General features: G+C 47.9%; 2 protein-coding genes across 2 annotated transcripts; one reads left to right on the top strand and one right to left on the bottom strand.

The window, feature by feature from the left end:
* Positions 1-44872: 44872 nt before the first annotated feature.
* On the top strand, positions 44873-45469 carry LOC120969004 (uncharacterized). Its single transcript, XM_045231491.1, has one exon. The coding sequence runs from the start codon at positions 44873-44875 to the stop codon at positions 45425-45427; it is 555 nt and encodes a 184-aa protein (XP_045087426.1). The 3' UTR covers positions 45428-45469.
* A 16549-nt stretch (positions 45470-62018) lies between these two features.
* On the bottom strand, positions 62019-64761 carry LOC109774251 (pentatricopeptide repeat-containing protein At1g18485). Its single transcript, XM_020332965.4, has one exon. The coding sequence runs from the start codon at positions 64700-64702 to the stop codon at positions 62135-62137; it is 2568 nt and encodes an 855-aa protein (XP_020188554.1). The 5' UTR covers positions 64703-64761; the 3' UTR covers positions 62019-62134.
* Between the last annotated feature and the right edge of the window lie 7328 nt (positions 64762-72089).

Below are 72089 nucleotides of genomic sequence, written 5' to 3'. Positions count from 1 at the left end.
TTTTCTAGCGCCGTTGTCGGGGAGGTGAGTGCTTGAAGGTATATCTTTAGATCTTGTAATCGAATCTTTTAGTTTCTTGTTTTATTACTAGTTTAGTTATAAAAGAAAACTACAAAAAAATGGAATTGAGTTTGTCTCATACGCTTCATCTTTTTAATATCTTTTGTGAGTATGATGGATAGGAAAATTGTGCCAAAGTGTTAGAAGAAGAATGCATTAAAATGTTTGGCACTAAATCTTTGAATAATGAGCATGATTGCAATGTTGTTAGTATGAACTCTTTGAATATCCATAGTACTAATGATGATTGCACTAGTTATGATGAAAATGTCTCCTATAAACATGTCAATTTTTGTGGAGTGCATTGGGTTTGCAAGTACACACCAAATAGGGAAGATAGATCTTGCAAGAGGCATAAGCATTTCGAAACTAAATTGTTTCAAGAAAGGCTAGATGTTTGTGCTGAAAATTTAAATTTTCTTGGCCGTACTTGTGAGCTTTGCAATGAAAGTGGTCATTTAGCTATCCGATGCAAATTGTTTCATGATCTAATCGTGTCCAAAAATTGTGATGAGTTGATTTCCCTTGCACATTATAATGAACTTAGCTTGCTTATGGGTTGCGAAGAAATGAAACATATAACTAGGCATCTTCCAGAATTTGCCCGTTATAATCTTCTTGGTTTTGATCTAGAGGAAATATATATGTATTGTGCGGTGAATTGCATTGAAAATCCTTATATTGCCAATTACATAAAGAAAAGAAAACAAATAGAAGATGAAGAGAATACTAACGGAAGGGAAGAGACTTCCCAATATTCTCCTATTATTTCTTATGATGAATCAGGTAACGAGGAGGAGCCTTCTATTCAACCAATTTCATTAATAAGGAGCTCCAAAAAGAGGATTGAACCCACACATGATGTGGTGAAGAAGAAGAAAATAAAAATGAAGAGAGGTAAAAAGATATCTCTCCCAAATAACGTTGCTCCTATTATTGTTGTGCCTCATGAAAATGAATCAAAAATAATTGTGGAAGATGATGCACTTGCTGATGATCTCGTTATGCCTATTGCTTGTTGTGATGATTATGATTGGGAAGATAATGATACTTCTTATGATCTTGAAAATCTTTTTGGCACTTTCTTGGAAGAATATGATAATTGCTATACTATTGGTGCTATTCATACTATTAATAATGAGAGTGATTATGCTTATGATATAAAAAGGCCCAAGCTTGGGGATGCTATGTTTGATGAAGATGATGTTTTTGAGAATATATTTGCTGCAATTAATGTTTGTCCCAAGCTTGGGGATTCTACGTTTAATGAAGATGATATTTTTAGCCTCCCAAGTTTTGATATGCAAAGTTGTTATGATGATAGCATGCCTTCTACCTATGATGATTATATTGATGAAAGTGGGTTTGGAAGAGTGTCAACTTTAGGAAGTAATGATCCCACTATTTTGGAGGATGTTGAATCTTATAATATTTATGAAAGTGGATTTGGAGAGGTCATGACTTTATTTAGTGATGTATCCACTATCTTGGAAGAGGTCTCAATCGATTATGATGAGAACAAAGTTGCTACTTATGATGATTATTGTGATGAAACCTATGCTATAAAAAGTAGTGATGATTATATTTATAAAACTTGTCATGATTATGATTACCCTCTTTCTGAACATTACTCTTTTAATTTGGAAACAATTTATAGTATTCAAGTCTCTTATGATACTCCCACTATTCCTAATGAGAATAATTTTGCTTGTGTGGATAGTAGTAAAATTTCTATGCAAGTAGATCATGAAAAGAATGATTTAGGTGCTGGTTATATTGTTGAATTCATTCATGATGCTACTGAAAATTATTATGAGGGAGGAATATATGCTTGTAGGAGTTGCAATAATATTAAGTTTCCTCTCTATGTGCTTAAAGTTTTGAAGTTATGCTTGTTTTACCTTCCTATGCAAGTTGATTCTTGTTCCCATAAGTTGTTTGCTCAAAAAATCCCTATGCATAGGAAGTGGGTTAGACTTAAATGTGCTAGTCATATTCTTCACGATGCTCTCTTTATGTTTCAATTGTTATCTTTTATGTGAGCATCATTGAAATCATCATGCCTAGCTAGGGGCGTTGAACGATAGCGCTTGTTGGGAGGCAACCCAATTTTATTTTAGTTTCTTGCTTTTTCGTTCTGTTTAGGAATAAATAAATCATATAGCTTCTGTTTAGATGTGGTTTTATGTTATAATTAGTGTTTGTGCCAAGTAGAACCTTTGGGAAGACTTAGGTGAAGTCTTTATGATCATGCTGTAAAAAACAGAAACTTTAGCGCTCACGAGATTAGCTAAAACTTTTTACTGGAGAGTGCTATTTAGTTTATTCTTTTTGAAGATGATTACTAGACAAATTCTTCAGGTCCACCAATTCATTTTAGAATTTGTGGAGTTCCAGAAGTTTACGTTAGTTACAGATTACTACAGACTGTTCTGTTTTTGACAGATTCTGTTTTTCGTGTGTTGTTTGCTTATTTTGATGACTCTATGGCTAGTAAAATAGTTTATAAACCATAGAGAAGTTGGAATACAGTAGATTTAACACCAACACAAATAAATAATGAGTTCACTACAGTACCTTGAAGTGGTGTTTTGTTTTCTTTCGCTAACGGAGCTCACGAGATTTCTGTTAAGTTTTGTGTTGTGAAGTTTTCAAGTTTTGGGTAAAGATTCGATGGACTACGGAATAAGGAGTGGCAAGAGCCTAAGCTTGGGGATGCCCAAGGCACCCCAAGGTAATATTCAAGGACAACCAGGAGCCTAATCTTGGGGATGCCCCGGATGGCATCCCCTCTTTCGTCTTCGTTCATCCGTAACTTTACTTGGAGCTATATTTTTATTCACCACATGATATGTGTTTTGCTTGGAGCGTCATTTTATTTTATTTTGCCTTGCTTGCTGTTTGAATAAAATACCAAGATCTGAAATTCTTAAATGAGAGAGATTCCTCACATAGCTACATAATTATTTAACTACTCATTGATCTTCACTTATATCTTTTTGGAGTAGTTTGTCATTTACTCGTGTGCTTCACTTATATCTTATGAGTAAATGGTTGAATGATTTGAATGTCATAAATCTGAAATTATATTTGTTTCATATGCTTATCCCATGGGGATTAATGCCTTCACATATATGAAGTAGAGGTGGTAAATTTTTTGAAGGTTAGCAAACATTGCATTGGTCACTTGAACAATTCATGAAAGAATATTGAAGGAAGAGAGATTTCACATATAAATATACTATCTTGGACATCTTCTATGATTGTGAGCCCCATTAATTATTTTCAAACCTGAGCAAATTAGTTGAAGTTGGACAAGGAAGACAACATAATGAGTTATGCTTGGGTATATTAGTATAGAAGTTATATTGTTATGGATCCTCTAACATGTGATGCTTGCTATTTAGAATCCTTTGCTAGCCAAAATATCGGTACTAAGCGGGAATACTGCTTGTGCATCCAATTCCTTGAACCAAGTTTCTTCCATGAGTGTCCACCATATCTACCTATATGCAGTATTTACCTGTCGTTCCAAGTAAATTTGCATGTGCCGAACTCTAAACCTTCAAATAATAATCTGTTTTGTATGCCCTAATCGCTCATGTAGCGACTACGGGTTAGCAGTATCTTCCATGCTAGGTGGGTTATTCTCACGATGAGTGGACTCCGCTCATCATTCACGAGAAAATGGCTGGTAACTGGGATGCCCAGTCCCATGATCAAAAGATTGAAATCAAATAAAAAATAATTGCAAACAAAACTCCCCCAGGATTGATGTTAGTTGGAGGCACCCGTTGTTTCGGGCAAGCCATGGATTGATGATTGTTGGTGGAGGGGGAGTAAAAATCTTTACCTTTCTGTTTGGGAACCGCCTATAATGTATGTAGTATGGAAGATATTGGGAACTCTTGGTCGTTATGTTGACAATGAAAGCATACCTCTCAAAATTATTGTCATCTCTGTTTTTGCTTCGAGCTCTGGCACCTCTGCAAATCCCTGCTTCCCTCTGCGAAGGGCCTATCTTTTAATTTTATGCAAGATTCAGTAGTATTCCTTCTCATTCCAACCTACTCTTTAGTTGGAAAGCATCGTGTGATGGAAAGATCTAAGCATATATGGCCATTCAAATATATTTGAGCATGAATTATTATTGTTCACATTACCCTTGAGGTAAAAGGTTGGGAGGTGAAACATTAAGCCCCTATCTTTCTCTGTGTTCGATGAATACTATTTGTTCTAAAAATATGCTTTGAGTGGTAGCAATCATGGAAGACTAAAAGATAGTTGAGTATGTGAAGTTTGCAAAATCAAAGCTCTGACATAGACTCTTCCTGAAAATAAGATGAATTGTAATTGTTTGATGACTAATAACACGGTTTGTTAGTTTTCAAGAAAGTTTATGGTCTATGCTTTAACATGTGAATAGCTTGTTACTTGATCATGAAAAGTTTTATGAGTTGAGATACTATTCTGACATATAATGATGCTAGAAAAGGTGATTGAAATTATCGTTGATCAAACTTGTGCACCTGCTAGCATTCACACTTCATAAATTATTTCTTTTATCATTTACCTACTCGAGGACGAGCAGGAATTAAGCTTGGGGATGCTGATACGTCTCCAACGTATCTATAATTTATGAAGTATTCATGCTATTATATTATCCATCTTGGACATTTATGGGCTTTATTATGCACTTCTATATGATTTTTGGGACTAACCTATTAACCCAGAGCCCAGTGCCAGTTCCTGTTTTTTTCCTTGTTTCAGTGTTTCGAAGAAAAGGAATATCAAACGGAGTCGAAACGGAATGAAACCTTCTGTAGAAGTTATTTTTGGAAAGAAAGCAACCCAGGAGACTTGGAGTCCACGTCAAGAAAGCAACGAGGAAGGCACGAGGCAGGGGGCGTGCCCACCCCCCCGGGCGCACCCTCCACCCTCGTGGGCCCCTCATGGGCCCCTCGTGGCTCCCCTGACATATTTCTTCCGCCTATATATATCCATATACCCTAAAACGATCGGGGAACAGAATAGATCTGGACTTCCGCCGCCGCAAGCCTCTGTAGCCACCAAAACCCAATCGGGACCCTGTTCCGGCACCCTGTCGGAGGGGGGAACCCTCACCGGTGGCCATCTTCATCATCCCGGCGCTCTCCATGATGAGGAGGGAGTAGTTCACCCTCGGGGCTGAGGGTATGTACCAGTAGCTATGTGTTTGATCTCTCTCTCTCTCGTGTTCTTGATTTGGCACGATCTTGATGTATCGCGAGCTTTGCTATTATAGTTGGATCTTATGTTTCTTCTCCCCCTCTACTCTCTTGTAATGGATTGAGTTTTCCCTTTGAAGTAATCTTATCGGATTGAGTCTTTAATGATTTGAGAACACTTGATGTATGTCTTGTCGTGCGTATCTGTGGTGACAATGGGATATCACGTGATTCACTTGATGTATGTTCTGGTGATCAACTCGCAGGTTCCGCCCATGAACCTATGCATAGGGGTTGGCACATGTTTTCGTCTTGATTCTCCGGTAGAAACTTTGGGGCACTCTTTGAGGTTCTATGTGTTGGTTGAATAGATGAATCTGAGATTGTGGTGATGCATATCGTATAATCATACCCACGGATACTTGAGGTGACATTGGAGTATCTAGGTGACATTAGGGTTTTGGTTGATTTGTGTCTTAAGGTGTTATTCTAGTACGAACTCTAGGGCTGTTTGTGACACTTATAGGAATAGCCCAACGGATTGATTGGAAAGAATAACTTTGAGGTGGTTTCATACCCTACCATAATCTCTTCGTTTGTTCTCCACTATTAGTGACTTTGGAGTGACTCTTTGTTGCATGTTGAGGGATAGTTATGTGATCCAATTATGTTATTATTGTTGAGAGAACTTGCACTAGTGAAAGTATTAACCCGAGGCCTTGTTTCCTAGCATTGCAATACCGTTTGTGCTCACTTTTATTATTAGTTACCTTGCTGTTTTTATATTTTCAGATTACAAAAACCTATATCTACCATCCATATTGCACTTGTATCACCATCTCTTCGCCGAACTAGTGCACCTATACAATTTACCATTGTATTGGGTGTGTTGGGGACACAAGAGACTCTTTGTTATTTGGTTGCAGGGTTGTTTGAGAGAGACCATCTTCATCCTATGCCTCCCACGGATTGATAAACCTTAGGTCATCCACTTGAGGGAAATTTGCTACTGTCCTACAAACCTCTGCACTTGGAGGCCCAACAACGTCTACAAGAAGAAGGTAGTGTAGTAGACATCAGTGAAGTTCCTTGCGGTCCTCAGCCTTGATATCGCCCACACACGTAGTGTGCGATCAACGTACACGCCGGTAGGGTAGAGCCTCTCCGGCACGGTGGGTGGGAAGCGGTAGGTTGGTCCGGTGTACTGCATGGCTGAGGGATGTGCAAAAGACGGAGAAGGGGTCGAAGGACAGGTGGATGAGGGATGGCAGAGGCAGAGGGTGGCTTAAATAGCCGTAGTGCTACGTGTTATTTGGCCATGGCAATAACGGTGTCAAATGTGAAGTTAGTAGCCCGTTTTCAAACCCACCGCAGCACCGGGAGTGTACACGCGTGGGAAACGGTGGTTTGAAAAGAAGAAGAAAAAGAAGCTAATTGCACGTGTGGGAATCCGTGGTCAAACCATATATTATATGAACAAAAAGAGACAATTTTTGAAGAGCTTGTGGCCATTTTGAATGATAAAAATAAATTTGGCCCTTAAAATTTTGGTCATTTTGCATGATAAAAAGAGATAGAGGGCTTGTGGCCATTACACAAATGCAAAATGACCCATTTTTTGATAGTTTGTGGCCATTTTGCATGATAAAAATAAATTTAGCCCTTATATATTTGGTCATTTTACATTTGTATAGAACAAAAAGAACGATGCAAAAAACAGAGCAAACGATGCAAAAAAACTATGCAGAAATACAGAGCCTGCACGTTCACAAAAAACAGAGCAAACGATGCAAAAAAAATGACGCAATTCAACGGTCCAACCAGAGCTTGGTTTCCTTTTGGGCCCAATAACAACGTTTTTTTCAGGGAGTCAGTGGTGGGCGAGCAGCCGAGCACAACCAATAGGATCGCCTCTCGCGGATCGCCCCACGATCCAACGATGCGGAGCCGTCCTTGTGATCCAACGGCGCGGAGCCTGCACACAGCCAGCCCACCTAGTTCCTTCTAGAAGGCCAGATCTGAGGGCTGTCGCTTGGCACGAGGGTATGATCGGACGGCTGATGTTGGGAGCTAGGGTTAGGCGAAACCCCGCGGGGTTTAGAGGGGTTTTGAGTTGGTCAACGGGGTTTCGAAGGCTTTGACTGAGCATAACTAATTTAAAAAAATCGAAAAATATGAAACCTTCGCCGTTCGTCGTTTTATAAGACAAACTAACGAGGAAAAATACCAAACTTGGTCTATGGTCATTTTCATGAAAAAACCCTAGCTGGCACGATCGAGGTCAAATGAGCACCATTAATTTTTTAAAAATAAAAAAAATATAAAACCTGCTCACAATGTTGTCTGTGACATGTTACCAACCAAAAAGCATAAACTTGCTCTATGGTCATTTTCATGAGAAAACCTTCACACATATGAGCTATCAAGTACATGATTTCATAGAGTTCAAGGAGAGGAGGTGGTGTTACCTTCTGTTTTTGAAAAATTTAAAAAAATCAAAAAAATCACTAAAGCTTTATTTTAAAGTGAATAAGAAGGATCTGAAGTTAGTTTTCCATTTTTATATTTCAAAACGTGTTTTAATAGTTTTTATATTAAAGCATATGTTTTCAAAAGAAAATGTAAAAATACGAAGATTAATTCGAAAATAATAAACTTGGCCTGTAGTTTTATATTAATGTTGTCTTATGTGACATGTTACCAACCAAAAATCATAAACTTGTCCTATGGTCATTTTCATGAGAAAACCTTCACACATATGAGCTATCACCTACAAGATTTCATAGAGTTCAAGGAGATGAGGTAGGGTTAATAAAAAATCACCAAATCTTTATTTCAAAAAATATGAAGATTAATTCAAAAAATAGTGAGACTTCGAATCTACACTATATAGATTGAATAGGTGTTAATAAAAAACATTTGGCTCATTTAGAGTAGGTCTAAAAAAACTTGATTACAAATGTGCTGTTTACCCTAGCCTGGGAGCTTATTTGGAGCACATTTCTCAAATTCAAATTTCTTTGACCTCCTCTAAATCACCTCAAATTTTGCACACATGATCTCCTACACAAACATAGATAGTTGATAATACATCTTCATTAAAATGTTGTTTTTTGCTCTGTTATTGGAATATTTGATAAAAGGGAACCCTTGATAAAAATGATGGATTGCAGCATATTTGCAGCATATGTGTGATCATTGCAGCACCTAAACTTTCAAAACACTGAAACAAATCATAGCAGATAAATTTAAAAACACAAAAATACCCAACATAGATAGCCACATGCATATAAAATTCATCCAACCACCAAAAGGTAACCCACATCCTGTTCACAAACATAGTTCGCCCACATAGTTCAGCAAACAACCTAAAGTACTTAAAACACATCATAACATCATAAGATCACGGAAGGGGAGACAGGACTTTGGCTAGGGCAGCATGCTGCCCCATGATCTTGTAGTCCTCGCCGTGGATGGCCACATCTTCTGCATGAGCTAGAAGGTGAAGGAAACGGCCGGACTTTGGCTTTGGCTTGGTGGTGCAGTAGGGGCAGCGCCAAGTTTTGGTCCTGCTCTTGTAGTAGTAATCCACGCCCTTGACCCTGATCTTCTCCTCTTCCTTCTCTTTAAAGGAGGCGAAGTTGCCGCGGTCCACATCCACATCTTCCCCAGAGACATACTGCACACACAAATGAATTACATTAGTACATTATAGATTCATGGGAATACACCGTGTCAAACGAACTAAATGAACAATCTAAATTTCAAGTAGGCTTACCTCATACTCTTCGTCATCACCATACGCTGGATCGTACAGGTCGTCGAAAGTATAGTCTATCGTCCTCCTCTTCCCCCAACCATCATCCTCCTGAATATACAACTACATCCATCACTAGTAAATACATAAGCCAATTGAAAATTTAGATATGCACAGATGACACATTGATCATAGGGCTAATATACTATGATCCTATTTGCATTTTCCATTGTCATGCACACACGTTGAACAATAGAGCTAATATAACTACATATTGACATTTAGATATGCACACTTGATCATAGGGCTAATATACTATGATCCTATTTGCATTTTCCATTGTCATGCACACACATTGAACAACAGGGCTAATATAACTACATCTTGTGGACATATTATGAACAACAGAGCTAATATAACTTGAATCAAATAACTTGAGTAGCATTAAAAACCCTAATTTGTGAGCACTAAAAACAAATCTAATAAGCATCATAGCATTAAAAACCCCAATCTGTTCACAACATCTAGCATTTTTGCAACGAATTTATCCAAATCTAAAAACCCCAAGCATTGCAGCACCTAAAATCATAGTTCACAACATCTAGCTAGCATTTTTGCAACCAATTTATCCAACAAACCCTAGTCCAAAAACCCCCATCCCCCCAACCCATACAAAAAACCCCGGCCCATCCGTCAAACCAACTACTCTAACCATCTGAACTACTGTATGAATCACAATCGAACTAACTCTACAAGCTAAGCAAGTGCAAATACCTGCTCCTCCACGACAGGCGGCGCAACGGGGGCATCGGGATGGACTGTGCCGCTCGACGCCGTCACCTTCTGCAGCGATGAGGCGGAGCCCGCCACATCCGCAGTGGTTGCGAGTTTCCCCGCACCGTCGTGGATGCCGCCGACATCCGCGGTCACCGCGCTCTGACCCTGCAGCTCCACCACATCTCCGGCCGCTACGCCGGCGTCGCCACGAGCGTCGGCCATATGAAAGATGGAGGCGATGAAGGTGAGGAAGAGGATGCGGTGGGGGAGCGCGAGACAGTGCGGTGGAGGCAGTGGAGGAGAGCGAGACGACGCCGGTGGGGGAGAGGAAGACGATGCGGCATGGAGGGGATTTGGGGGAAAATGGTAGGGGCGATGGAGGTGGTTGCCCTCTTTATATGATGGGACGTTTTGGGCATGTCCATGGACACGTGCTACCCCATGACCGTGGTCTTGCATGCGCCCACGTATATGCGGCCCCACTCGTCAGCTAACGGTCAAAGGCATTGACCTGACGGCAATGTCTGTTATAACCTGTTCTGAGGGTTTCGGGCAAGGGAGTGGGGAAAAGTGAGCAAAAGTTAACAGAGTGCACTACAAAAAAAAGACACATCCATGACATTTTGGGCCGAACGAAATTTTTTCCTGTCATACATATGACACTTCTATGACGATAATTGTGACAAAACCCGGTATCATCATAGATGTGGTGGGCTCCTAGTTCTATGACAAAAAATCATGACAGAAAATGGGCTTTTCGTCCTGGGCGGGCCGGAGACGCAGCTGCATGACATTCTTTGGGCCGTCCATGACGGAAAAAACCGTGGTAGAAGCGACGGCGAGGAAAATTTTGGGGAGTTCCCTGTTACGGTAGGAGGTCGGGGGCCGAGCGATGCGCATTTCTCTCGTACACGTACGCGCGTGTGTGCAAGGCGTTGGCTCTAACTGAACCCGAGCGAGGCGTTGGGCTCTAACTGAACCCGAGCGATTGCACTGCAGGCTACGCGTTACTGAACCCGAGCGATCGATCGATGGCTGTTAACTGAACCCGATCGAGCGATTCCTTCGCTACTGCTGCTAACTGAAGCTGATCGATGCTGCCTCTGGGATGAACAGTGAGCGTTGCGGGGGAGGTTGGATGAACAGTGAGCGGTGGCGTTGCCTCTGGATGAACAGGACCCCGTGGTGTGGTGGAGGGCTGGATGAACAGTAGACGATGGAGGGGTGGTTGAACAGGACCCCGTGGTGTGGAGGGCTGGATGAACAGTAGACGGTGGAGGGGTGCCCGTGGAGGGGTGGTTGAACAGTAGCCGGTGGAGTAGCGCGCGGTGGAGGCTGGATGAACAGGAGCCCGTGGAGGCTGGAGGAGGTCGACGGTAGCCCGTGGAGGCTGGAGGAGGTCGACGGTGGAGATGAACAGTATCCCGTGGAGTCCCGTTTTGCGGTACGCCACACCCCTCCCGATGAATAGGACCCCCGTTTCGACCGTAGGAGGTCCGTTTCATCAATTTTGCGGTACGCCACACCCCTCCCGATCAATAGGACCCCTGTTTCGACCGTAGGAGGTCCGTTTCGTCCGTTTTGCGGTACGCCACACCCCTCCCGATCAACAGGACCCCCGTTTCGACCGTAGGAGGTTAGTTTCCTCCGTTTTGCGGTATGCCACACCCCTCCCGATCAAAAGGACCCCGTTCCGAACGTAGAAGGTTCGTTTCCTCCGTTGTGCGGTACGCCAGGCCTCGTTTCCATCGCCAGTTCTGTCCAAGCCCTCCCGATGAACACGACCACGCATTCCGTTCCGACCCAGCCGGTTGGCTCCCACGCGTTCCGTTTCCTCTCGATGAACACGACGCATTCCGTTGCCTCCCCATGAACACGACGCATTCCGTTGCCTCCCCATGAACACGATGATGACGTTGTTTCTCCGTTCCGACCCAGCCATGTCAACGAGCCCTCACCGTATGTATGCGCGAGTAGGCGTTCGAGACCCCGCCTGTATGTACACATACGTGGCCGTATTTTCTTTCTTGCACCCTGGCCGATGTACGTACGTGTACATGCTACGTGCGCGCCTCTACTACGACATGTGCGCGCCTCTACATCCAACAGTATATATGTACGTACACGTTCGCGACCAAAATGACAACGCTACGTACGCTTCGACCAGGTGGGTCCCGACTGTCAGGCACTTCCTTGCGTGCGAAGATGTAGCTGGTGGGTCCCAACAGTCAGGGGGGCGAATCGTTTTTTTTTTCGGACGCACTTCCTTGCGTGCGAAGGTGTAGCTGGTGGGTCCCAGCTGTCAGGGGGGAAACTTTTTTCGTGAAATACGGTGGCCCGTCCGGTGGGTCCCCGCTGTCAGGTGGATGAATAATTATTTTGCGCGTAATAAGGAGGCACTTCCTTGCTGCGGCCGTGGACCCAGCTGTCAGCGTATCCACGCACAGTACTCTTCCGATGGAAGTCGGTCGTTGACCACATTGACCACGCCGCGCCGAGAGCACCACCGCGGTGGACGACGGCGAGGCCTAGGAAGGGGACGACACGGAGGCAGGGAAGACTCGGCAGTTGTTTCCCACACGGAGGGGAGTACGACTGTACGAGGGTTTACTGGTTCGTCTGCCATCGCCGGAGAATAATAGCATGGTGTGGGTGAGTAGAGGGATGGCTAGGCCAGCGATGGGAGTACGGTGGGGCGGTGAGGCCTACGCGGCAGCACAGCCGGCCACGGGGAGGAGGGAGCAGACAGTCCCGCCGGCGCTTGTTTGAGCGGCTGGAGCAGGAAGAGCAGAGATTGAAGAAGCACGACGGCCATTGGATGGACATCCAACAGTCAGTGCTTGTGCGTCAACCTTTTTTTTAGGAAAGCCTCAAATCTTTGGAAAACAGCGTACAGCCCATCTGCCATTATTTCTAATAATTTACAGCCCATTTGCTAATTCTTAAGGTTTTTTTTGGAGCCCATATTCTTTTTGTTAGCATTACAGCCCATATTGTGGCCACGGTTAAAAAATTATACGAAATTTTGCATATTTCGATGCGGTCCGAACTGTTTTTAATCCCGAAATTTCAACTCACATTCAAACTGATTTTAAAAATAAATGTATATCAATATAAAATCCAACAAATTCTCCACGCATAAAAATTAATGTAATTTAAAATCTTGAAATGAAAAAAAAAGATATTTGAAACTAATTGTCGGTTTGATGTGTTTTAAAAATGTACAGCCCATTTCTCATTACTGATGGGCCATTTTCTCGGCCAGCCGAATGAAAGCTCTCCTCGTCTTGAAAGATTTGCAGCCCAATAGGCCTGACAAAGCGACTTACTTGGCAAATCACAAAAAAACTGGGCTGTGGCCGTGGACCCAGCTGTCAGCCTCTCCACGTACAGTACTCTTCCGATGGAAGTCGTTCCTTGACCACGTTGACCACGCCGCGTGAAGAGCACCATGGCGGTGGACGACGGCGAGGCCTAGGAAGGGGACGACGCGGAGCCGGGGAAGACGCGGCAGTGGAAGCCCGCGCGGAGAGGAGTACGAGGGTTCACTGGTTCGGCTGCGGTGTGAGGCTGTCGTCGCCGCAGGGCCTGGCCAGCGGTGGGAATAGTAGGGGGCGGTGAGGCCTCTGCGGCAGCACAGCCGGACACGGGAGGCAGGAGCATGTGGCACGACCGGCGCTGCTTTGGGCGGCTGGAGCAAGAAGACCAGAGGTTGAAGAAGCACTACGGCCGTTGGATGGACATCGTACGGTCACTAGAGCTAGAATCGTTCATATTGACTAAGTTGACAAAGCACTTCGTCCCCGTCAACTTAGTAGGCCCACAAGTCAGCCTCCCACCAAGGTGGGTCCCAGCTAGCCGGGGGAGTATTCATTTTTTTGTGCGTAATAAGGAGGCACTTCCGGTGGGTCCGAGCTGACAGCGGGGGGAACGTTTTTTTCGCGAAATACGGTGGCCCGTCCGGTGGGTCCCAGCAGTCAGGGGGAAACGATTTTTTCGCAAAATACTGGTGGCCCGTCCGGTGGGTCCCTGCTGTCAGGTGGAGGAATAATTATTTTGCGTGTAATAAGGAGGCACTTCCTTGCGGCCGCCGTGCACCCAGCTGTCAGCCTCTCCACGTACAGTACTCTTCCGATGGAAGTCGGTCGTTGACCATGTTGACCACGCCGCGCCGAGAGCACCAGGGCGGTGGACGACGGCGAGGCCTAGGAAGGGGACGACGCGGAGCCGGGGAAGACGCAGCAGTGGAAGCCCGCGCGGAGAGGAGTACGAGGGTTCACTGGTTCGGCTGCGGTGTGAGGCTGCCGTCGCCGCAGAATAACAGGGGGTGTGGGTGAGTGGAGGGATGGCCTGGCCAGCGGTGGGAGTAGTATGGGGGCGGTGAGGCCTCCGCGGAAGCACAGCCGGCCACGGGAGGCAGGAGCAGGCGGCACGACCGGCGCTGCTTTGGGCGGCTGGACCAAGAAGACCAGAGGTTGAAGAAGCACTACGGCGGTTGGATGGACATCGTACGGTCACTGAAGCTAGAATCGTTTATATTGACTAAGTTGACAAAGCCCTTGGTATGCTCCAACTTAGTAGGCCCACAGGTCAGCCTCCGAAATGGTGCGCCCCAGATGTCAGGGGGAGGAATCATTTTTTGGGCGGCCGAAGCTAAGAATATCCGAGATTGAAGAAGAAGCACGACATCTGTTGGATAGACATCCAACGGCCACTGCTGCTAGAACCGTGTGTTCACTATAATAAGTTGACAAAGCCTTGCATACGCGTCAACTTATTTTTTTAGGGGACGCGTCACTTAGTAGGCCCACAAGTCTGTGGCAGAGAACTTATAGCCCATTTGCGTTTTGTAAGAATGTACAACCCATTTTTGAATTCTAATGGAATTTACAACAGCCCATTTACAGTTTGTTAAAAGTACAACCCATTTTCTAGCTAGGACAACGATTAATAATTTCAACCAACCGTTGAAGACAGAATTCAATAAAATTTCCCACATTTTGATGGTATCCAAAATATTTTTATCCTGAAATTTCTAGTCAGATTAAATATAAATTTGTATTACGTAAAAATCCAACGAAACATTGCGCGCGCAACAATGAAAATTTAAGATTTTCAGAATCCATAAATAATATTTTATAAACTAATTTCGTGTTTCGTGCATTTTTTGTAGTTACTGCACAGTTTTTATAATTACATCCCATTTATTATTTTTTAAAGCCCATTTTCCTGTTAAGCCTAATGCATCCCTCCTAGGAAAGATTTGCAGCCCAGCGGGGCGGAGAATAACAAGTTGACCTTGCCTGGGTATTCCTCAAAAAGACGTATAGCTGGGCTAGCCATTTTCATCTTGAAAAAATTAGTATCTGGGCTAGATATCTGGCCTGGGCTAGACGGGCCACAGCCCGCCCAGTTAATACCCTGCTCTCCTCTGAACAACAACGAAATCATCGCCAAGAAAAACTCTGCGGTGCTCACGCCTCAAAAACACAAATACTGCTCGAGCTGCTTGGTCCCAGCTGTCAGCCGCACCTTGTGCAATTCTCTCGTTTATATTGACTACATAGGTTGACAATGGTGTGGGACCGTGATGTCAGGAAACCAGGAGAAAGCAAAAAAAAATATAGTTGTACATAATAAGGAGGCACTTGCGTACGTACGGCTATGGCCCTAGTGGGTCCCTAGTGTCATCCAGTCAAAACAAAGTCATCTCCTGAATCCTCATGTTCGTTGACGATGTTAACAATGCTCGGCGCCACGGCGAGCGCAACAACTCGAAGGACAACGGAGAGGGCCTCGCGGACCCTACGGATGGTCTGATACAGTGCCCGCTGCTCATTCAGGAAGCCACGATCATCGGACACCTATGAGCACCTTTGAGAAACTGAGACGGCATGAAACGGTAAGGCCGCGCTTGGGAGCTCTGGTTTATTTCAAACCTGTATTAACATACAAGTGTAATTTACTCGTCATCGGAAACAACGCGTAAAATACAGGCGTAATGAAACCGAGGGCCCGAGGTCTGTAAGTAAAACCGGCGGGTTACGCGTGTAATTTGAGAGACCAGTGTATATTTTACGAGCACTGCTATATGGACGACATTACCAGACGATACATGCACGACGTGTGTATCATGCCATCCATGGGCAAGGCTGAAACAGCAGCTAACGGCTGGATTAGCAATCGTCCGACTGTCGTTCAGCGTTTTTATCGTGTGTGAAGTACTTCCGATATTTTACTAGTCGAAATCGACCAACCAAGCGCCTTCGCCCGAGACCATCTGCTTTAATTTACAAGCGTCAGTTTTACAAGCGGTTTTGGTTGGAAAACGACGATCCAATCACGGCCTAATATCATGAGTTGGTCGGAAGATCATATGGTTTCACGTCTAACCTACCCGACTTGTCGTATAGGCTATGAATGAAACATCAGACGATGAACTTCTTAAGCACGGAAACAACAGAAGAGGATGATCTTCTTAACAAGCAAATCACTAGCATTAGATCGACATGCAAAACAATACGAAGCATTATTCTCAAGAGGCACGGTGAACAGCTCGTGATGCCGCATGCCACAACATTCCAAGCTCAACTTTGCAATCAAACACAAGGCCTGGCATTACATAGACAATATTCAGAACAAACTCTTAACACAAGAATATCTCAGCAGAGTAACTATTTACTTCTAAACTGAACACAGGAATAGGAAAAAACACTCGACGCTGCTCACAGCAAGGGCATCCCACTCAAAAATATCAAATGCATGTCTTTTGGCTAACAATGAGCAAATTTTGACAAGGTTTTCCAATTCCAATATATTAAACTAACGTCTTCTTGCTAACATCAATGATTAAACTTTGACAAGCTTTTCCCATTCAAAATATGTAATGCCTATGATCATGGAGTCCTGTCGTAGCTTCTTGTACTTGTTTGGGCACTTTTTGCCCAGGGCACTCCACGTGTTGTTAAATTGCCAATGGTCTCTGCAGACTAGTCATGTCACCGGTGTCTAATAATACTCTGTAAAGCTTCTCGGTCATTCCTTCTGTAATGTAGTGCAAACAATGACTGCTTCTTTCTGCAAAGTGGAACGACCAACTGGACCCAATAATGCAGCAGTTTGCCTTGGACACATTGGCTCCTTTTGTGCAGTTCAACTAAAATCAAAGTCGGAATAAAAGCGAGCTTTAATTTTGATATCCCTGTAAGCAACAATAGGTATAAGGGAAACAATTACTAAGAAATAACGGTTGATGACTTGTACTCGCAGAAGAAAAGCATCTACTGATCTACTTTATCTTAATGGGAAACAAAGCAGGAGAGTAGCAATTCTCCATCAGTGTGATTCATTCATATTGACTGAGACATTATCTTAACAATGCCTTGTTTCAACATGTATAAAGAACGACAAAGCAGAAAAGTACCATTCCTAAAACAATGCAACTGATTCATTTTAACAGAGACATTATCTTAACAGTACCTTGGTTAAACATGTAGAAAGAACTACAAAGCAGGATAATACCATTCCTAACAAGTGTTGCAGTTTTGAACTAAGATTCAGTAGTTAAGTAATTCTGAGAGTGGCATTGCTTAATTTTACCAGCGGCATTAGATTAACGAAAAGCATAAACAGTTCCAGGGGAGAGTGGGCGCAACAACAATATGTGCTTCCATCTACTTATAAAGGGGGTGATGTAGAGTTTGTTGTAACAAAGCAACAAGCATCATGTCTGGGTTGGTCCCATTTTTGTTCACTACTTAATGGGAATAGACAGCAATACAATAGCTTCAGTTCAACATTTATTTAAAACGGTACCAATACAAGTAGCACAACATCTCAAAGCACACTGCACAATCATGTGGATGAAGGCCTGTACTGACCTTTCATGAGACCGACAAAGGTAAAATACGAATCTCGATCTCCTTTTGTGCAGTTCCACCAAAATTAAGCAAAGTCACTGGTGTGACATTCAAGTTGAACTGCACAAAACACTCTTAAAACATAAGTGTTTCGAGTAGCGAAGCAAAATGTCGCGATAGCAACAAGTTGAATCGATAGCCCTGTTTTAACAGAGGCAAAAAAGGAAACAATTACTTGCCAATAAAGGAGGATGAAACAAACGGTGACAGAAAGAAGCATCTAACTTATCTTGGATGGAAAACAAAGTAGGACAGTAGCATTACTAAAACGGTTGCATTGATTCATATTAACAGAGACATTCTCTTGAAACAACATTCGTTAAAAAATGTAATTTACTTTTAACAGTGGCATTGCTTCAATTTTCCGGCGGCATTCTTAGATTAACAACAGCAAAATAGCTGTATGGGACATGCCAGCACCATGTGCGTCCACACGTATAAATGGGTGATGCAGAGTATGTAGCCAAGCAGCATATATGCGCTGGTCCCATATTTGTTCTCTTTGAACCTTCTTCCTTTGTGAGGGCAGCAAATCTAGTCCTGCACAAACTACTCGACCCCCTAGTTTCTTTCCCTTTTCAACAAAGAGATCGGTTCCTTACAGATGTGTGTACTGGGTTACCCCCTTTTTCCCTTTTCGACCTACAAAGCGGCTGGATAGCCAGTCTATACTACTTTCCGCCCCTCCTTTCCTCATTGAACCACGTCCTAGATTCTTGCTCCAGCCCACTGCACCCTTCTTTCCTCTTTGAACCAAGACCTAGATTTGACTACAGATCGAAAAAGATCCACATGCAGCTAGAGCAACGACGGTTTCAAAGAAACTTTTACCTTAGGGTCGTCGGGATGTGGCAAGGCGTGCGGCGGGAGGCCGGATCTGCCCACACTACGTACGGCAGCGAGGAAGAAGGGGTCGATGGCCCTCCCGCACAGGCGCTCGGTGAAAGAGAACAGCGCAGCCCCCAGTGGATTGCCTCCCTCGCCGAAGGCGATAGAGTGAACGCTGCACCTCCTCCCCTTCCCGGTGCGACAGGATACGGACGCCTCCTTCACCAGCTGTGAGGGGGAAGAGAGAGACAAGAGGCCAATGCAGTCTTGTTTAGATCTGGTGAAGAGAGGGTGAGAGACTGTGAATATAGCAAACCCTAGCAAATGAACGCTGAGCCTCCAGCGTGTAACATATATGTAGTGCGGCGAGCGTGTGGAGAGTGCAAACCCTAGCGAACAAGCGTTGAGGCTCCCGCTTATATATATACTATTGTAGTATGGACTGAGCTCCGGTGCCTTCACTGCACCTGCTTTTGGCTGTATGACAGGTGAGCCAGCCACATTTTGGGCCCACCTGTCATAAATCCAAAGGCAGATGCACTAAGTCAATGAACCTGCGTCCATATAGTACTCTCGTGTATACGACTAATATATAGTGGAGTGGTTTTCTTATTCTCTCCATAACAATCGTTTTAAATTGTGTAAGTACGAAACGAAACTCTTTATTTAATGTACAGTAAAGAAAACTAGTACTACTTCCGATGAACTAACAATCCACGCCCACGCGTCCTGGTCGCACTTCCTATCCTTCACGTGTGGTACACTACCCTCCCTTAAGTGAACAACCACACATGCGCCAAATTATCGGAAACGTGTGAGAGTGTGTACAAATAAAGAATTTTAATTTCAATTATCGGAAAGGTTTGAGAGTATTACAAAGTTTGACTTCAGTCAAATCTAATATGCGGAGTAAATAAAAATGGAGGGCTACTACGTCCATCCGGGTTTTTAGTCCACACCATTTTTTAAATCAAAGTTAATAGCTGGACAAATAAAATTACAGGGGAGCTGGAGACAAAGTTGTGAGAAGGCTTAGAAATCAATACAAAACTTATGCTCTTAGTACCAACGTCGATTCTTCTTCGAGGAAACATTTGGTTCATAGCCAATTGTGTGATAAAATTGCACCAACGTGAAAGACGACTGCGTCTCCAACGCAACCAAGGTGAACTGGCGAAGGATATCATCTTTGTGCGTAACAAGCAAAGAGCACTGATGGAAGACAGGTTGTTTTTCATTAAAAATCGATCAGCTTCACCAGCCGACGTAACCATGAGGCGCAACCATGAGCATCGATAGGTCATCGTGGTGATGCATCATCCATTTGGCATCAAGTTTGGGTGAGGCACCTATGAAGTTCGACAAATCCTCATTGTGGTATGTTTCTTCTCAGTAATCAAGCTCGAGGAAGGAAGAACCACATGGCAGAGGACAGTGAGGCGGAATAGCAATGGCCATCCAATTTTGTGCAGTTCCACTAAAATTGAGGAAGACATGCCCGGGTATGGAGACACGCATCGCTGTTTCCAAAAATATAAAAAAGGGTTAGCAACGACATCTCAGTTGTCAATAAGAATTAATGAAAAGTACACCAACAAACAGAAGCATCATAATTATCTTGATGGGAACTAAACCAGGATACCCGAGAAAAAAGCATTTCTTCATTTAACCAGTGATAGTACTACCACCATATGGACAATGACCGCACAACCACCATGTACTTTTTGTCGAAACAACATGTATACGTCCACCGAGGCATAAATCAGGACAACTTTTCGAGTGGCATTTCCTCTATAATAGTATACGAACCCTAGCTACTATGCATGGGGAGCTGGGGAGTAGTCGCATAGAAGAAAACCCGCACGCAGCGACCTGGGGAGCTGGACCAGCACAAGAAGTTATACCTCAGGTGGGCGAGATGTCGTTTAGGCGGGCGGGCGGGATCTGCCCACACGACGGCAGCAAACAAGGGCGCGGAGGATCTTCGTCCGCGCCAGCGCCGGCTCCGAGAGGACGGTGCGCATCGGCTTCCTCCGTCGCCGACGGCGACAACGTCAACGCTGCACCTCCTCACCTCCCGCAGCGGACGGGATTCGGCCGGATCTGTGACCACCGGTGAGGAGAGAGATAGAGTGGACACTGTCATCTTGTTTTGATATGGAGAGGGTGAGAGAGCGAGACGCGAGAAACTCTATCAAACAAGAGGCTATAATGGAGTAAAAAAATCTCTCCACAGCAGTGGTTTTAAATAGAATACGCGCGTTCCCGGAAAAAAGAAACGAAAACTGGCGGACAATTTTTCTAACGTACCAAGAAAGAAAACTCGATCAAAAACACGCCCCCGCTTCCAGGTCGCGAGAGTCGTCGCGCACACACACATAGACATAGACATGCATATCCGTGTTTACGTAAAATTCCATTTCCATCTCCATCTCCAATCATATTTGTCCAACTGGCACATTATTTACATTGTTAATTATATATGCAGCAATATTAACGTACAGCATCTCTTGTTTGCGCACGTCCGGACCGTTGCCACGGCCGGTCCTGACCAACCCGAACCCTCTTCATCACCCGCGTGTGCTTCCCGCCCGAAACGGTCAGTGTCGCATTCATGCCCGGCCAGAGCGGACGCGACCTCTCACTGGCGCCGGCATTGAAGCGGCGCGCCGGCCGAGAGAGCGTCGCCCGCGTCGCTTCCGGGTGCACGCGGCTGCTCCGCGTTCAAAGGTCGCAATAGCTGGCTACAACATGCATGTAAAAAGTTCTTGGGAGTCCGTGCTACAGCTAGCTGTCCTCCCCCAACTCGTCAATCTCTTCCAGTAGTGCTAGTACTCCATGGCACGATCCATCGACAAGCAGGCGGGAAAGTTATCGTATACTCGGTTTGCGGTGAGTGGCATGCCGAGCGACCGTGTGGGGTCGAGCCGTGGAGGAGGGTGAGACACGAACATGACAGACGTGATTTAAACGTTGGTTTTGCTCGATGGCACGATCCAACGAAATGAAACGTTGGTTTCTCTCCGTTTCCATTTTTTCTCCGGAAAAACGGAAACTTTCCACTCCATTTTCATTCCTATTCCAAGGTTGCCCCGTTACAACATACCATCAAATACAAAGGAAAACTAACACGCATGCTGATGCATCTCAATGATTCACAGATCATAGCCAATATTTACTTCACAACTAAAGAAAAAAGTTGTGAGAGCGTGCACGAAAGAAAAACTACTGATGGGGTCACTACGACTTAAACCCTAAACCCTAAACATGATTTAATTTCCTGGCCAGGTAGAACCTGTCGAAGGAAAGACGGCTGGCACCCTCGGATCATACGATGCTTTTGTGCAGTTCCACTAAAATCGACCTGAGCATCCCTGATGGCAAAGATATTGAAGAAGTGTTATTAGAATAATAGTACTGGCACTAGTTCATGAGACATAAACTCATCACAAGTAGAAGCCGGTAAAAGTAGAGAAAGATCGACATGGAGATGGAGCTACGGTAGTGGAGCAAGCCGGCTCCAAAAGGAAGATGGACTACCTGGGACGTCGGGCTGTAGCTAAAAGGGTGGTTGGGACGCGGCATCGGCCCATACCGTGGTGACCCCCGATTGGGACGCACCGACTATGGGTTTTCTCCCTCGCCGATGTCGACCGCATCTACGCAGAACATTGTTCCCTTCCCCTAGCTGCGGGATCAGGCCCGTCGTTCTATGCTTGTGAAGAGAGCAACCTAAGCAAGCAGGCTTGTAGCTTAGGCTCCTGCTAGTGTATATATAGTGGTTTTCTTTTTCTCTCCATATCAACCATTTTATATTGCGTACGTGTCATTCAAGAGTGAAATGATGGTTGCTTCTTTCGACTAACTTACTGTGTGATTTGACTGCTCCTTAGTGGCCCCTACACGTACTCCCCCTACGTGTATGCAACAGTCACACGTACACATGGAGGCACAAACGCGCGCGACGCTCTAATGCATGCATGTCCGAGCACACGACGGAACACACACGGTCACGCTCAAGTGCTCAACCTACATGTGCATGCACACACATACTCAGTCAGGGTGAGCTAGTGACCGTATAAACACCGAAAAATATATATATTGAGCGCAATGAGTGTATTATGAAGTCCACTGACCGTATTTTTACAAATATACAGTGACAGACAGTGTATTTATCTTGTTTGAAATTAAGACAATATTAACCGGAGAGGAGGCAGTATGGACTAGCATTACTTTGATGTGTCCCGTCAACTTGCCGAACGAGGAGAAGGTTGCAGGACGGGAGAAGCTTGCACGCGGTGGCTCACAGGACAAGGAGAAACTTTTGACTAATGCAAGCTCTCCCTCGCTCAGGCGGTGGACGTGCAACAGTTAATTCGGTGTCAGATTGCCAGAAGCATACACTATACTACTAGTGCTATTATTGTTCGACTTCCCGAATAGGCGAACAGCCAAGCGCAAAGTAAACAGGTCAGCAAACCTTGTGGCGCATCTTCGTGCGAACCGTGCTTGCTGCACTTTGAATGTGGCCGAGAGCTAGCTTGATGAAACCCCTTGCTTCCTACTTCTTTTTTTGCGGGGTACCTCGCTTCCTAGTGACCAGTGTCTTGGCTGATCGTCCTAAGAATGCTTATATATGAATAAAGCTCTCTCATTCACCCGCAAAAAAGATTAAGCCATATTAACCGGAAAGGAGGGAGTATGGACTAGCACTACTTTTTGGTGTGTCCCGTCAACTCGCAGAACGAGGAGAAGCTTGCAGGACAAGGTGAAGCTCGCTTACGCCTTTTGACTAATGCAACCTACCCTCGGTGGACATGCATCAGTCCATTCGGTGTCAGATTGTCAGAGGCATACGCTGTAGTACCCAACATGCGGAGTACCATCATTGTTCGACTTCACGAAGAGGCGAAGAGCCAAGCGCAGTAGTACGAGTAGTACTACTACTAGAACCGCATGGTGGAGTGTTTGTACTCTTATTTTTTTATCTCTGATAAAGTACACGTTTATTCCGGAGAAGGGCGGAAAATGGCAGCCCAACATGTACTGAATGATATCGATCAACCAACCATGCTCGAATATATCTTGGCCTCCATGCGAGCCCGTCTGTGTGTTCTCGCTCCTCGTCTCTCTCAAGGAACGGCGGGTTGGCTCTTTGCCGTCAATTGAGATCGGTTTGCTCACACTCCTGTCCCACATGTCAGTGATATGCCAAGAGGAGGTGCGATGACCGACTGGCCATACGCGTACTTGGTTTTGCACCTTCATACTACTCCTCCCTCCGTCACAGTTTACAGGGCGTGCTTCATTATGATGCATTTCTCTCAATGCATTTCCACCACCAGAGAGACTTCAGACGCGTTTGGTTTAATGCTCAATTAACTAGGGCGTGGTAACCGCAATCAAGTCCACAATTTTCTCTCCATGTACTATACTACTACGGAGTGGAGTAAGTGCATGCATGTGTGTACCCGGGGTGGAAGCACTGCATGCATGTGTGTACGCATTATTCCCTCTAGTAATAGACGTCGTGCTATAACTACCAATGCTATTTTTCAGGCCGATCACTAGTCGCCTTGGTCCCACATATTTTTTTCTTTTTTCTGAAGCGCGCTGTATAAACAGTGATGGATGGAGTAGTATGAGCGGATTCAAAGAAGAGCGTATTGATGGTGGCTTCTTCAGAGCAACTTACAGTGGGAAAGATGGGGCTTATGATTTGACTGCTCATTACTCACTATTAATGCGGCACAACGACCGGGCTAAGTCTCCCATGCGGTTGTGCACTACCCCCTCGGTTCTTAAATATACTCCGGAGTATTTGTCTTTCTAGATATTTCAACGAGTGACTACTCAAATATTTGTCTTTTTAGAGATTTCAAATGGACTGGCACATACGGATGTATATAGACATATTTTAGAGTGTAGATTCACTCATTTTGCTCCGTATGTAATCACTTGTTGAAATCTCTAGAAAGACGAATAGAATATTTAGGAACGGAGGGAGTACACATATGAAGCAAAATGAGTGAATCTACACTCTAAAATATGCCCGTTTGAAATTTGTAAAAAGACAAATATTTAGGAACGAAGGAGTATAATTTTGTGCATGGCACATGGACCCGGATGATGAAGAGGCTTCTGGCAATGCTATCAAGCTTCCACCATTTGTTTACATAATTAACATACTATACAAATAATTTTCCAGCGACATGAAATTGTACAATGGTGTGAGCTTTCAGCTTTTGTTTCGCGTGTCTTGCCATTGATGCTCTTTCGGAAACAATAAAAAACTAACTTCCTTGCTAATGCATGTCAATTATTAGCAGATCAGAGCTAATAATTACATCACAACTGAAGACAGAGTTGTGAGAAGGTGTTAAATTAAAATTGATCCATGCTTTCACTGGCAGCAACGTCCCCCCAGCTCTGTCTAAATCAACAAGGCATGTTGGGAAAAAAGTAGCTGTCTGGAGCATGCAACATTCCGATCATTTTCTGCAGTTCCACTAAAATAGAGCTGAGCGTCCCTGTTCCAAAGATATTAAGTGTGATTACGATAATAGAGGACTGGTGATGAAACAATAAACACACAAATAGAAGCCGGTCACCTTTGTAGTCTCTCTTAAGACTAACTAGTTGGAGAAGATTAGGCTCGGAGTTGGATGAGGAGGATAGAGCAAAACCAATCTCCCTTTGTGCAGTCGCACTGAAATGTAGAGACGTTGCCCGTGTGACATTTTAGTACAACTGTACAAAACACTCTTAAGAAAAAAGTGATTTGTGCAGTTCACCAAAAGGTCGCAATAGCAACGAGTAGAAAGGAAACAATTACTGGCCAATAACAGTTGATGACACATGCGACGACAAAAAAGAAGCATATTCCTTGTCCTAAGGGAAGATAACAACACGGTTGTGTTTGTCTAAAACGGTGTGAGGACGAGAATGCAATATGGAAAGTACGCCGGACGAGCTACGTTTTGGGCAAAGAACTATGGAAGATCCACATGCAGCGACGTGGGAAGACGGGCAGTGGAGCAAGGCCGGAGGGGATACCTGGAGGTTGTCGGGATGTAACTAGGTGAGCGGCGGCGGGCGGAATCTGCGAGCAGGTGGCGTAGGCCCTGCCGCACCGGAGCTTGGTCAGAGAGAACGGCGTGTACCGCAGATCGGGACGTGCTGCCTCGGCGCCGTCAAACGGAGAAACGATGCACTTCCTCCCTTTCCCCCGGCGGACGAGATGCGGCCGGATCAGTGACCAATGGTGAGAGAGAGAGAGGCCACCGCACTCCCTTTCCCCCGGCGGACGGGATGCGGCCGGATCAATGACCAACGGTGAGAGAGAGAGGCCACCGCACTCCCTTTCCCCCGGCGGACGGGATGCGGCCGGATCAGTGGCCAACGGTGAGAGAGAGAGAGGCCACCGCAGCCTTGTGTGAGATACTCTGAAGAGCGACAAACCAGGCAGGCAGGCTCCATTGTATATAGTGAGCGGACTACCTTTTTCTCCATAAAATCGTTTTATATTCTGTGTACGTGCCATTGAGCGTTATAACTTTATTTAAAAATAACGCGGCAACGCGTCAAGTCGAACTTTGTTTCGTGCACGCGTGGTACACGACCTCCCTAGGTAAACAACCGCTACATGCGTTCAAATTAGCACGTGGGCTGCCATTTCGTAAAGAAATGAGCTCCACCGTGTACCCGCGCGTGTGTGGCTGGGCACGAAGCGTGAGTACATGCACAGTGCACCTATTCTCTTCTTGTATACGTACACCACCTACGTGGGGTTGTGAGAGAGATACAAACCTAGAGAGATATAGTGTGTGGGTTCTTGAGAGTTTTCTTTGGGGGGGGTCAATCAAAAAATGTAACATATGCAATGTGTGTGAAATAGAGTCCTGGATATAACATATATATAGAGGGGGCGATCCACGAGAACAGAGTGGAGGTATCATCGGCTTGAGGTGTCCATAGAATCGAAGAGAGGGATGATGTGTGTGTGTGTGCGCGCGCGCGATCGATAAAGAGTGCCATCGAATCTGTGTGTGCCCACGTCAAAGATATAGAGTGGTTGGCCTACTGGAACGTGAGATGGGACATGTGCAGTTTGTCTCTGTGGCATGGATACCTACCTGCAGCGCTCTACTATCGGTGTGTGGTGGGGGAAGAGGGAGGCCCAATTAACTATAGAGGTACAATGGCTGGTATATGTGTGGAGGAGGAGAGAGGCCTACCTCATGTATTAAGGAGATCGATCTGCCTCATGTATTAAGGGAGATCGATCGGCATCCATGCATATGTGCAGGAGAGGAATAAGGTTGGGAGAGAGACAGGGCTAGAGTGTTCGAGGGGTGGTAGTGGAGTTGCTTCTAACAAATGGTGGGATAGGCTTGCTAGACAAACGGAGGGCACACCTGCAACATCAATAAGAGAGGAGATGGCTGCTTGTTGTCTGTGCACGTGCGTGTGAGAGACGGGTCAGGAGGCATGCACGAATGATGAGGGGGGGCGATGTGGATGTGGTAAGCAGACGTAACTACATAGGAAGATCAATTGCCCTTTGTTAGAGAAAGGAGAGACATAACTTGTGAGGTACGTCGATCGATGGGGGGTAGTTAAAGTCGATCTAGGTATATGTTGGGAGATCGATCGGTATACATGCATGTGTGTGTTAGAAGCAAATGAGGCACGAGGAGAAGGATAGAGAGAGAGGGATGCATGTAGGAGGTGGTACGAGAGGCATACTATATCGAGGGGGGAGGAGTGTGCGAGTACGAGAACGATGAAAAGAGTGGTGGGAGTGAGGCATGGATGGTGACGAGAGAAGAGGGGAAGCTTGTGTTTGTGCTAGGCACACCTGGCTAGAGAGGCATATCGATCGATGTGTGCCATAAAGAAGGAGCTGGGGGGGCCTACACACACCGTGGGTGAACGACCTAAAGTGAAAAGACGAATTTGCGTGATGGAGCTAGAGAATGCTGAGGGAGGGTGAGAGGGATGCGGGCGTGTGCATGCACAAGAGAAAGTTAGCGCTAGCTACAAAGATAAGAGGGTTGTGTGGGTGTAAAAGACGAATAGAGATCATATATACTTCATTATAAAAAGCGAATTCGGATATTTGAAGAATTTATCATAGTGTTTCAAACCGACGCATGTGTGAATATATATAACGGTGATACACATGGTGTAGTTATGAACATGTTATACTACATTTAATATATTTTATCTCTACTCTTATAAAAAAAACGGAGTTGTTGATGATGGTGTGCCTGCCATCCTGTGTTATAGGCCGTCCGATTTATATCTGGCGGATAGCAAGGAAACTATGATGGTTGAAGTTGGCAACAATCATGATTGTAGATTCTTATTGAAATATAGAAACGAAATCAAATTTAGTTCGAATTGCAGCGGTAGTATAGACATTTGGAATGCACTAAAATGTTGGTATGAGTAGGTTACATGCATTATACAGCAAGCGAAAAAATTTAATCGGATAACATGGATTCATACTCCCTCCTTCCATCTATATAGGGCGTAATGAGATTTTTAAGACCGCCTTTGACTATTGACAAGATTAATAGTACATGACATGCACAATGTGAAAATTATATCATTGAAAGAACCTTTCACAGACGAATTTAACGGTGTGCTTTGTGTAAGTTGCATGTCATATATCATTGCTCTAATATTTGGTCAAAGTTAGCATCGAAAAATGCATTAGGCCCTATATAGATGGAAGGAGGGAGTAGCTTTGAATAGCATTTGTATAGTAAAACGGGGCAAGACTCTCTCTTTGTGTGGTGTGAATAGTTTTATTTTTTTTGTTTTATTTTTGGTTGAGGGAAGTGCGAATTGATTTGGTACGTACAAGTACAATATTACTACACGTTAGGCTTGTCCCTAAAATTCAACCTGCGTCTTGTTATATCCCGAAAATTCAGATATCGTGCTCCCAAAACTGGCGCCTTCACAACCCGCGCCTTGCTATCCTGAAATTACAACACGCGCGAAAACTCCCTCCAGCTGCCAAATCCCGACACGTGAAATCCCCCTTCTAACCCTGAGCCGAAAGGGCTGCTAGTTCAAATCGGTGGGGGGTACTTTTGTAACACACCCTACATTTTGGACAAGCGTGTCCCTAAGTCATGCTTCACCCCCTCCCATCGCCCCCTTTTCGCCATTCGAAATCCCAGGCCGCCATAACCTCTCCGCTCCAGCCGGGAAACCCCACCCTCCTCCATCCGCCACGTCACCGCAGCCTAGCCGGAGCCTCTTCCCCGATGATGTCGTCCACCGCAACAGCTCGACGTCCCTCGTCCACCTCCCCGGATGAGGATCCGTCGTCCATCTCGCCGTCCCGCCGGTTCAGCCGCCCCGTCCTCCACCTCCAAGGAGCTGCTCCGACGATCGCCTCGTCTATCACGGCTGCTCCATCCCCACAGCGCCGCCTTAACCTGCTCCACCGAAACCGCAGCATCCTCACCGACTCCTCGGACGAAGTCGAGGCCTACTCGGCGCCACCAAAGAGGTTGTACACTCATCGCATCGCACCTTCTCCTTAACTCGACCTCCCGGCGCCGACGGTGCTCCATCCCGCGCCCCCATGGAGCAGCTACCTTAAAGCCGGCGCCGCGGGCGACATCTCCACGGAGGCTTTCCCCCAGTGCGAGGCCCCTTCGGCGGCGGCGTCCATACCAGCCGGATCTGCTGCTGCTGCTCCGGCTCTCGCTCGATCGCTCGCTCGCCCAGCTGCTGCTGCTGCTGCTCTCCCCCTCACTCGTGATGCTCCTTTGCTCTGATTAAGCCACACTTCAGTCGACTGAATCGACTTTTGGGTCAGTCGATTTTCAGGGGTTGGGGGGCTCGCCGGAGTTAAGGAAGAACCACCCGCAGCGGGGACGGGGGCTCGCCGGAGAGGTACCCCACTATCTATCTTAGGGTTCAGGGTGGGGGCGGGGGCCTAGAGGGCAGGCCGGGGCGGCGGTGGTGAGTTGTTTCGGGGCGGCGAGGCGGCGCTGGGGCCGGCGGTTCGGCCGGTGGTGGCTGGCGGCTCAGGGGGGTGCAGGTTGAAGATGAACTGCAGGCCCTCCCTAAACTACATGTCAAGTGCCTCTCTGCTACCATTGCGTTCAGTTTCGACAGTAGCATTCAGATTCCACAGTAAATTTCAATTTCGACAGTTAAGTTCAGAGTCAACAGTTTTTACCTCATCTGTTGTAGTCAGGTGGTTTTTGGTGATGTTAATTTTACATCCATTTTACATCATCTATTGGAGATGCTATTAGAATCCCACTTGAGATTGACGATGTCTGTCTTGTGCTGCTTCAGCCTTGACGTCTTACGGCTCACCGGAGCTGCTCCAATGACAGAACGATCCATCACAACAGAGCAGTGCCCTGGACGCCGACTACAGATTCCTCAGATCTCCCTCCACACCTCCGACAGCCACCTCTGCCTCAACTGCTTCAGCGACCAACCCAATGATGCTGAGGTCGACACGGCTACGGCAAAGAGGTTGTACACTTGTTGCATCACTTATTACTATACATTCACGTCGATCCATTAGGGCTATTTTGGTTCAACGGAAAAACGTCGATCCACTGGTTGTTACCATCACTCTAAATTTCTGCATGCTCTCCTTACATAATCTCACCATATTTTTTTCGTATGCATGTCAGATATTGTACACAGTCATGTTGAACATGTAGAGAAAAAGAGAAGAGTTTTGCGCGGCAATACAATGTCATGCAGACATCGCTCCATGGTGGGTTCAATGGCAAACCCTCCCCACCCCTCTCCAGATTGTAATCCAGAGGAAGATATCTGTTCTGAGGCGGATTCAGACGCCGCTGACCACTCCTATTTACCCCCCAAGGTGTTTGCTCTACCTTGGCATGATGATGTTAGTCATATCATGCATATGTTGCCTTGCAGTGCCTACTTTTGACATCATATATGTCATCTGCTTAGTTTAGACATGTTCTGTAATGCCACCTGTTTAGTTTCTATATCATATATGGGAATTATGCAGTCTCATGTCTTTTAGCCAGCCATAATATATGTGAAATGTGCAATGCCATCCTGTTTAACCAGGCATCATATATTTGAATGATATCTTGCCCATCCTTTTCTTCATTACATTTCCATTTGTCGACAATGTTTGTACATTAAACTACTCTTCCTGTGAATCAGCCATTTGGGTGGGAGATGGAAAAATCTGGAGTGAAAATAAGGCCTTCAGAGCAGACAGTGCTACCTGTCGAAGCAGATCTCTTGTTGGGTCCCGATAGCTCCTCAGAGATGGATTCAGAGACAGATGACCAGTCCTATTCCCCCACTGAGGTGTATGCTCTAACTTGGCACGGTTATACTGCTCATATCATGCATACGGTGTCTTGCATTGCATAGTTTAGACATCATATACACAATATTCAACACCATGTTCTTAGTTCAGACATCATATCGAATGCCCTCTGTTTAGCATATAAATCACATATGTGAATTAAATGATGCGATCCTGATTACTTAGATAACATGTAGGTGAATTATGTCATGCGATCCTGTTTAGTTATTCATCATATCTTTGAATTATGTTATGCTATGCTATCCAGTTTAGATAGACATCATATATGTGAAATTATGTCATGCTATCCGTTTTAGTTAAACAATATACATGTCGACTATTTCATGCCCTCTTTTTTCCACACTATCTATTGCATCTGTCTCTCATACAATGTATGTACATTCAACTATGCTTCCTGTTTATCGGCCATTTGAATTGGAGCGGGTGATGCCAGTATCTAGCGGACTAAAAACACGGTCTTCAAATAAAACAGTGCTACCTCTTGGTGGAGATAGCACCCCGCATGTACATGCACAAGAACCAGCCCTACCACACATAACCCAAACTCTCGCAGATTGTACCCCTACTGCGATGGACAGAGAACCAGCTTCACCCAATCTAACCCCAACCCCAGCCGATAGTAACCCAATTCCTGTTGACACAGCACCATATCCACCACAGAGCTCCCAAACAAGAGCAGTTAGTAAGGCAGCTCCAGTGCCCAAAGGGCCAGTACTATCACGGTGAACCCCAACTCCACCAGTTAGTATGCCTATTCCTGTGGAGGAAGCACAACCAGCTAGTCGTAGTTTAGCATCTATCGCATTTGATGTTGTTAAATCGTATGTGCGTATCTTCCCATCTTGGAAATATTATACTGAAGATGAAGGAAAATGCCTGTTGCAGGTGTTTGTCCAGGAGTTATGTGTAAGTAATGTTATTCATGGCAATTACTTTGGTTCGTCCCATACATCCTACCTCCATGATGGTTATAATACAGCAAATTTTCCCATTTTTCTCTATAGAGAAGGACCGATTTGGAAACTCAGGATGAGGTAACCTGTGCTAATACCTCTGCTATCTTCAAGAATGCTTGGTGGCAGTATCGGAATTACCTGAAGAAAACGTACTTCACCGACAAAGAAACTCATCAAATTCCCTTACGTTCTCCTGAGACACATTTACTGGACGATGACTGGGAACGCCTTGTTCTATACTGGTCCCGAACCAAGAATGTGGTAAGGTCTATGAGCTCATTTTCTATTTTTTAGTATTATATTCTTGCGTCTTATTGTACTCTGTTCATGTAGAACAAGTGCCTAAACCTGAAGAACAACTGTTCTAATTTAAGATTCCATTGCTATCATAGTTCAAAAAAGCTCTAGGCGTTAATTGTGCGTTTTGCCACCGCCTTGCGCTTTACTGACCAAAGCGCATGCTTATGCGCAGTTATGCACAGATTATGCGTAGTTATGCGCAATACGTTTTGCCAACGCCTAGAGCCTAGGCGCGCTTAAGCGCTCGCTTAGGCGCGCCTTTTTTAACTATGATTGCTTTGCTCTTGTATCACTGTATTTACTCATACAAACTTATTTTTAAATTGAAGGATCCAATCGAAACTCCAATGGCACAGCAGGTATGTTCACGCATGTTTCTTTAACAGGTTTGCTCTTATCAATAGCTCTGTTGATTTCAATTTCAATTGTGTATATAGTTGACTTTCATATCATGCACATTACTAGCATCACAACAGAGCCAATAGTGTTGTTGTACATGTAGACCCGTGGTACCCATCTGAAATATTGTTGTGTCGTGTAGTTTCCCACGCTTTGTATTCTTCCACTGCTGCTTTGTCTTGAACTGATATGATTTGAACCGTGTCTCTATTTTGATTTGGCAAGACAATGCAGTGACCATAGGACATAGATATATGTTTGTTTGATGCTTTTATTATGTACTAGTACTTGGCAATAGAAGACTTGGTAGTTTAATCCTGTCCACCTTACTAATGAACTGGTTCATCGAAATGAGTTTCATATACTAGTACATGCTAAACTTGTTATGTGTCTGCTTGTTTCTTCTTTTAGAATGCTGACAGAATATTGGGGAAGAGTGTCTTATTAAGCAATGGTAAAGGAAGTAATGCAGATAAGGTTCAGGATAGTGACACATCCTTGTTGGTCTCCAACAAAGCTGATAAAACAGCTAAGGAAGACTATCTTGAAGACAGCGAGACAACCCCAAAGTCTTGTCTTGGTTTAGTGTTCGAGTTACTGGCCACTACCGCTTGCACAGGCTATTCAAACTCACTGTCTGAATCAGTTCGGTTTCTTGAGTCTCAACTACAAGCTGAAAGACATCGATCAGCTGTGCTGCGACAAGAAGCGGAAGGACTGCAGAAGTCCCTGGAGCATTCAGATGCATACTTTCTGGTGCAACAGCAAGCGTTGGAGGATTTTAGCGCCAAACAGGACAAAGCTAATCAGCTTGCTAAGCTTATTGCCAGCATGGTGGATACCCAGGATAACGTTTCTTGAGCTCTTCTAAAGTTGTTTCAGTTATGCTCTTGTTTTGCTGCTGCGTTTATTTGCACTGGAGGCCAATTTTGACGGCCAGTGTATGTAATGTGCTGCTTTGTTCCCTATATTTGCACTGGTGGCGAACTTTGATGCCCAGTGGATGTAATATGTGTAATAGCGGTAATAGGCTAGCGTTAATTGCTTGCTTATGTATTTCCTTATTGTCTTGTTTAGTTGTTTGCTTGTAGTCACTGCAGTTCTTTTTCTGTTTTTTTCTAGTGGCCATAATAGCCTATTTTTGGTAACTAGGCCAAAATAATCGTGGCAACACACAGACTGTTGTAACCATGGGCCTCCTGCAGGCCGTATGATCCATGGGCCTTCGTCCGGCCGTAGGATCCATCGGCCTTCCATACGGGCCTTAGGGTCCATGGGCCTTCTACGGGCCGTATGGTCCATGGGCCTTCTACGGGCCGTACGATCCATGGGCCTTCTATGGGCCGTACTATCCATGGGCCTCATACGGGCCGTAGGATCCATGGGCCTTCTATAGGGCGTATCATAATTTCGCCAATCATGGGCCATACTATTCGTGGACCATAACGGGCCGTTAATAGGCCGTATTTGATAACTCTATGAAAACAGCCCAACGGGTTTTTTGACATGAAAACAGCCCAACGTATTAACGGTCCGCAAACGGGCCGACTGTAACGACGGGCTAAATTTGGCCCACAAGCAGAAAATGACAGTAACGGGCTGTATGTAACCGAATGCTGCAAATGAGCCCAAGAATCAATGGGCCCTGAGAAGGCCGAAAGATAACTTCGGCTGGAAACGGCCCAATGGAATAACGGGCCGTTAATGGTATAAAGTGATACACTGTTCATTACGGGCCAGTTTCACCACGGGCCGTTAATGGGCCAACAGTTACAAAGGTCCTCATATGGGCCGAAAGAAGTCATGGGCCACACATGGGCCAGAAGTTAAAATGGGCTGAATCATATTGGACGGCCCAGATGATGCTACTGGGCCTAATTCGGATAGGGCGTAACGGGCCCTGGGTTAGCGGGCTGTAAATGGGCTATATGCGAACAGGCCGTTAACATGCTTTCCGTGGGCCGGCCCGCCACCTTTTGACCAAGTCAAACAGGCCGGCCTTTTCACAGGAATGGGCCTCTGTTGGGCCGTGCCATGTGTCACCGTATCATAGGCGCCTTCGGTCCAATGAGCGGATGACATCTGTCCCAACGGTGAGCCGACACGTGTTTCCTTCAGCCAATGATGATTTTACACGTGGAAAATCCCCATTGGTTGGGGTTGTTAATGGGTTATCGGATCCAAAACCCGACCCGATAGCTTAACGGCGTTCCGTTACGGTGGATGCCACGTGTCGGTCACCCTTAACGAAAGCACTTCTGTGACGCGCGATTTATCGTCATGGAAGTGAACACTTTCGTGATGATAATTTTGGTAATGTCATGGAACACTTCTACGACAGCACAGGTATGACTATCTTGATTCTGTGATAAATTTGTCATGGATGTACATACATGACAAAAAATGCGACCTACTGTGACAAACACGTATCATCACGGAAGTGTATTTTTTGTAGTGGTGGGGATGAATGAGTAGAGCTAAGGAACCAGGGGCACAGAAATAAAAATCCCAATTTCGAAAGGTTATAGATGTTGCATGTGAAACTTGGTGCTGGTGCAGCTGTGTAATGGGGTAGCTGAGTGCTGAAGCTATATGATGTTGTACTATGATGTATTTCAATTATGAAATCCTGCTTCCTTAATATGAAAATGAAATATATTGTGTGCTTAATAGGAAATGTCAATTAGATTAATAAATTGATTATTAATAATAGGACAATTAGCCCGCTAATCGGGTTTTTATATTGCAAACAGTTATTGAGAAAACACCGTGGGCGATGACCTCAGGCAACGCACATAGTTTCTAGGAATAAACCGTGTAGGATTAATGAACAATCACACACGACATCCTCTTGAAAACTGTTTGCGTTAGGCCACCTGGCGCAAACGTTTACCACATAAAAACTGTGTGTGCTGGACAGCCTTTGCCACACAGTTTTTTCTATGCACCGTGTGTGATGCATTCAATAATGCAAATGATAAAATTGTTAATACCGTGTGCAATGGAAACGCTATCACAAACGATTTAACAGGGAAAATTCTGTGTGATGTACTTGCGAACAGAAACATTTTCCTTGGAGCGACTGTGTGGGATGTATATACGAACGGAAATGTTTAGAGGGGACTGACTGTGTGGGATGAACTTACGACCGGAAACGATTTCGCCTGTATAATTGAATTTTTTTACACTACTGTACGTATAACCGTATTTGATCGCTTGCCGGACGCACACGACCTCATTTTGCCGAGCGTGTGTGCCAGGAGGGCATGTCCCCGAAGGTTTCTGGGTCATGTGGGAAGGACCCCCTATCGCAGTCACTCACTAGGCGACGGTTCCAAATGTTGTCGCGGAAAGGGGTTAAAAACTGTTTGTATAGCACCTCGTTGTACTAGTGCACGCCCGTAGAGAAGGGAAGAACACAGAGATTTACCCAGGTTCGGGCCACCTTGCGGTGTAAAACCCTTGATAAACCTGGAGAAACGCTCGCAAGGCCTTGTGGCAAGGTGGAAGTGGTAGACGAGGATGTCATGTCGCACGCACAACTGGGCGACGGCAACCTTCTGATCGTGCCCGGCACGACCGATGGTGTACTCGAGGTTGAAGCCGACCACTCGGTACTTGTCCTCGGCAAGGAACTGCTCCATAGTTTGGATGGAGCTCTCCACCGAGACCAGATCATTCGTATACACGACCGAGAGGACCTTCCCCCTCACGTGGGTGTCCACTACGTGATGCGTGGTGAACTTCCCGCCGTTGTCGTCGTCGGCCGCTGGGAGCACCATTGGAGCCACGGGGAGCGCCATTGGAACCGCCAGATGTCCTCTCTGTATGTGTCCTCGTGGGTGTGCTTATTGTGTCATGTGAGACAAGAGATGAAGGTAAATGGTCGCATGAATAAAAGGGGGCCGGGCGGCGTGGATTCTCGGCGCGTCCACATGGCAGTTTTTGCAGCGGGTAACTGCATCGTCGCGCCGCGCTCGGCGCAACTGCTTGCACACGAACGTGCGTGATCGTGCACCGACCCAAAACACTGGCAGCGCATGTGGAGGGACGAGGGAAGAGCACCCAGAGGGACGCGAGAGGGGGACGAGGAGGGCGTGTGCATGCACGAGAGAAAGTTAGTGCTAGCTACAAAGGCTAGAGGTTTGTGTGGGTGTAAGAGACTAACAAAGATCATAATTTGATATGAAAGTGGAGTTCATATTTTGAATAGGAGATCATAGTGTTATAAACATATGCATGCATGAATATAGCGGTGATACGCGTGCTGTGGTTTTGCACATGTTATACCATAATGTGATAATGCATGGCGTTTGCAACTCACAGCTAAATGTCGAACAATCTAAACCATACTATATATGGAACAATCTCACATTTTATTTGAATTTGTGATAATGTGTGGCGTTTGCAGCTTACAACTAAATATCGAACAATCTAAACAATAGTCTATATCGAACAATCTCACATTTTATTTGAATTTGTGGTAATGTGTGGTGTTTGCACCATACATTATGTGATAAACACATTATACATATGAGACATGGTTTAGATTATGAAGATCTAGCTAGAGCTTGAAATGTACTGTGATTTGAAATCAACATAAGTGGATTCAAAAAATCGAGTTCGAGTTCATATAGTACACATAGTTCATATCTAACTCGAGAGTAATCATGTGGTGTGCTGTGAAGATAATACACAAACGATGGTTTAACTTGACAATAATGATGATTGTAGATCTTATTAAAATAGAGAAACGAATTCAAATGGTTTGACTTCACAACAATCATTATTGTAGATCTTATTCAAATCGAGAAACGAATTCAAATTTAGTTCATATTGAAGCGGTAGTATATACGTTTGGAATGCACTAAAGCGTTCATTTGAGTAGCAGGTTGCATGCATTATACACGTAGCAAAATATTTTAATTGAACATAACATGAATTCAAAGTTTTGAATGACATTTGTAGTGCGAATTGATATGGTACAGTACACGGGACTAGACTCTTGTGTGCTGCGAATTGATTTCTTTTTGTTTTTTCATCGACGGAAGTGCGAATTGATTTGGTACAGTACGCGTTGGTATTGTCCGGAAATTTCAACCCACGCCTTGTTACCCCGAAATATTTAATATATAACTTTGTCTCATTGCGCTCCGACAACTCCCTCCATCTCAACCCGCGCCTTGCTATTCCAAAATTACAACGCGCGCGAAAACTCCCACCTCCTGTGAAATCCCGACACGCGAAATACCCGTGATACCCTTGAACCGAAAGAACCACCTAGGTCAAATCGATGGGGGTACTTTCGTAACTTACCCCACATTGCGGACAAGCGTGTCCCTAAGCCATGGTTCCCCACTCCCATCCCATCTGCCCATCCATTCGTACACCGAGGTCGCGAAAACCCGCGAAGCCCCACACCCTCCTCCGTCCGCCACCCAGCCGGAGCCTCTTACCCGACGACGTCGTCCATAGCAACACCTCGACGTCCCTCATCCATCGTACCGGATGAGGACCCATCGTCGATCTTGTCGTCCCGCCGGTTCAGCCACCCCGTCCTCCACCTCCAAGGAGCTGCCCCGACATTTCCCTCGTCTTTAGCGCCACCTCCATTCCCACACCGTCGTCTTCACCTGCACCACCGGAAGAGCATCATCATCACCATTTCCTCGGATGAAGCTGAGGCCTAATCGGTGCCACCAAAGAGGTTGTACACTAATCACCGCATTTTCTTCTTGATTCGATCTCACGGTGCTGCCGGCGCTCGGTCCCGAGCCGACACGGCGCGACTCCATCCACAGCTGATACCACGACGCCAGTTGCCCATATCTTGTCCCACGTGGCGGTTAGTGAGTAAAGGTCAACGACCCAACTCAGATCAAATACCAAGATCTCCTAGGTGGTCTCAACCTGCCCTGTCGCTCCGCCACAAAGTAACAGTCGGGGGCCGTCGGGAACTCAGGCCCACCACTACCTGGATGGAGCCACCTGTCCTTTCAGCCCCCACATCGGAATCACATGCGGGTACTCAACGAGCCGACCCGACTTTAGTCACCACCTGTATAGTATGTATGTATATATGTATATACCCGTGATCACCTCCCGAGTGATCACGGCCCGATAATATAGCATGGCAGACGGACAAGAATGTAGGACCACTGATGGATACTAGCATCCTATACTAAGCATTTAGGATTGCAGGTAAGGGTAACAACTGTAGCAACAATGACAGGCTATGCAATAGAATAGGATTAACCGAAAGCAGTAACGTGCTACACTACTCTAATGCAAGCAGTAGAGAGAAGGAATAGGCGATATCTGGTGATCAAGGGGGGGGCTTGCCTGGTTGTTCTGGCAAGAAGGAGGGTCGTCGATGACGTAGTCGTACTCAGTGGCATCAGCGCCGGTCACAGGGTCTACCGGAGAAGAAGAGGGGGAAAGAAGCAGTAAATATGGAGCAAACAAAGCACCACAAAATATAACAAGGCAATACTCGGTTCCAGGGGTGATCTAACGCAGGGATAGGTGATACCGGCGAAGGGGGGGAAACATTCGGGAAAGTATTCCCGGTGTTTGGCATTTTCGGACAGTCGAACTGGAGGGGGAAAGTTGCATGTTCTCTATGCTAGGTACGTGTACCTGACAAACAGAATGCGTATCCGGATTCGTCACGTCGTTCTGAGCAACTTTCATGTACAAAGTATTTTCATCCGAGCTACGGATTATTTTATATTATTTTTCAAAGTTTTAAATCATTTTTTGAATTTCTGGAATTTACTAAATTCAAAATTATATTAAATACTAAATGTTGTGGGTACACAGAAGTGTACCCAGAAATGCACAACACAGGCTGACATGTGGACCCGGTTGACTGGGTCAACTGCCCAGTCAGCAGAGGCTGACTGGTGGGGCCAGGGAGCTTAGTCAGCAGGCTCACTGGACTCATCTTATCGGTTTGAACAGTAACAGGGGGCCCCACATGGCATTGACTGTAGTTTATAAACTAGTTTTATTTATCTATGAACGTCCAGATTAATTAACCATGGGCTCCATTAGTCATAGGCACGGGGGGGTAATTAGCAGTGTTATTAGTGGCTAATCAGTGGATTAGCCGGCGGCTAAACGGCAACGGCCACCATGTGCGGTGGAGGCTCGACGGAGCAGTACTGGAGGCAGCAGTGGGATGAGTCAAGGGCACCAGAAGATTGCCCTTGCTCGCTCGCATCTAGGGAAGCCCGTGGGGGTCGTGGGGGGCTGGAGACGATGGCCAAGACGAGTTGTGCGGCGACGGCGAAAGCAGCAGTAGCAGCATAGCAGCGGAGCAGCAGCTGGTGGGAGCCGGCCCAGGCGGCGGGCGCAGAGGGGCGAGGCGCGCCCTGGGCGCGCGCGGGCGTGCGGGAGCCGCGAAGCGGCGACGGGACGGCGTGGGGGTGCAGCGCTCGGAGGGGGAGACGGACGGGACCCGACGGGGAGCTCACCCCCGTTGACGAGAAGAGGGCGGCGAGGCGCGGGGAGGACCAGCGAAGGAGAGGCAGGGACGGGGCAGTCCGACGCGGCAGGGGCGAGGACGACGCAGTCCGGCGGGGAGGCGGCGCCGGCAAGGTCGCGGGCGACCCGGCGAACGACAACGAGATCGATCCGGTGGCGGCGACGTCGATGTGGCGGCGGGGCGCCGGCGTGAGGTGGGGCGGTCCGGCGACGGTGTCGGTGGCGAGCGGCGTGCGCCCTCCGATCCAGATTGGGGGGGCGAGCGAGAGAGAGAGAGAGGGGATCGAGGGAAGTGGAGTCGTGGGGTTAGGGTTTGTGGGGGTTATACAGGGGCACCTGGTGGGCCGGCCTGACTGGTTTCTGCCAGCTGGGCCGAGGCCTAGTGGGGGAAAGGGTGGCTCTCTTTTTCTTTTGTTTCGTTTTTACTTTTTATTTAATTTTCTTTTCTATTTTCTTTTAGTTTCCTTTTATTTTTGTTTTAGCAAAATACCAAAATGGCACCTAATTTGATGTTACCAAATACGCCATAGCCACACTAACTTGCTACCCAAACTAAAATAGTTTTGTAATTATTTAATATTTAAAAGCATTTAAATAATAGTTTTTGCTGATGTTTTATCCATCTAATACTATTTACATATTTTATAAAGGTGTGGTTTCTCCACCATGATTACCTATGCATTATTTGGTTCACTCCGAACATTTTAGTTTTAATTTTTGAAAACTTTCATTGTTTGCTTGATTTTCAATTTGAATTTGAATCGGTTTCGAACTAACGCGAGATTAGTAACAGTAATCGAAGTGACGTGGTATCATTAGCAAAGGGTTACTGTAGTTTAATTATCCGGGTGTCACATGACCAGTCCTATTTCCCCCATGAGGTCTATGCTCAAACTTGGCAGGGTTATATTACCCATATCATGCATGTTGTCTTGCATGGCTTAGTTTTTACATCATATATGGATTGCCATCTGCTTACTTGCTTACTATATAAATTATATATTTAAATTATATCATGCCATCATGTTTACATACACAGCTTCTATCTGAATTATGCCATGGCAACCCATTTAATAAAGACATCATATAGTTATATCATCTCATCCTGTTTAGTGTTTACAGTCATCATATTTTGAATTATGTCATTCTATCCGGGAATTATATCATGCTATCATGTTTCCATAGGCGGCATGTATGTAAATTATGGCATGCCAACCTATTTAATAAACACATTATATAGTTATATCATGTCATCCTGTTTACATAGTCATCATATTTTGAACTATGTCTTTCCATCTTTTTTAGTTAGCCATCATAATGTGAAATTGTGTCATGCTATCATGTTTAGTTAGCCATCATATATGTGAAATTGTGTCATGCTATCCTGTTTGGTTAGACAACATAAATGTGAATTATTTCATGCCCTCTTTTATTCCCCACTATCCATTGCACATGTCTATCATACAATGTCTGTACATTCAATTACTTTTCTTGTTTATCAGCCATTTGAATTGGAGAGGGTGATGGCAGTATCTAAGGGAGTAACAACACGGTCTTCAGAAAAGATAGTGCTACCAGTTGATGCAGATAGAACCACGGTTGTACTTGCCCAAGAACCAGCCCCACCACACATAACCCAGACTCTCGCAGATTGTACCCCTACCCAGTTGGACAAAGAACCAGCTACACCCCTTCTAACCCCAACCCCAGCAGATAGTAACCCAGTTCCCGTTGACACATCACCGTCTCCACCATAGAGCACCCAAACACGAGCAGTTAGTAAGGGAACTGCAGTGCCCAAAGAACGAGGACCACCACTCCGAATCCCAACTCAGCGCTTAAAGGAGAAGAAGAATTGTTCTCAGGTCAGGTTTTGTAGCTATGGTTCATACTCCTTTGCTCTTGCATTACTGTATTTACTCAGACCAACTATTTTCAAATTTGAAGGATGGAATTGAAACTCCAATGGCGCAACAGGTATGTTTAAACCTGTTTCTTTAACTGGTTTGCTGTTGTAACTTGCTCTATGTTGATTTCAGTTTCAATTGAATAAACAATTATGTTCTCATGTCATGCACATTACAAGTGTTGTTATTGCTCTATAGTTTCCCACACTTATATTCTGTCTATTCTGCTTTGTCTTGAACAAATATTATTTGAACTGTGTCTCTATCTTGATTTGGCAAAAAAACTAGAATGATATAGACCATAAAGTGACCATGGTACATAGATATATGTTTGTTTCATGTTGTTGTCCTGTGCACTTTATTACTGAACTGATTTACCAAAATGAGTTTCATATACAACATGGTAAACCTGTGATGTGTCTGCTTGTTTCTCTTTTAGAATGCGGGCAAAATATAGGAGAACGGTACCCCGTTATGCAATGGTAAAGGAAGTAATGCAGATAAGGTTCAAGATAGTGAGACATCCCTGTTGGTCTCCAAGAAAGCTGATAAAAACTACCTTGGCGACAGTGAGAGAACCCAAAAGTCATGTCTTGATGTAGTGTTTGAGTTACTGGCCACTACTACTGGAACAAGCTCTTCGAACTCGCTGCCTGAATCAATTCGTCTTCTTGAGTCTTAGCTTCAAGTTGAAAGTCTGAAAGAACATGCGGTGCCCCCATGTTTGGTTTTGGTAATTGATGACAATCTCTATGGACTAATGGTTGCCTTGAGTTATATTTGAAGGATTTGTCCATAGGCATTTCTTGAAGTCCATGTATTGGTTTCAAGGAGTTTATGTGGTGACCAAGGTGTTATTAAGGAATTATCCAAAGATTGGTCATGTGAGAGTTGAGCTTATTGCAAGCATTTCTTGAAGTCCATGTGTTGGTTTCAAGGAGTTTATGTGGTGACCAAGGTGTTATTAAGGAATTATCCAAAGATTGGTCATGTGAGAGTTGAGCTTATTGCAAGCATGTCTTGAAGAAGAAGATTGTGTGATCATTCATGTTTACCTTCAAGACATCATCCAAATGAAGAGAGTTGGAAAGAGTCAAGGTTGATCAAGACTAAGTCAAGAGTGAATCAAGTTGATCAACACACAAAGCGCACAAGATGTACCGAGAGGGATCAAGCGATCCCATGGTGTGATAAGCATTATCAATTATGCTTTGTGTACTAACCCATGATCTTCGTGAGAGTTCTTTGTGGGGTTAGGTTGCGGTGTGCAAGTTCAAGTGAAGCATCATGAAGAGATCAAATGCTTGAAGCTTGCCGTCCATTGTGGCGACAATGGACTTGTGAAGATGTTGCGGTGTGCAAGTTCAAGTGAAGCATCATGAAGAGATCAAATGCTTGAAGCTTGCCGTCCATTGTGGTGACAATGGACTTGTGAAGATGTGCGGAAGAGTGGCTCACCCATAGTGGAGTATGGGGGAGCAATCAACTAGTCTTCATCGAGCCAACACAACCAAGAAAGGTGGTCCAACTTGAGGGAGTCAAGATCGTCATCATCTAGCTCAAGTGGACCATGTGCAAGGCAAAGGTTTGCTCTTGATAGGTTTTCTATTTTACCGATCTCATGATGATAGTTGGGAGACCGGGTTACAGGATCGATTGCCGTACTATCAAGGGGGGCTCTCGATGAGTAGCTTGATCGTATCGTTCATAGAGAGCTCAAACCATTGCATCCTTGCATCATATTTATTGGTTCTTATTTGGTTCTTCTCTTTGTGAGTTTTGGAGCTTATGTTCATCTTGATGACAAGCTCGAGTTCATCGAAAACGGAGTTCACTCGCATCTTCTATGATGTTTTCGATGTTGGAGGTTATGCCGGTTCTTCTCGGTTGGAGGTTTCACTCCTCTATTTGTTGGCATACCTCCCCTGCCTCTTCTTACTATAACCAGTCGCTGTTTTGATGCTACTCGTCTTTCTCAATCCAACAAGCTTGAGTTTGCTCAATTCGGAGCTCATATGCAGAAGTTATGGCAGTTTTGGTTTTCTAGCGGTAGTACCGCGGGCCGGAGCGGTAGTACCGCTTGGGTGCTACAAGCGGTAGTATCCAGAGCGGTAGTACCGCTGGTGGCCCCAGCCGTAGTACCGCTACGGTCTCGTACTAGTACCGCCTCGATTCGAGGGGTCTTTTTCGTGTCGGGTTTTACGGTACTAGCCGCGGCAGTGGGGGCCGTAGTACCGCTTGTATAGGGGCAAGCGGTAGTACCGCTGGCCAAGCGGTAGTACAGCTCTCTGCGGGGCTGAAGTGGGGGTAACGGTTGGATTGTTCCCCCCACTATATAAGGAGGTCTTCTTCCCCAATGAATCTCATCTCTTGAGCTCGTGTTCTTCCCCCATTGTTGACCTTCTTCGAGCTTGCTAACTCTCAATCCCTCCATGGATTCTTGCTAGTTTTTGAGGGAAAAGAGAGAGGAGATCTAGATCCACATTTCCACCAATCACTTTCTCCTCTATGTGAGGGGAACCCATTGGATCTAGATCTTGGAGTTCTTGGTGTTCTCCTTCTTGTTCTTCCTCTCATTTTCCTCCCTAGCATTAGTTGCTTCGGTGGGATTTGAGAGAGAAGGATTTGGGCACTCCGTGTGCCCTTGCCATTGCATTTGGTGCATCGGTTTGAGTTCTCCACGGTGATACGTGGAAGTTACAAGTTGAGAAGCTTATTACTCTTGGGTGCTTGGTGCCCTTGAGCTTGTTCCTCTTGGGTGCTTGGGCGCCCTAGACGGTTGGTGGTGTTCGGAGCTCAATCATTATGGTGTAAAGCTCCGGGCAAGCGTCGGGGTCTCCAATTAGGTTGTGGAGATCGCCCCGAGCAATTTGACGGGTTCCGGTGACCGCCCCCAAGGGTTGCCTCATGTCCCGCCTCCCCGTCATGGACGCCGCCCGCACCGCCGCCCTAGCCTCCCGCTGGCGCCACCTGTGGCGCTCCACCCCGCTCCAGCTCATCGACGCGGACCTCCCCGAGCCTGCGCGCGATGCCGTGGTCCCCCGAGTCCTCGCCGACCACCCGGGCCCCTTCCGCGCCGTCCTCCTCACCGACTGCAGGCCCGCCGCCCTCGACCGTGAGCTCCGCGAGTGGCCGCGCCTCCTCGCCGCCAAGGGCACCCAGGAACTCGCCCTCATGGACAAGCCTACCAAGGCCAAGCCCAACCCCGTGTCCCTTCCCGCCGACATCCTCCGCTGCGCCTCGCTCGAGGGTTTCTTGCTGGATTTCTGGACGTTACCCGTCGGACTCTCCCGCGGCGCCGATACAATTCTTCCACATCTTCGGAATCTTGGTATGATAAGGATTGACATGAGCGACGAGGGCCTCGACCACTTGCTGCCAGCCCCGTTCTGGAGACACTCGTTATCCATAGTCCCACGCACGTCCGTCTCCGTCTCCGCAGCCAAAGCCAACTGTGCCTGATGCTTTGGCTTTCGGAGGAATCCGCCATGGTGGACACCCCGCTCTTGGAGCGGCTCATCTTGTTGGAGCTGCCTCATGACGTAGCTAAACGTGTGAGGTTAAATATTGCTTCTGCGCCCAACATGCGGCTGCTCGGCTACCTGGAGCCAAGAATTCACAAGCTGCAGATCGGTGACACCATCATCCAAGTATGGCTACCTTTCCATCTCTCGGTCGACATGGATCTATTCCATCCAACACGAGCGCGCACACGGCAACACCCCCATCAACCACGGCCTCAATCTGTGCCCTGCTCTGCTACGACGACCTCTGTTTCGACCCCTCTGACCGCTGGATATCTGCTGCGGGCGGCTGTCATTCCAAGAGGCGGCAGACAATTCTCCAAGGCCGGATTCGATTTGTATTGCCAAATCAAGGCCGGGTTCGGATCCGTAACTTGAGGGTTGGACTCTGATCCAAGAAATAATCAGTGTTCGGATTCCATCACATCAAGCTGGATTGGGGGTTCTTAGTTTCCACTCGTTTGCTCCCAAATCAGACTCGACCAGGGATAGCCAATTCTTTTCCGGATCGAACTGGCGTGGGAATGATCTATATATAGATCACGGCCGGAGTTTCCACCCAAGTCGCTGCAGTCTTGGTCTCATTGATTGACAGCTCCGGCCGCCCGTATGTTTTTCTTTGTTCATCCATAATGGACGCACCAGCTCCAGATTGGTCCGGGCTGGATATATTGATCAGCATATTCCAATTGCTGGACTGCCCAAACCTCCTCCGATCCGCCGCCGCCTGCACATTATGGCAAAAGGCATACTCCACGGCCCGCCGCAACGGCGGCTGCCCTAGTCGCCAGACCCCCTGTTTACTCTACTGTACCGAGGCCGCCGGTGCCAAGGCTCTCGGCATGTACAGTCTCTCCGAACGGAAGACCTACACCATGCCCCTCCCTGAACCTCCCATCAACTGCTGGATTGGCTCATCACACGGATGGCTTGTCACCATGGATGAAAAGTCCGATCTGATGCTGCTCAACCCTATCACCGGTGACAAGATTGCACTCCCTCCCGCGACAACCATGGAGCATGTTAAACCTGTCCTAAACAGTGACGGGGTTCTTGAAAAGTACAAGGTGTCTTTCTACAACGGAAAGCTTCCAAGGGTGGAGGATACACCCTACATATGTTCTTTGGATAGGTGCGGTGAAACCGTCTTCATAAAGGCAACTTTATCGTCCGATCCATCGACAGGCAAATGCATTGTCATGCTCATCCATCAGCCATACATGCAGCTTTCGTTTGCCAGAGTGGGAGATGCTCACTGGAGTTGGCTCCAAATGCATAGTTTCTATGCAGATTGCATACACCATAATGGCTCTTTCTATGCAGTGACTGACCTAGGCGCAGTCGATGTGTTCAATCTAGATGGACCATCTGTCATCCATAGAAGAATTTTACCAGATATGGCTGAGATAGTCCAGAAGTGCTACATTGTTCAGGCACCATAGGGAGATGTCCTCCAAATCTATAAGGAACGGGACCGGGATCCTGAACGACCTGATGGTGAGACGTATGCCACTGCTTTCGAAGTGTACAAGATTGATTTTGTTGAGCTGAGGCGTGTTAAGATGACAGGAATAGGTGACTATGCATTGTTTACTGGGAGGAGCACAACATCTTGCTTTAGCGTGAAGGATCATCCAGGCTTGATGTCAAACCATGTGTATTTTACTCATGATGATTACGAAGATTTATTAGACGGCAAAGATGACCCCCGTGACATAGGAGTGTACAACTTGGAAAATAATACCAGAACCAAATTGGCTAATCCTGAACCCTGGAGGACGTGGTTCCCTCCCATATGGTTGAAACCCAATCTTGCAAAAGCAGGTATATCTCATTTTCAAACAGCACTTTTCCTCATTTTATTTTTGTTGTTTTGAAATCTGTTTCTTACAATAAGGGCATTACACTTCTAACCTTAAGTGTGTTCCCTTCGTCTTGGTCTGAATTGGATGTTCAGAATAGCTTCAGCGTTTGGTTATGTTGAATTTCTTAAACCCCTTTGGTTAAGATTACCATCTTAGTCAAATTCTTTTTGCTAAATGACATGAAACATGATGATGTTTAGTAGGTTGGGTTTGATGAGACCATTATTATGTTGTTGTGCTTGTTTGGTGCAGTGTTATAGAAGAAACATTGTGTTTTCACCTAACAAATAAGCTATCATGAAGCAGCTAACTTATATTGGGGAAATAGGAATAATCTTGACACGAATGCAAGATAATCTAGATCTAACTGACAATATCAGTGTTATATTTCCAAATACGAGTGGAGTAAATAATACTAATATGGATGGCAGATAATCCAGAATTCTGGATACAATGGACAAATGTGCGTCCACCCTTTATGGTACTGCCATGATCACACACAAACTCCACACAGATACCTATAAAACAAACTAGGAGGAATATAAAGATGGTGGTACGTATCCTGTGAAAATGGACATGTTTTTGATAATGTGAAAATACAATCAGAAAAGCACATGTGCAAGATTCTAAAAATTCTCAAAATAACTCCTTTTAGATGTTTTCCATCGTCTCTGCGGACCTGGCATATCGAGAAAAATATGCAGAGGCACCTGCATTACAAGTCACTGGATGAGTTCAGATCGCTCCTGTACTATGCCACCTCTCAAGCGAACTTTGAGCAGAGATGGAAAGCTTTCTATGATAAGTGGAAGACGGATAGAACTGAAGAGTGGCTTGACAGGATGTACAGGAAGAGGAGACTTTGGGCAGCTTCATATCTTTCCGATGGTTTTTTCCTTGGTATGCGAAGTAACCAGAGGAGGGAAAGCCTCAACTCCTGCCTTCACCTTCACCTGGACTACGGTATGACAATTGTTGGTATGACAATTGTTGATTTGGTGGTGCATTATGAGAACTGTATAGTTCGCCTGCGTGAGAACGAGGCGTACGATGACTGCGAGGCATTCCAGAAGGAACCACCATCGGTTACTGAATATAAGGCCCTTGAGGAGCATGCCGCCAAAGTATTCACACCTACTAATTTCTACATCCTCCAAGATGATTTGCATAAGATGGGTCAGCTGGAGATATTTGAGACGCTCGTGGGAATTGGGCGTCAGACATTCATGGTGACATGGAAGGATAACCACAAGTTCAGGTACAATGTTGTTTATGAACCAGGTAACTCAGAAGAAACTATTACATGCAGTTGTCTTAGGATGGTTCGGAAAGGGCTGCCATTCAAACACATTTTGTTTGTTCTCCATCATCTGAACTTAACTGAAATACCAAAGTGTTGTGTCCTGCATCGGTTGTCCAAACATGCGAGAGATGGGTTGCCTGTGCAGCGGAAGAGTGATATGTTTGGATGGGGTTGGTCAGGGCCATTGGAGAGAGAATGGTATAGTGCAATAACCATTAAAACCGCAGAAGCTGCTCATGTTGCAGCAAATGATCCCTTCTTGTTCGACGAGTTGATGAAGTGTCTGGACAACATAATAGCGCAGAAAAAGATTTCAGAGGAGGAACTTATAGGAAGTAGAAGGTATGCTATGCTTAAGAAGGAGGCAAGTCAGGCACAACAAGTTGAGCCTGGTATTGGTGATCCTCAGAAAGTTTCGACGAAGGGTGCACCTAAGAAGGGGCGGTCGAAGGGTGGCCCCGACGTTACAAAGAATGGTAGGCCAAAAGATTTTACAGAGAAGAAAAGTGGTCCTTTGTGCAGTCTGTGTAGTCTCCCAGGTCATAACAAGGCTACATGTAGTCTGAACGAGAAGTGAGTTGCTACCTTTTTGTTTTGTTATGTTGCCAATTTAATTCTACCGACTATATTTTCTCACCCAATTTTTTTATATTTTGTTCAGGAATCGGGCATAGAGAAGCAGCCTGGTTGGTTAGAAGAATAAAAGTGGTCGCATGAGTCATGTCTAAATAACCTATGCTATGTTTATTCGCACATGTGTGCCAGAAAACTTGATTTGTACTGTTACGTGATGATTTGTACTGTTTATATATGCAGTTTCGAAATTTTGTTTATTTTTTTATGATGATTTGTACACCTGATTTGTATTTCTTATACTGTGATAAAATGCGGCCGGACGCTGCTATTTTGTACTTCCCTTTTACTGTTATGAAATGTATGCGGCCGGCCGCTGCTTCTGTCCAAAATAGCAAGTTCGAAAAAAATGCCCAAATACCTCTGCCGGGCCCATAGTAGCAGGCAGAACCTGCCCAAATCTAGCCCGAAGGCGACTAGGGCGGCCGATTCAGCCCACTAATGGGCCCAGACACGGGGTCCAACGGGGCTGCGGGTACTAAGTAGAGAGGAGCTCGGTGGAGGGGGCGGAGGCAGGTATTTAAGCCGGTCCTCGACGGCCCCCGCTTCCGAGGTGGGACTAAACACTGAGTTCAGCGGCGCGCGGGGGAGGGGAGTGGGCGTGGGCCGGGGGAGGGGGCGAGTGGCGGCGTGCCTTCATTGGGCCAAACTGGGCCGGCCCGAGACAACGCAAATTAGGCCTCCTGAGCCTTGCGGCGACCGCGTGCAGCGTGGGGCGCAATGGGGGCGCCATCTTTAGTACCACCTCGGAAGCCGGGGGGCGCGAGGAGCGGCTTAAATAGTTGCCTCCGCCCCCTCCACCGAGCTCCTCTCTTATCCACGCCCGCAGCCCCGTTGGACCCCGTTGCCAGGCCCATTAGTGGGCTCTATCAGCCGCCCGAGTCGCCCCCTTCGGGCTTGATTTGGGTATGATCTGTTCGCTACTATGGGCCCGGCTGCGGTGGTTGGGCATTTTTTTCTAAGTTTTTTTTTTGACAGAAAGCAAAGCAGCCGGCGTCCGCATTACATCACAGTACAAAATACAAAAAATTATAAAAAAGCAGCAAAGCAGCCGGCGTCCGCATTACATCACAGTACAAAATACAAAACATTATAAAAAAGCAGCGCCAGGCCGGCCACGGCGGCGTAATCATCACACTATATAACAAGTTGAAAAATCATCACCCACAATGATGCAAATAAGAGTGTCACCGACAATAATGCAAATAAGAGTGACATTGAAAAGTAGATATTGTAGCAAATACCGACCATGGCACGTTTATTTAGTTGCGGAACATGCTAAACCATGCCGCATTACAATATAGAGATGTCTTATTATGAAAATTGTATCAAGTACCGACAACGACACGTTTATTTAGTGGAGATAATAGCCAACGCCCCATCCTCTGACTCATTTCTTCTCCATGATCTTGAGGATCTTCTCTTTCACTACTTCCTTCGTGTTGCACTATGAAAAAAGTATTTCAGCTAGAATGCGTCCCCTTGAAGCATTAACCTCATCTTGATCAAACTCAAATGTCCAATCATCTCCGTCCCAGTTTTGAACGCATTTCACCACGAAAAGACCACAAGAGACTCTGCAAGAAACCACAAGTCAATTATTGATGGATTAGACAAGTACATACTAATTCAACATTTGCAACATACCCGTCTGTTTGTGACGGCATATCGTACTCCCTTATTGGCCAGGATGATACGTCAGGATGTTCCGTTTCAATAAGAGCATTCACCTCCTTTGTATCATTTGCTATTTCTGCCCTCTGAAATAAAAATGACAAATCCATATGAAGTACGTTTCGAATAACTATATATTGTTTTATGTAACGTTGCAAGCTTACCAGCTTAGCAATCTTTGCAATAACTCTTTTGCTACATTTACCAGTGGAGTTTAAAACTTGAAACTCTTTTTTCTTGTTGTGCATAAGAACTGTTATCCAATGATTTTCTTCCACATAAAAAGGAAAGTATGCCTACAACAAAGTTTATTCATGTTGGTGTACACACAGATGTACTACGAATGATCATACTAAACTAAAGTACCTTATCTTTGATGAAATACTCTTCAGTAACTCTAGACACCATTTTAGTTTGGTTTGTGAAGTGATCCATAAAATGCCTCCTAGAGTTGTTAACCTTTCCATCAGCACGAAGAATAAGCCAGTGGGACACCCAAGATGATAATATGTGACGGTCAGCACGAGGATTATGGGTCTGCATATGGTTGCAATAACTATTGATGACCTACAAAATAACATAACATCAATACGCCTATTAGATAATTTATGTAAATGACATGTACAACTTAATAAATTATTGCTAATACTTACACCGCCATGCAACCACTTTTTCGAAATGATGGCTTCAAGCATTTCAGGTGTACATGTTTCCCCACCAATTCCCGTCATGTGCACGACAGTTTTGCTGCAAAGCTTCTCCGAGTCTGCCAGTGTCCGGATATAAACCTTCGCGGCCTCTATGTGATCCTCATTAATGTAATCAGTATTAATCATAGCAGCTCTTATACCAAACAGACCTAAAATAGTAAGAAACAATGAGTTAATAAAGTGTGCATGCAAGGACAGAAGTATGTTGCAAGAATAAATTACCTAGCACTTACTTTTCTTTGCACGTTTACGTCCACCGTTCTGCTGGTAAGGTGAAAGACAATATTTTGACTGTTTCCTCTTGCGTTTCCCATCATTCTCCTTCTCATCATTCTCCTTCCCATCATTCTCCGGAGTGCCATTTTCTTTCGCATTTTTAATACGGGTGTTCAGACTATCCATACTAATCTCCTCAGATTTATCTGCGCTAGACCCGTCTGACACTTCATTCATATTCTTGGGGGTTGAAGTAATAGCCGGAAAGTCATTCGTGTCTACCGTCGCAAGAGATGGGTTGGGTGAATTACCATTGTCCTCAATAACGAAGGGGTCTCCTTCATCTCCTGTACCAGGTGTGTTGTGATGCACACCTTTCTCACGCGCCAATTTATTCCCGTTCCCAGTGGTGAAGGATGCGTCCACCCTGTTGTCCATATCTTCTTTTGCAGGAGTTGATTTTACATCTGTCCAATATTTTGATGATTTGTATTTTGATGGACCATACTTCCCCACCCAGTCTTCACTATGCTCCACAAACTCAATGTCATCATCAGACCCCTTGTTTGGCTTGAATACAAGACCTTTCTTCTCCAGCTTCTCCACTACTATCTGCAATGACACATCGAAAGCATTAACTACATGCATAAATTATGAATAATCCAATGTAAACTGAACATCACTCATATTACCTCAGCACATTTTTTAGGGAGAAGTCTAATTTCTTTTTGCATATCTTTGATGCATTTCATCACTTGATCTAATGTACTATCCCTGCTCGATGAAGCCTCATCTCTATTATCTTTCTTTTTTTGGGCACGATCTTCTTGCTCTAATTCTTCCTCCGCCTTTCTTCCTTGTTGAGCAATTAATGTCTGCCTGTACTTCTCACTTATCACGTCATCAATCTGTGACAGGTAAAATCAATATAAATTTCTCAACATATAAATAGTAACATAAGTGCATGCAGTACGAAATAGTAACATATTAATAGTAACTTACCATCCCATTACCACGGCCGTATGACGTGTCGTACGCGTCACGCTTCTTAGGCTCATCTTCTGACCAATTAAGCATCAACGGATATTCATGAGCCAATGGATCAAATGCCTCATCATCCAGTGGCTGCACTTTCTCCCAAAACAAGTACTGCATGAACATGAAGTATATTAGCAAAAAAAAATCACAAACTATAGTTCGAAAGAAACAAATATAACATAAGATTTACCTGTAGGAGGGCAAGGTTTCCGATCGGCCAAGTAAATTTTGTAAGATCTGATAAGGTCTTTGTGAAGCCTTCAACGCAAACGCGTAAAGTAAACGCGTTCCAATTAAATGCTTTGATGGCCTCCACATCGTGCACTAACTTGTAATAAGCATTAGGAACTTCTTTCGTGGACTGCGGTGCAAGAACCGTGCCTAGAAGAACCAGAACAATTCTACGGAGAAAATCATCATTGTACGTGCCACTGGCAACGATGTTCTCAATCAGCTCGTCTATCATCATTTCCCCCGTATTGGAATCTAGAAAGCGACTAGGCACCTTCACCTTCGCCTTTAACCCCCCTTTTCCTAGCGCTTTCATGGCATCTTTGCCTTGTTCTGTAGCCCGAAAATGTCAAACACATCTTCGGTGCGCAATGATATCACACCATTTTTTGATGGCATGATGAACCTTTTTCTGTCCAACGCATATGATTTAATAATGAACTTGAGCAAACATTTTCGCATGAGCACGCTAGGAATCATCAGCATTTTTTCCAGACTAGTGCTTGCAAAACGCTTTTTCTGCCTAGAGTTTAGTTTGCTGATCAAGAGACACCACTTCTCAACCGAACAAAAAATATCTCCGTACTCCACCGTCGCTAGGAATAGGAGCAAAAATAATGTTAGCTACTTTATATGGGTACATGATAAATATGATGAATGCATAGTACCTCGTGCCATGGGATCAGGGCCGGCCCTGGGGGACGATGGCACGGTGGCGTTGGTGGCAGATGGCGTCGGTCGCAACCTGCAAATAAAATTCATAGATATATAACCTCATTCACATTACATATTCCAAGGTGCAACTTAGGGTGTGTTTGGGAAAACTACACTATAGCCAAACACTTAGGTGGTTTTGACAGAACTAAGAAAAACTATGGTATCTACAGTGCATGTATCAGCCACTCATGCATGCATGTACTTACGCAGTACTTAGTGCACTAACTACACACTCTAATGATCTAGGATAAAAAATTCTCGGATCAAGGTTATCCATGATAAAGCACATGAAACATGCAAGTAGGTCCGAATCTGTGTTTACCAACTTGGGGGCGTCGGCGTTACGTGGCGACGGGGGCGACGGCGTCGGCCGCAGATGGCGTCGGGGCAGATCGTGTCGGGGCAGTCGCTGTCTGGTGCGTCGGCGTGAGCTGGCGTCGGTGGCAGATGGCGTCGGCGTGAGGTGGCGTCGGGGGCGGCGTCGGCCGCAGATGGCGTCGGGGGAGGCGATCGTGGCGTCGGCGTGAGGTGGCGTCGGCCGCAGATGGCGTCAGGGGAGGCGATCGTGGAGGCGGCGTGAGGTGGCGTCGGGGGCAGCGTTGGGCGTAGATGGCTTCGGGGGAGGCGATCGTGGAGCGGCGTGGAGGCGTTGAGGCGGCGTGGACTGGTGATCGTGGAGGCGTGGAGGCGGCGTCCACTTGGGCTTTGACCCCCGATGGATATGCATGTATACGCGGGGCCTATCTATTAAAAATTTTTCTAAAAACCCATTCATTAGTTTTTTCCCAATCATTACTTGCGTTCGTGTTTTAACACAACCATTATCGAAAATACATTGATTGATAGGTACTTTTTCTTCACTCCGCCAAACGTCACGAGACTTTTTCCACACGATGGCATCACCATCCACAACACCCACGCCAATTTGCATATTTTTCCGACGCTCGATGCATTTTCTAGGGTTTTTCGGTCAAAAATCAATAAAACACTGGCCGGACGTGACACAATGTTCGTTTTGTATCCGTTTTCGTTCCAACCTTGCGTGGGGGCCTACGTTGGCCGTGCCCACGTGTACGCACACTTTTGGTGCACTTGCATTCATGCGATCACGTAGCCCAGTGCAACCAGCTACTTTTCGGTCTGCTCGAGAGGGGGTTCCCAACTACGGTTTTTTTTCTACTCCGTCAAACGTCACAAGACTTTTTCCACACGATGGCATCACCATCCACAGCACCCACGCCAATTTGCATATTTTTCCGACGCTCGATGCATTTTCTAGGGTTTTCCCGGTCAAAAATCAATAAAACACTAGCCGGACATGACGCAACGTTCGTTTTGTATCCGTTTTCGTTCCAACCTTGCGTGCGGGCCTACGTTGCCTGTGCCCACGTGTACGCACACTTTTGGTGCACTTGCATGCATGCGATCATGTAGCCCAGTGCAACCAGCTACTTTTCGGTCTGCTCGAGAGGGGGTTCCCAACTACGGTTTTTTTTCTACTTCGTCAAACGTCACGAGACTTTGTCCACACGATGGCATCACCATCCACAGCACCCACGCCAATTTGCATATTTTTCCGACGCTCGATGCATTTTCTAGGGTTTTCCCGATCAAAAATCAATAAAACACTGGTCGGACGTGACGCAACGTTCGTTTTGTATCCGTTTTCGTTCCAACCTTGCGTGGGGGCCTACATTGGTCGTGCCCACATGCACGCACACTTTGGTGCACTTGCATGCATGCGATCACGTAGCCCCAGTGCAACCAGCTACTTTTCGGTCTACCGGAGAGGGGGTTCCCAACTACGGTTTTTTTCTACTCCGTCAAATGTGACGAAACTTTTTCCACACGTTGGCATCACCATCCACAGCGCCCACGCCAATTTTCATATTTTTCGGACGCTCGATGCATTTTCTAGGGTTTTCCCGGTCAAAAATCAATAAAACACTGGCCGGACGTGACGCAACGTTCGTTTTGTATCCGTTTTCGTTCCAACCTTGCGTGGGGGCCTACGTTGGCCATGCCCACGTGTACGCACACTTTGGTCCACTTGCATGCATGCGATCACGTAACCCCAGTGCAACCAGCTACTTTTTGGTCTGCCGGAGAGGGGTTCCCAACTACGGTTTTTTTTCTACTCCGTCAAACGTCACGTAACTTTTTCCACACGTTGGCTTGACCATCCACAGAACGCACGGCAATTTTCGGTATTTTTTGACGTCCGATGCATTTTCTAGGGTTTTCTAGGCGAAAGTACCCTAAACCGCTGTCCGGACGTGCCGCGATGTGTGTTTCTTGTGTGATTTCGTTCATATCATGCGTGCAGGACTAAATTCGGGATGCGCACACACTCGCAAAATTTCGTTTCATTACATGCATTCAATCACGTACCTTTACATTGAGCATCGTTACTAATTTCTTATGTTTTACCATATATTCGTGTACAAATGCATAATCAAATCAATACTCTCAAATGAAATGGACAAAACAAATTTCACTCAAATTTCATTCAACATAGATAAGATATTTTACATACTCGAGCGAACTCGATGATGATAAGTTCGTACATAAAGTCTAGTACTTAGGCTTAGAACGACATAACCAAATTAACTAAACAACACACTTAAAAAACTACTCGGCGTCGCTATCAACGAGGTCAATCACGGCCGGGCTGTTGCCGCCGTCATCGTCGCTGCTGGACCGGTTCGCGACGTCGTCCCAGTCCACCGGGACGTCGTCTGAATCCTCTTCCTCCTCCGTCGCCGGCGCGTGCTGCCACTCCTGCTGCCACTCCTGCTGCCACTCCGGCGGCGCCATCGCCGCCTGCTGCGCCGCCATCGCCTCGGCCGCCTGGATTGCGGCCGCAATCTCGGCGGCTTCCTTCACTGCCGCCGCAGCCTCCGACGCCCGTACGGCCACGTGGTACCCCGGGGTGTCATCCGGATCGCCGTCCTCGCGGAGGATGACCTGCTCCGGCGGCAGCTCTATCTCCGGCGGCGAGGGAGGGGCGGCCGGCGCCGGTGCCGGCTGCGCACCGTGGCCGCCACCACGTCTGCGGCGATCGTGCGGTGGAGGCGGTGCGCGAAGACGGCCGTTGCGGCCCGTCAGGTCGGGGGTCACGCCGGCCGCCGCAAGGCGGAAGGCTGCCATGACCTCCCAATAGTCTTTCCCGTGCCAAAAATTCTTGCGGCCTTCGATGTTGTGTCGGCCGCCGCTGTGGTTGTGGAGCTCCTCCTCCGTCGCGCCGGGACCCGGCGTCGCGTAGCCGTCCGCGTCGATCTTCGAGTTGCGGGGAAGACGACAGCCCGGCGGCACGGGGAGGCAGTAGCGGTGGAGCTCCACCATCTCCGGCACTCCGATGCTCGTCGGCCATGCACCGGGTTTGTTGTCGTCGTCGCCGCCACCACCGGTGCTGCTGCTGCCGCGGAAGAACGCCATCGACGGTGGTCGTCGGTGGGACGGGTGCGGGTGTGGGCGTGGGAGGGACGGGGTGGGCGTCGGAGGGACGGGGTGGGCCTTTATAAAGCGGCGGGCTGCGGGCGGAGCGATGCGGGGGAGGGAAGGTGGCGGGTGGGACGCCGGGGCTATTAACGTCGGCGCGTTAATGACCGCGCGGCCGGCGTGCAGGCGCTTTGACCCTCGGCCGCCGCGAACGACGCGTCCGGAGGGGGCATGCCAGGCGGCGGGGCAAACCAGGCGGCGGGCCTGTCGGCTGGCAGGCGAGGAGGCGGCAGCGGTGGCGTCCGGCAGGCGAGGAGCCGACAGCGGCGGCAGGCGGCGGCGGTGGCGTCCGGCAGGCGCAGTGGCAGGCGGCAGCGGTCGCGCGGCAGGCGAGGAGCCGACAGCGGCGGCAGGCGGCAGCGATGCGGCGGAGGGGAGGTGGCGGGTGGGACGCCGGGGCACGCGCGTGAAACCGCCTGCGTGCATGCGCGCCTCGGGCGGCGTGATTGGTGCGGGGGACGTGGGGGGCTTGGGGCGGGGGACGTGGGGGGGTCCGCGATGGGTGCGACGCGGCGCGGATGACGCGCATGCACGTTGACTGCGGGGTTGCCGCGTTGATCGCGGGCGGGCCGCGCGTGCACGTCTGCATGCCTGCCAACCAGGCGCGTGCGGACGGACGGTTTAATTTTTTTCCCTCGCGGGCGGCCGGCCGGCGCCATGCATTTTAGTCCCACCTCGACCGCGGAAGAACGCCGCGACCGGCTTAAATAGCCGCGTCAGTTAACCCATGCATGGTCATATTTAACAATGTGATGTAACGTTACTTACCTGCCCGGGCGGTGCACTGTCCGGGCAGTGCCCGGGCAGTTATGTAACGTTACATCACATTATTAAATATGTTTTTTGTTTTTTCTATAATATTGTCAATTCGTGTATTTTTTTTACGTCAGACAAAAGACGCGAGGCCACTATGTTTTTTTTTACTCCGCCATATGGCACGTAACTTTTTTCACACGTTAGCATCACCGTTGACAACACCCACGCCATTTCGCATATTTTTCCGGCGCTCGATGCATTTCCTAGGATTTTCCCGGTGAAAATGCCCTCAAACACGGGCCGGACGTGACGCAACGTTCGTTTTGTGTCCGTTTTCGTTCCAACCTTGTGTGGGTCCCCGCGTCAGCTGTGCCCACATGTCTGCCCACTTTGATGCAATTGCATGCATGCGATCACGTAACCCTAGTGCAACGAGGTTAGTTTCTGTCTACCGGAGGGGGTTCCACACTACGTTTTTTTTACTCCGCCAAATGGCACGAGACTTTTTCCACAACGTTCGCATCACCGTCGACAGCACCCACGGTAGTTTGCATATTTTTCCGGCGCTCGATGCCTTTCCTAGGATTTTCCCAGGAAAAATGCCCTAAAACACTGGCCGGACGTGACGCAACGTGTGTTTTGTGTCCGTTTCCGTTCAAACCTTGCGTGGGTCCCCACTTCAGCCGTGCCCGCATGTCTGCCCACTTTGGTGCAATTGCATGCATGCGATCACGTACCCCTAGTGCAACGAGCTTCGTTTCGCTCTTCCAGAGGGGGTTCCCAACTACTTTTTTTTACTCCGCCAAATGACACGATACTTTTTCCACACGTTGGCATCACCGTCAACAGCACCTATGCCAATTTTCATATTTTTCCGACGCACGATACATTTCCTAGGATTTTCCCCGTGAAAACCCCTAAAACACTGGCCGGACGTGACGCAACGTTCGTTTTGTCTCCGTTTTCGTTCCAACCTTGCGTGGGGCCCTACGTCGGCCGTGCCCACATGTACGCACACTTTCGTGCAATTGCATGCATGCGATCACGTGGACTTTGTGCAACGAGCCCCGTTTCGGTCTACCGGAGGGGGGTTCCCAACTACTTTTTTTGACTCCGCCAAATGGCACGAACCTTTTTTCCACACTTTGGCATCACTTTCGACAGCACCCACGCCAGTTCGCATATTTTCCGGCGCTCGATGCATTTCCTAGGATTTTTTCAGGTGAAATGCCCTAAAACACTGGACGGACGTGACGCAACGTTCGTTTTGTGTCCGTTTTCGTTCCAACCTTACGTGGGGCCCTACGTCAGCCATGCCCACATGTATGCCCACTTTCGTGCAATTGCATGCATGCGATCACGTACCCCTAGTGCAACGAGGTTCGTTTCGGTCTACCGGAGGGGGGTTCCCAACTACTTTTTTTTACTCCGCCAAATGGCACGCAACTATTTCCACACGTTGGCATCACCGTCGACAGCACCCACGCCAGTTTGCATAATTTTCCGGCGCTTGATGCATTTCCTAGGATTTTCCCGGTGAAAATGCCCTAAAACACTGGCCGGACGTGACGCGACGTGCGTTCGGTCTACGATTTCGTTCATATTTTGCGTGGGGGCCTACATTGGGCATGCACACACCCTCACAAAAAATGGTTTCATTTCATGCATGCGATCACGCTCCCGTAGTGCAACCAGCATCGTTTCGGTGTGCTGGTCGGGCTACTCTCAAAGACGTTTTTTTAATCTCGACCGAACGATCCCAAACTTTTTTCACGTACTCCAGGCATCATCGGGAGCACGCATGACAATTTTCGTTATTTTTTGATGTCCGATGCTTTTTCTAGGGTTTTTTGGGCGAAAATACCCTAAAACACTACCCGAACGTGACGCGACGTGCGTTCGGTGTCCGATTTCGTTCATATCTTGCGTGGGAACCTACATTGGGCATGCATACACCCCCGCAAAAAAATATTTAATTTCATGCATGCAATCACGCACCCCTAGTGTAACCAGCACCGTTCCGGTGTGCCGGTCGCGCTACTCTCAAACACGTTTTTTTTTCATCTAGACCGAACGACCCCCAATTTTTTCCACGTACTCCAGGCACCATCGGGAGCACGCACGACAATTTTCGTTATTTTTTTACGTCCGTTGCATTTTCTAGGGTTTTTTCGACGAAAATACATTAAAACACTGCCCGAACGTGACGCGACGTGCGTTCAGTATTTCATGTGTTTCTTTCACGTTTTTAGCAAGTGAATCGGATAATCCCATACTTTTTTCCACACATTCGGGTCTGCTTATATAGCTAATCTCGCATAAAGTTTTTCATTTGCTGCATGAAATTTAACGTAAGTCATTCCGCTATGACGGAACGGTCCGTTTCGATAGACATTAATTTTTTTTACATCTGTTTAAGGATTTTTTTTCCTTTATCACATATTAAAATTCGTAAAAAATAAGAGCACACATGTCTTTTTGATTCAAACATTTCAAATTCCATTCATATTTTAAGGATATTTCACATAAACTTGAACGGAATTTGAAATTACACATAAAAAACAACCTAAACAAACTGCTCCTCCATGGAAAGGTCGATGACCTCCATCATGCCGCCGTCGCCTCCGTCATCATCATCGCTACCGTCGTCGCTCTGCTCCGCCTTGAGCGCTGCCTCAACAGCCGCCAAGGCCGCCGCCTGCTCCTCGGCCTCCAGGTCGCGCTAGGGACGCGAGCAGTCCGGGTGTGTCCTCCGGGTCGCCGTCCTGTCGGAGCGCCGCCACCTCCGGCAGGATCACGGCCTCGGCCGGGGCTGGTGGGGCGGGGCCAGGAGGCGGGGCGGGCCCGCACCCGCGCAGGCGGGAGGGCCCGGCTTCGCCTGTGATGTCGCCGACGGGGAGCCCACGGGCGGCGCGCTTGAAGGCGCCGATCACGTCGTTGAACCGCTTGCCCCTCCAAAATCGGCGGCGGTTCGGTTGAACCGCCCACCGGGGTGCGCGCTCAGCTCGGCGTTCGTCGCCGGCGGGCCCTGCGTGGGGTAGCCGTCGGCGGAGATCCTCCACGGCCGCGGCACCTTCGCCGCCGCCGGCACGAACAGGCCGAACCGGAAGAGATCTTCCGTCTGCCCTTGTGTCAGGCTCGAAGGCCAGACGCCGCCCGATGCCACGCCGTCGCTGTCCGAGTCGCTCGACGCCATTTTTGCAGGCCGGTGGAGATGACGCAGCGGTGGGGGGCGAGAGAGGGGTGAGATGGACGGGCGGTGTGGACGACGGGCGGTGTGGGCAGGGCGGGCGCGACGGGAGTAGATTTTATAGCCGGCGGGCGCGGAGCGGGTGCGGGGAGGGGCATTAACGACGGTAGGTGAGAGGCGCGGCAGGCAAGGAGCCGGCAGGCGGTGGCGTGCGGCAGGCGAGGAGCCGGCAGGCGGTGGCGTGCGGCAGGCGAGGAGCCGGCAGGCGGCGGCGTGCGGCAGGCGCGTCTGGAGGAGGGTGGATAGGGACGGGGGCGCCGCGTGGAAGACGATGCGCGGCAGCCGCGTTGACTGCGCGGTTGCCGGTAGGTGAGAGGCGCGGCAGGCGAGGAGCCGGCAGGCGGTGGCGTGCGGCAGGCGGGGAGCTGGCAGACGGCGGCGTGCGGCAGGCGCGGTCTGGGGGAGGGTGGATAGGGACGGGGGTAACGCGCGGAAGACGATGCGCGGCAGCCGCGTTGACTGCGCGGTTGCCGCGTTGATCGCGGGCGGGCGGGGCGGCCACGTCTGGACGGTTGGTTTTTTTTTCAGTCGGGCGGGCGGGACCTGTATTCATATACGTATACGCTCGGGCATTTTTTTTCGGGCAGGCGGGCGGGCCAACTCGTTTTAAAAAATGCCCATCATACCCTCTGTTATGAAGAGGTATTGGGCAATCTCAGCCGTCCTTGTGTTAGAGGGGGTCTACCGAAGCGGAAGTGTTTGTACAAATGTTTATGTGCAAAATACAAATGGAATGGAATTCAAGAACTATTCACCAGTAATCCCCACAGGAGCAGATACCACCCCTGAAATGATGGAATCTCTTCTTGTCCCGAACCACAATCTCCCTCCCTGTCACCTTGGAGATGAGCCTGGCCGCGTTATGGCAATCCTTGCACATCCTGATGTTCTTGAACACCCTCACCGTCGCCGGCGCGGCCGTCCTCAGCAGCCCAAACGCGATGGCCTGCTTCTCGCTGTGCCACCGCAGCGCCTCCACTTTCTCTTCCTCCTCGAGCTCGTGCAGCACGACCGTGGTGTTGGGAACGTACCCGATCTCGCGGATCCTCTCCTCCAGGCTGAGCCACATCCTCCTCACCTCGTCCATCTCAGGGAGCGTGTTTTCTCCGGCGACGAAGCTGTACACCTTACCCGCGACGTCGATCCAGCTGCAGCCTGGATCCTTGGCGATGCCGGCGTCCCTGAGCATCTTCCTCACCTTCCTCATCTCATCCCACCGCCTGGACCCGGCGTACATGTTGGAGGCGAGGACGTAGTGCTCGGCCTTGTCGGGTTCGAGCTCAAGCAACCTGTCAGCGACCTCGCTTCCCAGCTCTGCTTCTCCATGTATGTGGCAGGCAGAGAGCACGGAGCTCAGTATCTTGGCGTCTGGCTCCTGCGGCATCTCCGCCATGAGCGCCACCGCATCAGCGAAGCGCCCTGCTCGGCTCAGCATGCCGATGATGCAGCCATAGTGCTCTAGCTTCGGTTCTATTTTGTGATAATGGTTTCTCATTTCCTCAAAGAAATGCAGCCCCTCCTCCAGCATCCCGGCATGGCCACATGCCATCAGTAGACCAAGGTAGGTAAATTCATCAGGTTCCACCCCCTCCCTCCTCATTTTGCCATACAGCTCAACAGCTTCTTTCCCCAAACCATTGACGGCGTACCCGGTGATCATCGCCGTCCATGACACCTTTGCGTCTCTTGCCTTCAACCGGTCGAAGAACGACCTGGCATCGTCCGCAAATCCGCACTTCGAGTACATGTCGATCACCGAGCTCGATAGAAACGGGTCCTCGCAGAGGCCAGCTTTCAGGGCAAAGCAGTGCATCTCCTTCCCTAAGCGAACAGCTGATAGCTCTGAGCAGGCCATCAAGGCACTTGTTGCTGAAATCACTGACGAACAATGGCCTTCCATGGATTGCATCTCCCTGAAGAGCTGGAGGGACTCACCGGGTAGCCCGTTCTGCGAGTACCCGGCGATCATGGCGTTCCATGAAACCTCACCCTTTTCCTCCATTGCACCGAACAGCACTCGAGCCAAAGGCTCCGTCCTGCTGCATCGGATGTAAGCCGAGAGGAGCGAGACCCGGATGATAGGGTCCTTCTCCAGCCCATTCCTGAGGATGAATCCATGGGTGGCCTTGCCATGGAGCAGGTGCTTCGGATCGGCGCATGCCATGAGCAAGCTCCCAATGCTGAACCCGTCAGGCTTCAGCCCGCAGGCATTGGTCATCTGAATGAACAGCTCGATCGCGGCCGCGCTATTCTGCTGCGCGTGGGCACCGATGAGTGCGTTCCACGAGCTCACCGTCTTGCACCGGATGCCGGCGAAGACGCGGTCAGCGTGGAGCAGGCGCCCGCATCTCCCGTAGGCTGCCACCAGTGCGTTTGGCACCTTGTCGCCGGTGGCATCCAGGCCTCTCCGAACGGTGAAGGCGTGCAGCTCCCTCAGCCTAGCCAGCTCCGGCGGCCCGGAACATGCCGGCAGGACGCTCAGCACGGTGATCTCGTCGGCCGGCACGCTGCCATGTTCTTCGATCTGCATGTCTCGCAGCAGCCCGAACGCCGCGCCGGCCTCGTGGTTCCGCGCGTACGCCCCGAGCATCACGTTCCAGGACACGACGGACGGGGCCTCTGGGAACGCGCGCTCGGCGTTCGCGAGCTCGCCGCACTTGGCGTACATGTCGACCAGCGCGTTGCCGACCCGCGCCGCCGCGTCCCAGCCGGACTTGACCGCGAGGCCATGCACCGTCCTGCCCGTCTCCGACCAACCGAGCGCGGCGCACATTGGGAGCACCGTCACCAGCGTCGCCTCGTCCACCATCCCGCCAAGCGCCACCAGGCAGTCCCGGAACAGCTCCAGGCCGCGCCGCGGGTCGCCGGAGAGGGCCGCCATGAGCGCGTTCCAGGACACGAGGTTCCTGGACGCATCCGGAATTCCGCCGAACACCTTCTCGGCGTCCTCGACGCGGCCGCACCGGCCGTACATCGAGACGAGGGAGTTGCCGACGAAGGGGTCGCCGGGCAGGCCGAGCTTGGCGGCGAGCGCGTGGACCTGGCGCCCCGCGGCGGCGGCCCCGCCGCGGAGGAAGCCGCAGGACCTGGCGGCGGGAGGCAGCGTGAACCTGTCGGGGGCGAGGCCCTCTGAGGCGGTGAGGAGTTGCGGCAGGAGTGCGAGGGCGTCGGCATGGCGGCCGGCTCGGGAGTGGTCGGCGAGGAGGGCGTTCCATTGCGGGAGCGACGGGGCAACGGGCTTCGACGGCGGCGGAGGAGGCTTGCTTGCGTGTGGCTGTGCGCGATGGGGAAGCGGCGCGAGGTGGACGGTGGCGGGCATGGGGTCAGCCGGGCTTGCTTATCTTGCCGAGTGACAGAGTGGGGAAGGGAAGTGAGCTCGACCACGCCGATTTTGTTTCACGCGTACATTTCTATTTTCTGCTTTTGCAAAACTAAAATAAAGAATAGCAATACAAATATAATTCCGTATCATAATACACATGTGGGGCATGTTTTTTAACAGGGAATATCAGGGAAAGGCGCCAAAGGTATTCAGCTGAGAAACAATGCACGACATGAATCACAACACCCTGAAGAGTTGATGTAGAGAGGAGAGATTGGAGCATCTCCAGCCTGATTTGGCAAATCCGGCCGCTCAAATGCCCGTGTTCGCGGGCACTGACCAGGCACCCCTCAAATATTGTGTTGCACATTTATATACCGTAAATTTCGATTCTCAAATTCATGCAATCCATGCACGTCGATCATACGGTACAAACTGTCTGTATGCCAAAGCTCAGAACAAAGTAAAGTAAATCATAGTACAATAAATCGAACATGGCAAAATGAAATCAATGCCCGAGCGTGACGGATGGCCTCAGATCACTAGTTGGGCGCCTGCTCCGAGCGGAATGCATCCTGCTCGTCCTGCTCTGCCTGCATCCGGGCAGTTTCCTCCGCCTGCAGCCGGGCTGCCTGCTCCGCATGCATCCGGGCGCAGCCGCCCTCGCTGCCTCGTAGTCCCTACGGTCGTTGATCTCCTTCTTGTCCGCAAGCCACTTCTTCGCATGCTCATCCAAAAGGGTCTCGTCTGCCAACATGATCCTCGCATTTTTCGCGTCCCGTGCGAGTTGCAACCTCTCCTTCTCAAGCTCTATGTCGCCAAATGTCTCGGCCTTCTCGAACTCCCATTTTATCGCCGCTTGTTGCTTCTCAAACTCGATCTTCTCCCTCTCAATTTCCAGCTTCTTCTCCGGTCTCTTCCGGTCCCACTCCATCCTTTCCTTTTGCGCATCCAACATGAGCTTATGCCTCTCCTCCTTCTTGTTCTCTCTCACCGGAAAAATGCCCGTCCATGTGGACGACATTTTGGTAGCCGCGGCATCACAGGCAGCACGTGCCTTCTCCCACTTGTTTCCCATGACTTGGCAGTTGTCCTTTGGCACGGTTGCTTTTCCATTCGTCACGACAACATCGTCCTCTTCATCGTCCAACCAAATTGATTTTTTGGAGCTTGAGCCATCATTCCTCTTCTTGCCGGACTTGAGGTCGGCTACAAGTTGGTTCCACTTCGGCTTGCCACTCAGTATGACCCAACAATGGCTAAAAGCAAATGGCTTTTTCTCCACCTCGTGATACAAAGTGGCCGCCACCGCCGTCTAGCAAACAACATATGTATGCGCACGAGAATTCAAACACAAGAACACTACAAGAAATATGTCAACTTGTGACCTTCTGTGAGTGAGCCTGGAAGAAATGGTCGTAAATCTACGACCATTTGAGACCAATTGGTCGTAAGCTGTTCGGGGGCTCCAAACCCTAAACCATAACGACCATTTTGGTCAGAAAGGCCGTAATTTCCTTACACGAAATGGTCGTAAAGCAGACAACACTGGTCCGCTGCCTTATTTCTAGCTGACCACGACCAATATAGATGGTCATAGCCTTGTAAATTGTGGTGCATTGCTATGACTAGGCGCCACCTCATCAGTTTTACTATGTGTCATGTCCATGTGTCAATTTTTGCCTATGTGTCATGCTCATGTGTCAACTTTTGCCCTAGGTTGTGAAGCGACCTACATTTCTGTCATTCCCAAAATTCCCAAAAAAATCTCATGAATTCTTTGGATCGTATCTTCGTCAAATATGTCAAAAACCTTCCTTGCCTAGTTCAAAAATAATTCAGAAATGTTCATTTTCCTATTTTGTTCAGAACAGTACTTTGTGAAGGAAGTGCTATTTATATTTTCTTGATTGCCCTCAAAATTTTTGGGCACTCTTTCCTATCCAAATCATTATCTCATGACAAAATTCCAAAGTATATGTTCAGCTAGAAGCTTTGTGAAGGAAGTACTAGCTAGGCATAACCTAATAAGTTGAATTTTTCCACATTTTCTATATGCCCAAATCATAGCTCTCCACAAAATTTGAGCCCCATCTAACAATCCATGTGAGCTCACCATCCAATCTTTGTTTCTGGTAATATTTCCAGTTTGTGAAGCAACTATATTTTATATTGCTTTATACTTGCTGAAAATTTTACCAGAACATGACCCTGACCATATAACCTCCCTCCACCAAATTTTAGCTCATTTAATTTAGCCAATTTCCCTCAATATTGTTCCCGATTTTCTGTTCAGTGGAGAGCATTGTGAAGGAAATACCATTTTTATTTATCCAAATGGTATGAAAGTTTTACAGTGCCTTCATATGCCAAAATTATCATCCTCCTCCAAATTGAAGCTCAATCCAATCATCTATGTGAGCCCAGCTTTAATTTATATTTTCTGACCAGATTGGCACATTGCAAAGCAAGTGCTATCTAGACCCCTCCTATTGCCCTCAAACTTCGTAGGCACTCTTCCATATCCAAATCATTGCCACATGCCAATATTCAGCTCCATTTGCATAGTAAATCTTCCTCAGCAAATTTCCAAAGTTTCTATCCAGAGAGAAGCTTTGTGAAGGAAGTACTAGCTAGGATTATCCAAATGATATGAGATTTTTCCAAATCTTCCATATGCTAAAATCAACACGCTCCACAAAATTTGAGCTCTATCCATAAATCCATGTGAGCTCATCATCCAATCTTTTATTCTGGTCAATTTTTCAGTTTGTGAAGCAACTATATTTTATATTGCTTAACCATTGTTGAATCTTTACCAGGGCATGTTATAACTTCACTCCACCATATTTGAGCTCATTTCATTTGTCCAATTCCTCTCTATTATTTTCCCAAGTTTCTGTGTAGAGAAGAGCATTGTGAAGGAAGTACCACTTTGGCATGTCCAAATGTTATCAAATTTTTATAGTGCTTTCCTATGCCGAAATGACCATCCTCCACCAAATTTCAGCTCAATCCATTCTTTAATTTGAGCCCAGCTTGAATATTCATATTTTTGTCAAGTGTGGTACTTTGCAAAGCACGTGCCACCTAAGCTCCTCCATTTGAGCTAAAAAAATTCTAGGACCGTCTCCTTAGTAGGTGATCATCCTCAGCCAAAACTCAGGCCCATTGGCCATGTGCATTTCCCCCACCGCTAATCAAACACTTGGCTATTAATTCATGTTTGAGCTTAGTTTAGTCTCCTCGTGAGATTCTTCTGTTGTATTCTTCTTCCTAACACCTAACGAGAGAGTGCCCAACCCACCAAACATGCCTAGGCCGCCCAGAACGCGTGGCAACGCCACGGTCACGCGGCGGGCATGCCAGTATACGCGCTCTGGAGTTGGGACCCTAGGACACCGTCCAAACCTCGACGTCTCGCCACCACACCATGTATCTATGATTAAATAGATACTTATTTACCTATAAATGATTTTTGGAAAAAAAATAAAGAGCAAAATATGAGGCAGCCACAGTTCAAATTTGACCCACTTCCTACTGAATCGGCGGAAATTTGTCTTTTTCACGAGAGGTGGATCTAAGCTTTTAACACCCAACCATTTGGTCAATTTTACATTAAATATGGCCTAGTATTTTAGAAAATTGATTTGGTCCAATTTTGCAACAAATATATGGTAGGTCCTTCACAAAAAATCTCATTTTGGGCAGTCGAAAAATGGAAAATGAATTTTTCGTCCAAAGAAAATGAAAACTTCCTTAGGCAACATTGTTTGCCATTCCAAGATGGACCCTTGTGCACAATATTAGATCATTTGAACAAACTATGTCATGAATGTGGCCATAAGATTGACCATTTCTCTTGAAAGCCATGAATCTTCACACATGATAGCTCATTTATGAGAACAATTTTTAAAAATAATTGTCGTATTACAAGTTTATTATTTTTCCTTGTAACTTGGCCACATATATGACACAATGTGAAGGTTTTCCAACTTTTTGTTTTTTTGAATTTTTATGCCCATTTAAAAATACGGTCAAAACGGCGGGCATGACCGTTCCTAGCTAGTGGTTTAATCTTGGAAAACTTTTGGTGTTTCTCTGATTAAATAGATACTTTTGTACCTAAAAATGTTTTTTGGAAAAAATCATGAGCAAACTATGAGGCGGCTGTAGTTCAAACCTGACCCACTTCCATCTGAATCGACAGAAATTTGTCTTTTTCATGAGAGGTTGTCGGGTGGTTGGTGCGACATATGCCAAGGGATGGCTTATCATTGTGGGAGCCAATAAAACGTCGCCGGTGCCTGGAAACGGGATGAGGCGAAGACATGCACGCCGGCGAATCTTACCCAGGTTCGGGGCTCTCCGAGGAGATAACACCCCTAGTCCTACTCTACGGGGTCTCCGCATGATCACTATATCGATAAAGGGTAGCTACAATCGCTCCTAGAGCTGTTGAGGTCAAGGGAGAAGAAGAACAAGGCTAGCTCTTGCTTCTCTCTATCTATGGTGTGTGTGCTATGCGTGGGTGTTAACCTAAAAGCCAACTATGCTCAGAGGCCAACCCAGAAGCGAACCCTTTGCATGGGTGCCCCGGGGGGTTTATATAGGCCTACCCCCCGGGGGTACAACGGTAATCCGACTGGGAACTGGCCCCAGCCGTCAATGTCTACGCTCGCCGGCTTCTCCGCCGGCTGCTGGGTCCCGCCGGCTAGTGGGTCCCGCCGGCTGCCGGCTACTTGGTCGACAGGCCGGTCCCACCGCCTAGGGTCTTGTCGGCGGCTGCTTACTGTAGCCGCGCCTTTGATGATGAGGGCTTTGTCGAGGTGAGCATGGCTACAGTGGGCCGCCTCGGGGGCTATCACTGTAGCCTCACCTCGTCTTGTCTCCTTAATGGGGCTCCCGCTTCGAGGAAGGGAGTAGCCGGCTTCTGGAGGCCGGCTACAATCTTGGCCGACTAGGAAAAGCCGGGCCCCCCTCGCGCCTCTCTTTGGCTGAAGGGGCCCGCAGTCCTCAGGCCGTACATGAGTGGGTCGCGGATGACGTCGAGGCTAGCGTGGCTACAGTGCCGAGCCGCACGGGAGACGTCCCTCCCGTACGGCCTCCTGTAGCCATGCCCGCCTCGAGCTTCGGGGGTCGTGGGCCGCACTGTGGCCACACCCCGTCAGGTCGCCGTTATGTAGGAGTGGTTGTGGTCTTGGCCGGTTCCTAGGAGTCGGCGTCCTTCTTGGCCGGCTTCTTGGAGTCGGCCACCCCGTAGTCGTCCTGGGGAGGAGTCGGCGAGGCTTGGTCGCCTTCCGGGAGTCGGCTTTAGTGGTAGCCGGCCAGGGAAGGCGGCCCAAATGCTTGGAGTGCTTGAAGGCCCAAAGGCCTGATAAATTTACCGAAGAGCCAGGGGTAGTCGGTTAGGCTACCCGTGGCCATTTCCTCCGACAGTAGTCCCCGAAGCTGATTGGGCTTCGAGGTGGAGTGGGGTTCAAGAAGCTCGATCAGCTTCCTATCGTGACAAGCCGGCAGCTGGGAGCCGGCCTTGGTCGAAATCTTCTGGAGTCGGTGGGGGGGGGGGGGCGGGAACCCGCGGGCGCGTGCGCCGGGCCTCGGGCCGTTGGCGTGCCACGTGGCCGGAAAGCCTGCCAGCCCACGCGCGTGACGGGACGTCGCCGCAGGGTGGGGGCCCGCCACGTCCGCGCCCCGGCCCAGGCGCGGATCCTTTGTATCCCGAAATCGCCCGCACGTTCCGTGCGGCAGTTTCGGCTCGCACTCATGCGTAATAAACGCGAGACGTGGGGGGAGTGGGCGCAGTTAATCCCACGTCTCCCCCCCCATGTCCGGCCTCTTCGGCCGCGTGAGGCTATAAGTAGGGGGAGGTGGAGGGTGGCAGGCCCTCGCACGCTCCTCCTACTTCCACCGTCTTCTTGCCTTGCTCGTTCTCGCGACAGCGCTTCGCCGCCGCGCTCTTCCTCCGCACGCTCCTCCGCCGCCGTGCTAGCTTCCGCTATGCCTCCCCACGTAGAGCAGCTTGGCGGGGATTGGGACGGCTCCATCGTCCATAACGATCACATCGACTTCCTCCGCGACACCCGGCGTCTGCCTAGCGCGGACAAAGTGGAGGTCCGCCTCGCGCCGGAGAAGGAAATCAGGCCGGCGCCGCGGGAGAGCGAGCGGGTGGTCTTCCGCTCGCACTTCCTGCGCGGCTTCGGCCTGCCAGTGAGCGCCTTCTTCCGCTCCTGGCTGGAATTCTATCAGCTCCAGCCGCACCACCTCACCCCCAACGCGGTGGTGCTGCTGTCGGCCTTCGTCACCCTGTGCGAGGGCTATCTTGGCGTCCTCCCCACCCTCGAGCTCTGGGGGGAGTTCTTCCAGTCGAAGCTGGGCACGCGCGTGCGAGGTGTGCCGGCTCAGACCGGCGCCTTCATCGCGTCGCGGAGATCAGGTGCCGACAACCCCTTCCCCATCATTACACTGATCCAATCGGTGAAGAAGTGGCAGAAGTCATACTTCTACGTGCGGAGCATCGCTCCCCGGGGCGACTACCTCAACTTGCCAGCCTACGTGGCCGGCCCACCGGCGGGCAGGCTGCCCCAGTGGTCCTTCCGGGCAGTGACGCTGTTGCAGGGAGGAAACGCCGCCATCGCCCGCCTGCGGGTGATGGTCCAGTCGGAGGGCCTGACGGGGCCCGACCTCCTGGCCGCGTTTGTCACGCGCCGGGTCCTTCCGCTCCAGAGCCGGCCTCATCTGATCTGTCAGATGAGCGGCCAGCTCGATCCAAGCCGAATGTGCACCAAGGAGATGCCGCAGCCCGACGCCGCCGACATGGTGAATTACCTCGCCAACTGCCAACTTTCCGAAGATTGGCAATTCGGCAAGGAGCCATACAGCCGCGCCAATCCTCCGCCCATGGTACGCTCCCCTCGTCTCTTTTTCTCTCTCTCTCAGCTTTGTCGCCGAGTTCCTCTGGGCCGACTCTAACTCAGTCGGCTTGCTCTTTTGACAGAGTCCTCTGCTTCGGCCGGCCGGCGGGGCAGACGTGGAGCGCCGCTTCGTCCCCGACCGGACCGAACACGACCAGGAGGACCCCGACCTGGGGGCGGTCCATATGGAGGATGCCGTCGAGCTGGCCGGCGGCCAAGCAGGCGGCTCCGGGTTCACCGCTACCTTCGACGACTGGCCGGACGAGGACGAAGCCGAAGCCGTCCCGCATCGCCAGCCGGCATCCGGACGCGGCGCGGGCTCCTCCGGCGCGCAGCCTGCTCGGGGTAGAGGCCAGAAACGTCGCGCCACCCAGGGCATGTTCGGTAGCCGGACGAAGAAGCCCAGGGGTGGGGCGGCAGCCACCAGGCGGGAAGAGGCGGCCGCGAAGGCGGCTCGCTTCCGCAAAGTG

The sequence above is a fragment of the Aegilops tauschii genome, chromosome 7 (genome assembly GCF_002575655.3).
Source record: "Aegilops tauschii subsp. strangulata cultivar AL8/78 chromosome 7, Aet v6.0, whole genome shotgun sequence".
NCBI lineage: Eukaryota > Viridiplantae > Streptophyta > Magnoliopsida > Poales > Poaceae > Aegilops > Aegilops tauschii.
This window is presented reverse-complemented; position numbering and strand designations above follow the sequence as displayed.

Excerpts from the sequence above, each read along its gene's own strand:
- LOC120969004 (XM_045231491.1), top strand. The coding sequence starts at position 44,873 with ATGTCCCGCCTCCCCGTCATGGACGCCGCCCGCACCGCCGCCCTAGCC.
- LOC109774251 (XM_020332965.4), bottom strand. The coding sequence starts at position 64,702 with ATGCCCGCCACCGTCCACCTCGCGCCGCTTCCCCATCGCGCACAGCCA.